This window comes from Urocitellus parryii, chromosome 1 (genome assembly GCF_045843805.1).
Source record: "Urocitellus parryii isolate mUroPar1 chromosome 1, mUroPar1.hap1, whole genome shotgun sequence".
NCBI lineage: Eukaryota > Metazoa > Chordata > Mammalia > Rodentia > Sciuridae > Urocitellus > Urocitellus parryii.
This window is the reverse complement of record NC_135531.1, coordinates 178,985,951-179,057,548: the sequence shown is the minus strand read 5'-3', so window position 1 is coordinate 179,057,548 and position 71,598 is coordinate 178,985,951. Positions and strand designations below refer to the sequence as shown.

Here is a 71,598-nt window from a genome sequence, read left to right as displayed (position 1 = left end):
TTGTTATGGCAGAGCACAATCACACTTCAGTCACTGCCAACAATGAGGTTCAGAGATCTCGATTTGTTTGGGAAGGAGGATCACAAATTGCTTAGCAAGAACCCTCTTCCCAGTTTATGCCTCCCTCTTAAGGCTACCAGGTACTGGGATGGAGGAAGCAGGAACACAGGCCACCTTTTAACAAGGCGGTGAGCCCAGGTGCCCGAATTCCACAGACTAGTGCATCTCATTATCGCCATCTTGTGGCCAATCTGTAGAACACACTCTCTGGCCATTTGGCTGACCCATCAAGACAGCTACTCTGAGGCCATTTATTAAACCAGCAGCCCAAACTGGCACCCTGTAGAGGTGACCTCATGATGTCTGCTATGGGGGCTGCTTGGAGACATGTGTCTTCCTCAGGCGACATATGGTATCAGAAGCTGTTCTGGTAGGCTTGCTGCCCTGGATCCAGGACAGGTTTACCCCAGTGCTTTGCAGCCTTGGCACTATTGATATTTGGGCCACACAATTCTTTCTTGTGTGGGGAGGGGTTTTCCTGCACTATGCATTGTAAGATGTCTAGCAGCATTCCTGGTCTCTACTTACTAGATTCTGGGAACCACCTCTACCTAGCTATGATGGTCAAAAATGTTTCCATGTGGCCATCTGTCCTGTGGGGGGAACCACTGGGCTACTGTTCACTTAACAAATACTCTTAGCAGAATGGCAGGGAGGGCAGTGGTGACCGTCCAAGTTAGATCAACAGCAGTCCCCAGGTAGCCACAGGATGGGGACTCAAGGCAGCAAAAGTAAATCTCTCAAGCTCAATGCCCCAGAAGCCCCTTCCCCATAAAGCTTTGCCTCAGGACCCCACCACCACCACCACACACACAGCCACAGAAGAACACCTGTTCAAATGGGGCTCAGGAGAGGTCACGGTGGCCACTGTCTCAGAATCAGAAGGGCCCTCAAATAATCATAAGAACCACTTTTTTCCCCTAGCATGAAGTGTACATCCAGCCCATGCTCAGCACTGAATTTTCACAACTCTACAAGGCGGATGCCATAGCACCAATGAGAAAATGGAGTTGCAGATAGGTTCATTAACTTGCCCCAGGTTTTAGAGCCAGCTGAAGTTTGGCTCTGTATAGCCTTTTGCAAAAGCCTTGCAGCCGCTAGTTATCTGCTCTCTTGGACGCCTTTTGGAACTGGTCATCGGTTCCTCATGGTTTGGGCTTTGATGAGGGATGCCTTGAATATGCAAATTTCTTCTCCTTAAAAAAGTTGGAGTCGGGCTGGGGATATGGTTCAGTTGGTAGAGTGCTTGCCTTGCATGCACAAGGCCCTGGGTTCAATCCCCAGCACAAAAAAAAAAAAAAAAAAAAAAGTTGGAGTCATCTCAAAGAAAGGGACCATGCATGACCTTTGGCTTCTGGCCTTTTGCCAAGCACGCTGCATGGCACGTAAATACTTGAAAGCACCTGCAGGTTCCCAAAGGCAACCCATGTAGAGCAAGGTGTCTCAAAATTCCAGAAGTTTCTGGAATCCCACAAACCTACTTTGGCCCCTTTTTCCTTGGAACCATAGTTAATGAAGAGATCTAGCTCATCTCCACCTACATCTCCCGCCGGTGGCAATCTAATTAGGTTCTTTCTACAATTAACTATTCGTAATTAAAGAGGAGCAAAGCCCATGTGTCATTCTTAGACTTCATCCATCAAACAACAATGTCCAATTTTGAAATCCCCCTTCAGACAAGGAGATATGGCACACGTGTGGGCTAAGAATTCTCCAGCTATACTAACCTAAATTTAATTATGCAAGGAGAACAGAGGTTTAACTTCCTCCTTCCTAGAAGCACTGTAATTAAAACTCAATTAGGGGCAGCACCGGCCAACATCATTATTTGAGTGTCATCCATTGAAGAGACAAACAGCTCAGCGCTGCTCACCTAGACGCTGCCTGAAGCCTTTGCAAGTAAAGAGGTCATTCAGACTAGCCTGTCTTCTAAAAGCAGCATTTGTTAACTACTTTCCTTCATTTGTGACTTTTTAAAACTGTTCTTTCCAAGTATCCAGGTCAAAGGAGGAAATAGCCACTCAGGTGTCTTATTGATAATCATTTGCCAGGTGCTTACGATGGGACCGGTGTTTTGCACACGGTATGTTACTTGATCTTGGCCTTCACTGTGGGAGGTAGGTGTCAGTCTTATTTAAAGACAAAGGAATCAAAGCTCAAAGAATTTAAGAATCTTGCTGTCACACCAACGTGGAAGAGTGGAGCCAGGATTTAAGGCGACCAGATTTCCTCCATAATCTGCTTTTAACTGTGAAATGATATTGATATTTTTATATGGGTGTTGATATATTGAGATAATTTTTCAAATATCTGATATTGGATATTGGAGACAGTTTTATTCTATTAATTGCTCAAACACATACAGACAGATACACACACGCTCACACTCACATATACCCCCAAAGCAAGAGATTCTGACTTCTTCTTGCACACACTGTTAGCAAGATGGCCAAGTAGCTGGCAGGCTCCTCTGGCTGGGGACGGAGTGTCATTGAGCCATTTGTTCATTCACGTGGTCATTGGCTCACCTGACTGGAGAAGATTCTATTCTAGTGACCCTCACTGCTCCCAACTCCTGAACTTCAAGCCATTCAGATCCAAGATACACAGTGGCAGCTGGCATCTTCCAGGATTCATGAGGGTTTTGTGAAATCCATGAGTGCCCCTGTTTGAAACGTCCATCCCAGCCTCTGCCAGGATCTAACTGACTCTGTTACAGGTTGGGATCAGTCAGAAGAGAATTGTGGGTTTCACATATCAGCTATGAGGAGGTGGGACCCAGCCATTTTACCGCTGCCAGAGAAACACATCCCAGACCCAAGCCTACGACTCTGGTGGGCTGTGGGGCAGACTGCCCACATAGGTGGACAGTCCTTGGGGCTCCTTCTCAGGACCTCCACCAAGAGTGCCCACCAATGTAATCAGACATGGTACCCAGGGCCTCCACTTGCACGTAGTGAGTTGTGAGCTTCTCAGGGAAGGTTGTGAGTGGACCTGAGGGTCAGCTCCCACTCCACTCCAGCCAAAGAAAGGCACCTCTTGTCCTTCACTCAGAGGTGGCGATGGGTTCACAGCCACAGGAGCCCACCAGCTTCAGAGCACCCAGGCCACGGCATACTTGATGTGTTGCCTCTTGCTTTTCCCACATAGAACACCAAGCTTGTTAGAATCTTCTGGAAGCAATCCTATGAGTCTACCCCAGAATGGGAGGCAGCGATTAGAAGGGCCTGGAGGGAAGACCCATACTTGTACTCAGCCCCTTTACTGGGGTTACAAGGCCCTCTCCACTCAGACCCCATCCGTCGAATTATTTCTTTCCTTTTCCTTTGCCGCCCTTCGGGATTCCACTTCAGAAGTTTCCAGAATGGGGACAGGAAGAGCTTGGTGCCGAGATCATTGCTTCTTTCAACATAGAGAACCACGGCCATGATTTCAGAAGGCTTTAGAAGCAGGTGGTGCCATCAGAGCAGGGTGATAGTGCCAGGACTGAGGTCACCAAGGAGGCACGGGACAGACACCTCACCAGCCCCAGCCTCCCCTGACTGCGTGATCCATGGGATAGGTCACTGCTCACAGTTGACCTCTGAGAGCCCAAAGCCAAAGGATAAGTGTGCTGGTCCCCACAGGGAGGGGCACCAAGCTTATGTGGCTGGCTGGTTGGTGGCAGTGCCCCAGTCTGCTCTTCCTCTTCAGCTGAGGGCATCCACCCTCCTGCTCTCCTGGTGAATGGACTGGGTCTCTGTGTTATTCTACAGAATGACTGGACTTCTTGCTAATGCATCCACAATAGGAACGTGGTGAGCATTGGGGAGGGAGGACCCTGGGAGAGCTGGGGACTCTTTGTGCTGTAGGGGACAGGCAGATGGAGATGGCGGAAACATGAGGTTAAGAGAATAAGTCTATAAAATGGGCCCACGGTGCTGACCCCCACATGCTTTCTTTTCCAAGAAGCAGTTTCCCTGCAGCCCTGCCCAGCCTACGTGGACGGGATATGTCACATTCCTCAGCCAACTACCTGTTCACTTCAGGAGAAGTGGACAAAATAATGGTGATAAGAGGAAACCAAGTTACCTGGAAGGAGGAGACTTTTGTGACCAAATCCTGAAACTCTGGGAGATACAGACAGCTAGCTCCTCCTAAGCAGGAAATCTGTAAGAATGCAGGGTTAAGAATCTGGTTAGGGGCTGGGATTGTGGCTCAGTGGCAGAGCACTTGCCTAGCACATGCGAGGCCCTGGGTTCGATCCTCAGCATCACATAAAAATAAATAAATAAAGGTATTGTGCCCATCTACAACTAAAAAATAAATATATTTTAAAAAAAGAAAAAGAATCTGGTTAGAACCTATCAGATGGGCAAAGGTGACCTAGAGTTGCCATGACAGTGGGGACTTGAAAGTCTGATGTCACCCTGCTGTCAGTCAAAAGTTAAGAGGTGGGACCTGGGCGGGACTCTCTGGAAACTTCTCTGGGATCTGCAATAAAACTTGAGTGCAGGAGAGGCCCACTGTCCCTCTCCTCTCTCTCCTCTCTGAGAGGACCCACTCTCTCCCTGGAGAGTGTCCCCTTTCCCTTTTCCTATCCTTTCAATAAACTCATTCCTGTTACTCTGAGAGACGTGTCTGAAGTCTTTCTGACTTGATCGCAAGAATTGGGGTTTGAAGAGGGAATCTTCACACTGCCTCCGTTTCTCAGAAGGCCCCAGCTCCCTATCAGTGTGACTCGCACTGTGACTATGAGGGAGCAGCCACATGCTGCGGAAGACCCTGGGAGGAGGTTGGTGGGCAGGAGGTTCCGGGTGCTGGCTGGAGGATGCGTGGTCTGGGCACCTTCCTCTCAACTATTCAGTCATTTCTTTAAAACTCACCAATATCCCAAAGGTATGGAAGGCAGCTCAAAACACATCTAATATGGAAGGCTAAAGGAAAAAAATAACAGGGTACAACCACTTCAAAAAGTCTCTGGAAGTTTCTAACAGATGTAAGCAGACACTTGTCCCAGACTCTTCATATCTGTCAAGCGTTTCCCTGAAAGAAATGAGTCTGTATCTCTCACAGAAGGCTTACCTGGGATATTTGCATCTGTTTTATTCATAATAACCCTAAACTGGGAAAGTCCATGTGCCCATGAAAGGAGAATGGGTAACAAATTAGGATATTGACACCCTACATTTCTATTCAGTAGTAAAAGAGGACGAATTTCCAACACAGGCAACATGGACGAATCTCAGCCAATTATGCCAATTAAAGGAAGCCATATGCAAAAGTGTAAGTATTTAGGAGTCCACTTACGTGACGGGCAAGAAGCAGCAAAACTAATCTATGGTGACAACACTGAGGACAGAGGTTGCGTTGGGGCTAATTTTCCCTCCCGAATGTCTCCACGTGGGATGCCCAGAAAGCCCGGGAGGAGCAGCGTCACAGCCCTGTGGAAGGAAGGGACACACCCTTGCCTTTTCTTTGTTTTGGTCCTAGGCTCAGGGCCCAGCAGGGCTCCACGAGGCTGTGGATGGTCCTTACCCACCTTGGGGAGCAGCTTCTCCAAAACACAGGGGACCTCTGAAAGCCCTTCCTTCATCTCCTCACACAAGGCTTCTGTGTGGGGAACCATTTCTGCAGGGACAGTTCTAGAATTTCTACCCTGGGGGACTGGGTGCAGGAAGGGCAGGTGGTAGGGCTGGGCCTTGATCAAGCAATACAGTTTTTTAATTTAAACTGCATGTTATTGTAGATCTGTACTAATTTTTGCTGCTTTAGTTCCCACTTGAGTAAGATGGAGAAAACAATTAGAGATAAGCCAACATTGGTAGAGCTATAACTGTTATGATTTCTTGTGCACAATCTTTTATTTGTGATCATCAATCCAAAGGCCTCAGCAAACCATGTTTTGGCGTAACAAGTTTGGCAATAGAACTTCCTCGATGGATAGGAAATCATTCTCATCTTGATTTCTCTGGCTTCGTTTGAATGCTCATCCAGGTCTGTGTTGTATGCTTGATTACCTGGTGCTACCCCCATTCCCCTGAGAATGTCAAGTATAAAGTATTGATATCACCTTCCTAAAAACCTTGACAGTCTGAGCCAGCCCAGTGCTGCATGCCTGTAATACCAGCCACTTGGGAGGCTAAGGCAGGAGGATTGAAGGTTGAGGTCAGTTTGGGCAACTTAAAGAGAAATTGTCTCAATTTAAAAAAAAAAAAAAAAGGCTGGGGGTATAGCTCAGTGGTAGAGCACTCCTGGGTTTAATCTCTAGTACAACAAAGCAAATAAAGAAAACACCTTGATATTCTATACCAAATGCAGAGTTTGGGATAAAGGACTATGGACCTTATTATAATAATTGTCCCTGATGCTATTGTTGTTATTTAGGAGTGTTGGCAATGGGTGCAACTAGGCCTCCCCCCCCACCTCTAGACCATGCAGTCCACAGATTGCTTTTCTGGGCCACTGGTCCTCAGATGCCATCACTGCCCACTTCAGTGCTGACCATGGATGGCTTCTGAGCATGCGAAGCTGTAACTGGGCAAATTTCCCACACAGGGGCTCCTAGATTGCACCTGCTTTCCAGCCCAAGGGTGTGTGGGGTAGCTGTTCCCTTTGGGTTACAGGGTGGATCATGGCTCCAAACTCAAGGCAGAGCCAAACAGGAGAAAGGGTGTCTGTCAACACAGCAGTAATGAGTCATGGGAATCACATAAGGAGGCCATTTTCTCTGGCACCTTTGTCAAAAGTAGCCCTCAGGAACCTGCTGATGCTTGTGAGCCAAGCTGCCCCTCCCCAAGTGCCGGCCCCTCCCCTTCAGCTCAAATGTCAATCAAGTGGAGAAGCAAGGGGCCACCAAGACCCTGCCCAAGAAGACCTTGGTACAGAGGCAGGGGCTGCTTTGACCCCAGCAGATACCAAGGGCTCAGAGGTGCCTGTGGGCCCCAAGGGACAGGACCGTGCCTTACTGTGTCCCAGCGTCCTAACAGCACTGGGCTCCGTATGAGCTGAATGAATTCATAAATCCAGGTGGCACTCATTCATTTCATCAGATGACCCTGGGACAGGAGCAGCTGTGAGTTTTATTGCAGTAACCACTAAGTGCCAGGCCCCTTCCAGCTCAGATCTACCAGGCCACCGAAGGGGAGATCTTTATCCCATTTTATGGAGGATGAATCGAGGCACAGGGAAGCAAAGAGCCTCTCTAGATCACCCTGTAGACGGACCGGACCTCCCATGTCCGCCTGCCTGTCTCCAAGTCTGAGTCATTGCCACCAAGAGCATCCCATTTGTCACCTCACCCCATGGCAGGCTCAGCCAGGCTCCACTGCCCTTCCTCATTTTCTAAAAAATAAAAGAACTGTCAGAGCCTCAGAGAGAGACCAATGGCTTTCTCCTGGGGCAAGAAGTCAGGAGGTGAGGATGGAGGAGATGACGGAGGAGAAGCAGAGCTGAGGGCCTCTTTCCTGAGGCTGGCTTGTCCTGCTGCTGAGCCAGGTTACCTTCCTGACTCCTGGGAGACGGCTCCTATCAGCTCTCTGACGTGTCTCCCTTCCAGGCCTGTGACCAGCCCCGCCCTGTCCCCTTGGTCAGAGGTGCTCACAGGGGCAAGCTGGCAGGGCTCAGTGCTTGGACTTGCTTTCAGTTACAGCACTGCCCCATCACCCCATGACCCTCACGACCCCCATCTCCCCATCATTACCCCCATCACCTCATCACCCCATCATCCCATCATTACCCCCATTCACCCCCATCACCCCATCACTCCCATGATACCCCATCACCCCATCATCACCCCCATTACCCCTATCACCCTATCATTACCCCCATCACCTCCCATCTCCCCATCATCCCCATAACCCCCATTACCCCATCACCCCATCATCCCCATAACCCCCATTCACCCCCATCACCCCATCACTCCCATGATGTCCCATCACCCCATTACCCCATCATTACCCCCATCACCCCATCACTCCATCACCCCATCACCCCATCATCCCATTACCCCCATCACCACATCACCCCCACCACCTCCCATTATCCCCATCACCCCATCATTACCCCCATTACCCCATAACACCCTATACCCCATCACCCCATAACCCCCATTACCCCATCATCCCCATCACCCCCCCCATTACCTCCATCACCCCCATAACATCCCATCACCCCATCTCCCCATACCCTATCACCCCCATCACTCCTATAACACCCCAATCATCCCCATCACCCTCATCCCACCCCATCACCCCCATCCCCCATCACACCACATAACCCTCCATAACCCCCATTACCTCCATCACCCCCATCACCCCCATCACCCCATCACACTTCCATCACACCCCCATCACCCCCACCCCATCATACACCATCACCCCCATAATCCCCTACTACCCCCATTACCCTCATCACCCCCTTTCACTCCCCATCACCCCCATCACCCCCTATCACCCTTTGTCATCTTCAGAGGGTCGGTTCCACAACCTCAGTGCCACTTGGGGGACAAAGTTTCTTCTAGATTAGAACCACTGGATTCAAAGATCCAGAGCTAAATGAACAGCCTGCTTACCCTGCCAGGCATGTGAGAGGTTTGGCCTTAACAAAAGTACTCTTAGCTGGGCACAGTGAAGCAAGCCTGTAATCCCATCGAGTTGGGAGGCCTAGGCAGAAGGATCAAAAGTTCAAGGCCAGCCTCAACAATTTAGGAAGACTCTGTCTCAAAAACAAAACACAAGAAGGACTGGTAAAGTGCTCTTGGATTTAAAAAAAAAAAAGTATTCTTAGAGTGGTTTTGGTTTTAGGTACTGGATGGAGCGATTTTTCTTTCACCATGAGCAAGAGGAAAAATTTGTCTTCAAAATTCCCTTACCCTCTCTACAGAATCTCCTTGTAATTTGCTGCTATACATGATACACACTCACACACCCCATCCAGGGAATACGGCAGCTTTTCTTCCTACTGCCATTTACACATGATCCCAAGAAAAGAAAGGACAGGGAATGTAATAATAGTACAAATGCAATAGGGAGCAAAACACTGAGCTGGCACTCAAGCCACCTGGGTTCCAGCCCTGGACCTGTCAAAACCAACCTATAGCCTTAGGTAGACATTCTGGGTCCCTCCTCTGCAAAAGGACTACAGGATCAGATGACTTTTCTGTACTCTTTCTCACTAAAGGGTAAAAGACTAACACAACAAGGTGCGTCGGCCTTCTAAAAAGGGTTGCATGTTTGTCGCAAATGATGCTTTCACTGGGTTTAGAAACTGCTGGGCTTCAAATTGCTGGACTGAAGGGTTTCCAATTGTGGATGAGGAGAAAGTACAGAAGGTTCTGGAACATACATTCAGCCTTAGTATTTAAGACTCACAAATGGACCGTATGTTAGAGATCACCTCGTCCAACCCTGTCCTTTCATAGGTGGAGATCCTGAAGTCTAGAGAGGGGAGGTAACGTGCCCACCTCTTATTGCCAAGTGGCATAATCTATGTGGTGTGTTAAGTACCAGGAACTTGAGGACTGCAGGTGTGATTGAGAGTGGTAGAGCACTTGCCTAGCATGTGAGAGGTGCTGGGTTTGGTCACAGCACCCCAGCACATAGTTCTCAATACACAATACAAATTATTTTCTTAGGCTAAAATTTCTAAAAACGAAATCCTTAACTCAAAGCATATGCATATTTTAACAAGATTTGAGCAATACTGCTAGGTTACCCTGCAGAAAAAATCTGAACTAATTTGCTGTATTACCAATAATATAAAAGGGATGAGAGGTGGGAGGGAAAGGGAGGGAGAAGGGAAACCGCATGGAAATGGAAGGCGATCCTCAGGGTTATACAAAATGACATATAAGAGGAAAGGAGGGGTAAGACAAGATAATGCAAATCGAAGAAATGATTTACAGTAGAAGGGGTAGAGAGAGAAAAGGGGAGGGGAGGGGAGGGGAGGGGGGATAGTAGAGAATAGGACAGACAGCAGAATACATCAGACACGAGAAAGGCAATAGGTCAATCAATGGAAGGGTAACTGATGTGATACAGCAATCTGTATACGGGGTAAAATTGGGAGTTCATAACCCACTTGAATCAAACTGTGAAATATGATGTATTAAGAACTATGTAATGTTTTGAACGACCAACAATAAAAAATAAATAAATAAAAAGAAAAAGAAAAAAAAAAGGGAGTGACCATTTTCCCTCATCCTTAGCAACATTGGGTCTTATCTTTTTTAAAAAACTTTGCCCCACTTGAGAAGTGGAAAATAATAACTCTCTGTTGCTTCAGATTGGACATCAGCATCAGCATTAAATATTCTATAAAATGTTTTCCTGCACTATACATTATAAGGAGTTATAGGGCTACACAAACTAATGCTATTGATAGAGAGCTTGAAGGTGTTGTTATACAGGGAAGAGCAATAACACTGTTGAGAACTAACAACATGCTCACACTTTTAAAAGTTCCATGTGCAGGTCTCCTCCCACACCTCACAACCATCCTGCAAGGTGTGCAGCAGTGTATCTATTTTACGGGAACCTAACGAAAATAATGAGTTAATAATTATAAATGTGTAGACATTATTTAGTAATTACTATATGCCTTAGAGTGCTTTTTTTTAAAGAGAGAGAGAGAATTTTAATATTTATTTATTTTTTTATTTTTCGGCAGACACAACATCTTCGTTTGTATGTGGTGCTGAGGATCGAACCTGCGCCGCACACGTGCCAGGGGAGCACGCTACCACTTGAGCCACATCCCCAGCCCAACATAGAGTGCTTTTAAAGTGCCATTTAACTTGCACAAAAGCCCTACCAAATATGTGTTTTATATATATTTATTAATTATATTTTATGATATAGCATATTTTATTTATTGTATATGTATATATATGTTTCTGACAAAGATGTCAAAGCAATTCATGGGGAAAGAACAGTCTTTTCAAGAAATATGCCAAGCCACTTGGAATTCTATACGAAAAAAACAACTAATCAACCAAACACATTCTGAACCAACTAGAACTTCATACATGAGGGACCCTTATTTCTCAATCTTTTTCTAACACCATGTACAAGGCTTAACTTGTAGGAAATCATAAACATAAAAGTAATAGCTAAAACTTCAAAAAATATGGAAGGAAATGTAGGGGCTGAAACTCTGTGAGCAAGGATTTCTTAGAGAAACCACAAAACTGCATGAATTGTTAAAAAAAAAAAGAAGAAGAAATTGAACTTGCTCAGAATTTAAAATTGGGGCTTGGGAATGGAGCTCCGTGGTCGAGCACTTGCCTGGCAGGCATAAGGGCCTGGGTTCCATCCCCAGCACTGCAAGGAAAGGAATCACAGAAAGAGAGAAGGCGAGAAGGGAAAGGAGGCAGGGGTGGGGGGGGGGGGAGGAAAGAAGGAAGGAAGAGAGAGAGAGAAGTTGTCAAAGATACTATATGAGAAAATGAAAAGATAAGCCACAGGTTGGGAGAAAAAAACTTCCCAAACATGTATCTGATTTTAAAAAAATATAACCAGAATATGTAAAGAATTTTTATAATCTAATAAAAATACAACTCAAATTTCCAAATGGCAAATTTTGAACAGCACTTAGCCAAAGAAGATATTCAAATAACTCATAAGCCCAAAATACTTAAAACCAAAAGCAGATACCTTTACTCATTTCTACAATTGGCTAAAATTCAAAAGACTGTGTCAGGTGCCGTGGCACACACCTGTAATCCTAGAGGCTGGGGAGGCTAAGGCGGGAGGATCATGAGTTCAAACCCAGCCTCAGCAAAAAAAAACAAACAAACAAAAAAAAAAACGAGGCGCTAAGCAACTCAGTGAGACCCTGTCTCTAAATAAAATACAAACAGGGTTGGGGATGTAGCTCAGTGGTTGAGTGCCCTAAATTCAATCCCGGGTACCACCCCTTCCCCGGCCACACACAGACAAAAAAATAAATTAGACTGATAATGGCAATTGTAGATGAGGATATGAAGGAGCTGAAACCCTCTTGCACTGTGGTAGGAATGCATAATAACAGCGCGACCATTGGAGAAGTTTGACAGGTTCTTTTCTCCTCCCTCCCTCCCTTCCTTCCCTCCCTCCCTCCCTTCCTTCCTCCCTTCTCAGTACTGGGAGTTGAACCCAGGGGCACTCTACTACTGAGCTACATCCTAAGTCCTTTTTATTTTTTATTTTGATACAGGGTCTTGACTAAACTGCCCAGGCTGGCCTTGAACTTTCCATCCTCTGGTCTCAGCCTCCCCAGTAGCTGGGATGCAGATGCATGCCACTGCCCCTGGCTATTGGTGGTTTCTTATAAAGTCAAACATATACATATGGTGACTTTTGATCATCCCACTCCAAGTCTTTACCAAAGAAATGAAAGCACTTTTCCCTGTAAATAACTAGCAAACATTGGCAACAGTTTTATTAATAAAAGCCCCTGGAATGAGAAAAAAAATCCCAAAGGGTTGGCAACTGATAAAGTGTGGAATGTCACAATGAAATACATACCCCTCCACAACAAAAAGAATTGAAGTACTGACATTCAATACAGAGGCATCTCAATTATGCCGAGAGAAAGAAATGGGCCAAAGAGACTACAGAGTGTACACAGTTTCATTTGTATGAATTTCTAGAAAAGGCAAAATCGTAGTGATAGAAATCACATCCATGTTTCCCAGGGGCTATGTGCAGGACAAGCTGGTTGCAAAGAAACAGGAAGAAATATTTTTTTTTTGTGGTATTGGGGATTGAACCCAGGGCCTCAAGCATGCAAGGCAAGCGCACTGCCACAGAGCTACACCCCAACACTGGGGAGAAATGTTTTGGGGTGATAGACTATTGTCTATCTTGATGATAGTGATGGCTACACACCAAATATCTTGGTCAAAACTCATTATATTGTGCAGTTAAAATTGGTGAATTTGGTCATTTGTAAATTATACTCCAATTAAGCTGATTTTTTTTTAAGAAACAAGAAAATTCAATGCTTACCATAATCTAGCTCCTGTTACATATGCAAAATAAAAGGGCATACTTGTGGACCAAACACACACACACATAGAGTGACATTCACAGCAGCCTCATCCTAATGATCCCCAAAAGGAAACAACTTGAATGTCTAGCAGGTGGAAAATGATGAGTTGGGAGCATATTGTACAACCTATACTCTTCCCAATCACACAATAATTGACAAAAGCAAAGTATGGCCACCAGCAGCCCAGCGGAATCTCACAGACAAAATGTTGAGCACGAAAATCCCTGAACAAGAGTATGTGTGAGATAATTCCACTCACGGAGACTTCAGAAACAGGCAAACTAATCAGTTGTGATTGAAATCTAAATAGTGACCTTCTTTGTGGGAAGACAGAGTAAGAGAGACCTGAAGAAACCTTCTGGAGGCTAGGAATGTTGAATTTCCTGATCTGGGTGTTGGTAATAGAGGTGCATATAGATATACATGTTCAGTAGGCTGGACACGTCAGGTTGTAAGCTTTACTAAATGTAAGTTATGCCTCAATAAAAAGTTTATTTTAAGATACACATATAAAGCTGGGTGCATTGCTGCACATCAGTAATTCCTGAGATTTGGGAGGCTGAGGCAGGAGGTTCACAAGTTTGAGACCAGCCTGGGCAATTTCGGAAAACTCTTTTTCAAAATAAAAAGAGCTGGGATATAGCTCTGTGGCAGAGCGCTTAGCATGTATGAAGCCCGGGTTCAACGCCCAGTACCAAAAAAATAAATAAATAAATACAAATAAAAATATGAAATTCCTTTTTATTCCAATTCCTTGAATTTAGATTTGGCAGAGAGAAGCTGGGTTTTTATTTGCTCTCTGCAAACAAGGAAATGAGCCTACACCATGAACATACCAAACCTCCTTATGAGTGAAGACTTGTTGGAGAGCAGTCTTGGTAGTTTGAAAAATTACTATCTGCACAATCACATGTGCTTTACCTTGAATGGACTAACTATAACCATTTCTTATCTGCTCATCAGATTTCCCAACCACTACCTCCAGGGCCCCTGGAGCCTTTGGAAGACCGGATTGCTGCCTCCAGTCTCCGGACTGAGGAGCTATTGAAAAGAGCTTTAAACAATGCCTGAGCCCCAGGAGTGGTTCATCTTGCAGCGCTCAGAGGGCGGGCCCTTTCTGCTGTTGATGGGTCAGTCTGGTTCAAGCATGCTGGAGTCCAAAGCCCTATTACATGATGAAAATCTTTACTGAAAGTAGGAGCTCTGAGTCCCCCTCCCCTCAATGGTGAACTCACAGGTACAAGTCTTACCATGCAGACGTGGAGGGCTGAGCCAACCATGTTCCTAGCTTATCTAATTTAATCTCTTTGATGACCCTATTTGGGAGAAATAGTTAAGTAAATATTTCCCTTTTAGAGATAACGCAACTGACTCAGAAACTTCAAGTGATATGTCCAAAGTCACACAGCTAAGAATAGGGAAGAGCTGAGAGTTGAACTCCCAAATTCTGATGTGTGGCTCTTGCAACCAAGGCTTTGACTTATCCAAATCCTAAACCAATCCTCCTGGTACAGTTCCTCTTCTAGTAGCTTTTTACTGGGATAAAATTGGAATTATTTAACCACGAACCATGAAACAAACAAAAAGTAGCAGAAGACCCTCCGGTCACACACCCGGATTGGGGGATGGGGTGACCTCTCTTCTCCTTGGAAGCCATAACATGCTCATTCTGATGGCTGATCAGTGTTTCAGGCCTGTTCTCTCAGGGCCCAGGCATGGAGCTCTGATAACAAAGTCACTCCGAGTACCTGTCTATGAGGGGCGATCCATTGTCCAGGAGAGAGGACTTGTAAAACAAATGAATGGCACAGCATTGCAGTTCAGAGCCCCGGCTTCTGAGTAAAAATAGCTCTGGGTCAAAATGATAGCTCTTCTCTTAACTTGCTGAGTGAAGTCACTTGACCTCTTTGAACCTCAGTTTCCTCATCTGTGTAATACAGATATTGGGAGAACTGTCATGTGCTTATAGGTAGTGAGAACCCAGATTTTTGAACATGTCCATTCTCCTCCAATTGGATTTAGGATTGGGGCTATAGCTCAGTGGTAGAGCATTCGCTCAGCATGCTCAAGGCCCTGGGTTCAATCCCCAGCACCAGAAAATTAAAAGAAAGAAGAGCAATTCTGTGAATTCAATGCAATCTCCATCAAATTCCAAAGGGATTTTTTTTCCCCATAAAACTTGACAAAATGAGATGGATGTGTCTCCCTGCACCTGTAATCCCAGTGACCCAGGGATGTAGCTCAGTGGCAGAGCTTCCCTGGGTTCAATCCCTAATACTGAAAACCAACCAACAAACAACTACAACAGTAAAAACCCACAAGGACTTGACAAAAGGATTTTAAGATATAGACGGCAGTCCAACAATCAAGATGCGCCTGAAAAAGGATGGGTGGGCATTGTGTTTGCTTTCCATTACTACAACAAAGGCCTGCGATCATCAACTTATAAAGAGAGTCTTTATTTGGGTTCATAGTTTTGGAGGTTTCAATGGATGGCACCCTGGCCCCGATGCATTTGGGCTTGTGGCAAGGCAGCACACAACAGTGGGGGCCCGTGGGAGAGCAAATCACGTATCCCACTGCAGGGAAGGGGGGACAGGGAAAGAAGAGCAGGGTCCTGTTATCCCCTTTGGGGGTGAACTTACAATGACCTAAAGACCTTCCGCTGGGCTCTACCTCCTGAAGGTCCCACAGTGTCATGGGCCGGGGACCAAGCCCTCAACACAGAGGTCTTCAGGGGAAACACTCCAGATCTGAGCGATGACAGGGGTGATTTGATATTAAGTCTTATAACATTATCGAAACCACATGACAAATGAAACCAAGTAGAGACCAGCACTAGACTTACCTGGACATGCAACTGGGGTGGGCGGGGCCACAGGGGGTGGGCACTTCTCATTTAAAAAGAAAAACTGAAGAGGAATCTGCTTCTCCTCCCTGTACTCTGTGTTTTGTGGTAAATCCCCAATGCACCCAGAACCTACAGTGAAAGGCAAGAATTGGAAAATTTTTCAAAGAAAATAAAGGTCTCTGTCTGATTCTGGTGTAAGATGATTTCTTCATCATGAGAGAAGACACTAACTATGAAAAGGAAAGATCAATGAGCCAGACAGCGAACAACCCTGTTTATCAGAAGACACCAAAATGACAGAGTAGGCCATAAACCTTGAGAAGATATTGGTAACATTGATAACTGGTAAAAGTTCAGTATTCAGAATCTAAAAGGAAGGCTCAAGCCAGGGGTGGGAGAGCACATCTGTCATCCCAGCAGCTCGGGAGGCTGAGGCAGGAGGGTTGCACGAGTTCAAAGCCAGCCTCAGCAACCGTGAGGCGCTAAGCAACTCAGTGAGACCCTGTCTCTAAATAAAATACAAAATAGGGCTGGGGAGGTGGCTCAGTGGTCGAGTGCCCTGGAGTTCAAATCCCCAGTACCCACCCCCCCAAAAAGGTTCAGTGGCACATGCCTTAAATTCCAGCTCCTTGGGAGCCTGAAGCGGGGCGATCATGTTGGGACCAGCCTGACCAACTGAGAGAGACCTCAAAGCCAAAAAAGAAAAAAAGCAAAACAAAACAAACAACAACAACAAAACCCAGAATGTGTAAAGAACTCTTAACATATAGAACAACTGAACAGAAAAAGAGAAAAAGCCATCCACAGATACTTCTGGAAAGGGGGAACACAGATTTCACTCCACTGAGTGAGGAAGAGCTAAACTAAGAATGCAGTGAAGTACTAATTAGCAAAAATGCTCATTTCTGGCAAAGACACGAATTAACAGAAACTTTTACATGAATATCTTTGGATGTGTCTGATGAGTGTGCAGTGATGGATTCTGCAAGCAATCTGATATTTCCCCAAACTAAACATTTCCATCCTCCTTGATCCAGCAACTTCACTTTTAAGTATTTTCACTATAGACTAGGCACTGGCAAACTTTTTGTTGTTTGTTTTTGTGGTAAATAAAGTTTTTTTTAAATGTTTTCTTTGGTTTGTTTTGTGGTACCGGAGATTGCACCCAGAGCACTGAGCATGCTAGGTAAGCACTCTGTCACTGAGTCATATCCCCAAACCTTAGTATTTTATTTTGAAACAGGATCTGGCTGAGTTGATGAAGCTGGCCTTGAACTTGGTGATCCTCCTGCCTCAGGCTCCTGAATCACTGGGATTGCAGGTGTATGCCGCTGCTCCCGGCAGTAAATAAAGTTTTTTTTTTTTTTTTTAGTAAATAAAGTTTTATTGGGGCTCAGACACACTCAGTTTATGCTTGGTGCCACAATAACATAGCTAAGCAGTGGTGACAGAGAACAGGTGGCCTGATAGCCTAAAATATTTTGAGACAGGGTCTTGGTAAGTTGCTGAGGCTGGCCTTAAACTTGTGATCCTCTTGCTTCAGCCTCCCAAGTTGCTGGGATCACTAGTGTGTGCCATGGTGCCTGGTTTGACACATATTGATGCATTATTATTAACCAAAGTCTATGCTTCGTTCCTAGTTCTTTGAATTTTAATCTAACATCTTCCTCTGCTTCAGGAACCCATCCAGATGCCACATTACATGTAACTGACGTGTGTCTCTGGGCTCCTCTTGGCTGTGATAGTTTCTTGAATTTCCCTGTCTAATGTCTTGATAGTTCTAAGAAGTGCTGGTGAAGTATTCTGTAGTAGGCACCTCTATAGAATGTATTTGATGGGTTTCTCATGATGGACTTGGGCTATGGGCTCTTGAGAGAGAGACAATGGAGGTGAAGGGCAAGTGTTATCATTTTGTCAAGGGCACACACCAATATGACTTATCACTGTAACATTTTCTTCCTTTGCATATAAATTCCCATTTCCACAGTGAATATATATTCATCTCTGTCCACCATGCATTTAATTCTTTAACTCCAACAAACCAGTGTAGCAATAGCAGCATCACTAACACACACCATGGGAAAGAACTTGATCAACCAGAAAGCAGTACTGGTGTGTTTGCTTTTCCCTGGATTTTTTTACTTAATTTCAAAGTTGCTTAGGTCAGCACTTTTATTCTGCCTCCACCCCTTACACCGAGATTGTCTCATACATTTGCAGTATGATTAGATTCTCTTGTCACAGTCCATCCTGAGATCTCGGACCATCTGGATCATTTTCTAACATTTGCACACATTCTGGTTCCCTCTTTGTTTATGAAATTCCATGGGCTTTGTCAAATGCATGTCGAGCCCCACCGTCATGGTACCGTATAGAACAGTTTCACTGCCCTAAATATCCCCCGCACTCCACCTTACCCCTTTCCCTAACCACTGATCTTTACTGTCTCCTTGCTGACATCTGTGTACTAACAGACACAAATAAGAATGGTCACAAAGAACGAGGGACAACTCCAACGGCCATTGATGGGAGGATAACTAAATAGGGTTTTAGTCCAACAGGAAGTTTTACGCAGCCATGAAAATGAACTGCAGCCCAGTTACATGCAACATCGATAACTCTTAGCGATACGTGAAAAATCCAGTCTTATCAGACCACAGTCTGAGGACATACTGTGTCTGGATCTCAAGGAAAAGGAGCATAAAAACACTTATGAACAAATCAGGACCATCGTTCTAGTTGCTGGTGGTAGTTGGTAGGTGCTCCTCCTTGCTGGAGTTTGTCCCCTGGGGCTGTGTTGGAATCTGGGACCTCTGCATGGTGCTGTGGAGGTGGTGGCCTTTCAGAGGTAGGTTCCGGTGGAAGGTCACGGAGGATGCCACCTGCCATGGCTTAGATATGAAGTGTCTCCCTAAAGTTCATGTGTGAGACAAAGCAAGGGGTGAAGTGATTAGATGGTGAGAGCCGTACCCATTGGGTGGATGAATCAGTTGGTATGGACTAGCTGGTGACACCTGCATGTGGGTGGGGGATGGCTGCAGGAAGCAGGTCCTGGGGGTATGCACTGAGCTGCCTCCTTGTGTCACACCCTCCACCACAATGTTCTGCCTCAAACCCAGAGCTAGGGAGTCCAATGACCAGGGACTGAACCTCTGAAACCATGAGCCTGAATAGACTTTCCCTTCTTTAAGTTCCTGTCAGGTCTTTTGGTCACAGAGATGAAAAGCTAAAACGCCACCCTCTGAAGAAATTAATGTAGTGCTTCTGGAATTCTGGCTAGTTCTCATGAGAGGATTCTTGTACGAGAGCAAACCTGACCCACCTGAGTCTCTATTTGTACTTCCTGTATGGCTGTGTGATCTCGCTGTCTCTCCTGTGCTATTATCATGATGACACCCACCATGAGATCCTCCCCAGAGCTGGACCAGTACAACATCATACCCCTGAAACTCCAAAACTAAGAGTTAAATAAATCTCTTCTTTACAGATACCCAGTCTCAGCCAGGTGCAGTGGTGCACACCTGTAATCCCAGATGCTCAGGAGTGCTGAGGCAGGAGGCTGGCAAGTTTGAGACCAGCCTCAGAAACTTAGTGAGACCGTGTCTTGAAATTCAAAATAAAAATGACTTGGGGGATAGCTCAGGGGTAGAGAGCACCTGGGTTCAATCCTCATCACTGCAAATAATAAATAAGTATTTAGCCTCATGTGTTCCATTATAGCAATGGAAAATGAGCTCATACCATGATTTATTATGATTTTAAACTTTATTCATTTGTAAATATGTATATTGGACATACTTTGTGTTTTGTGTGTCAAATATATTAAATATACTACAAATACTTTAAATAAACAGATTATAATTCCTAATTTGTGGGACTGTTGTGAGGATTAAATTAGATGATGTATGGAAATAAGTAATCTGGACAAATGACGATGCTTCTCTCTGTGAGTGCTGTCACCTCCTCATACATCATAGTTGGCCATCCCAGATTCACATTCGGGTCATCGTCCTGAACTGCAAGTTAGATCCAAGCCTGGGCCTTTCTTGTAAACCACACCAATGAAGCACTACTTGAGTCTTCCCCATTGATGTGTCAAATCCCACTAGTAGACTGTAAAATTTTGGAAGCCAGAGATGAGCTTAAAGGTCATCTGCTTTGGCTTGTTTGTTTTACACTTGAAGAGAAGAGTCCCTGAGAGGTTGGATGATTTTCCTAAAAACATTCTATTCTTTTGAGAAGTTACCAGGCTTGGATCACTAACTTCCAACCCTGAGTACAGAGTCATTTTCCCTGGTAAGAAGGAAAACCTCTCAGTGGTTTAGTGTTGGGCTCACTATTGCAGATGTGGCAGAGTTGAAAGTTACTGCAAGTTAAGGATTTCTAATGTGCTGGCGGATCAAGCATGGTGGTAACCAAGAGGTGGGTGGCATCTGGACCAGGGACCAGGACCTGCACAAGCCTGCAGTTGGTGTAGTACCAAGAAGTGGCCACACGATGTCACCAGAAACCAGTATTTGAAAATTGGTCAACTAGCCGTCCCTGTCTACCCTGCCTTTCAGTTTCTACTTAGCAGAAAGAAAATTTTACTGAAATTCTGAGCTACCTCCATAGGTAACAAGAGAAGGAAACTAATAAACAGGTTCTCCAAATAGTTTTGGAGTAGACAGGGTTATCTAGACCAGCACTGACCAATGGAAAGATACTGTGAGTCCTAAATGCCAGCCAAATATGTAGTTTCCAATTTCTTTTCTTTTTTTTTTTTTAGAGAGAGGAGAGAGAGAGAGAGAGAGAGAGAGAGAGAGAGAGAGAGAGAGAGAGAGAGAGAGAGAATTTTCAATATTTATTTTCTAGTTCTCGGCGGACACAACATCCTTGTTGGTATGTGGTGCTGAGGATCGAACCCGGGCCGCACGCATGCCAGGCGAGCGTGCTACCGCTTGAGCCACATCCCCAGCCCTAGTTTCCAATTTCTAACAGCTACATTAAAAGAAAAGAAAAAGAAACACAAAATTAATTGTAATAATGCATTCTATTTAACTCGACATAGTCAGAATATGATTATGGAAACATATAATCAAACATAAAATATCAGTGAAATACATTGGAATTTTTTTCTCTTTTTTTGATGGTACAGGGAATTGAACCCAGGGCCTTGTGTATGTGAGGCAAGAACTCTACCAACTGAGCTATACCCCAGCCCCTATGTTGGAATTTTTTTTCTTGCTAAGTCTTTGAAGTCTTTGAAGTCTGTGGTGTGTGTGTGTGTGTGTGTGTGTGTGTGTGTGTGTATGTGTGTGTGTGTGTGTGGTAGATATTGACTTTGGGATTACAGGCCACTTGCCCAGCTGATGTGTTGTCTGCTAATAATATCTCAACTCACACCAGCCACATCTCCAGTGGTCAACAGCCACAAGGGGCAAGGGGCCACCATACTTGGGGGGAGCAGCCACAGAGTCACATCTATCATCTCTTGATAGGCAATTTCAGTATAGTATGATATAAAGATCCAGGAGCATTTATTCTAAATGCAATGATGAATTTTCAGATACCACTAAGGTAGCCTGGACTCTCCAACTTCTTTCCTACCTGTTGGAAAATTCCTGAAATTCTACCATCTGCTCCTTTCAGGTTTCATATCTCTATGTGTGACACATTGTTCACTCTCCTTTCAACCCACAGGCTAGAAAGCTGAATCTGAGTTGATGGAGGGATGTGGGCTAGGAAGTGTTTTCTCCATGAGAAAAAGCACAGGCCACCAGAGCAGAGGATCGATTTCTCTGGCTCCCCAGACCCTGGCCCCAATTACCTTCCCCAGCTCCACATTGAGAAAACTCAGGCCAGCCCAGTTGGCCAGTCCTTCCGGCAAAATGTCTGTCTTGGGAGAGGTGCTAGAGAAAGACCAGCCATCTGGTTCTGCAGACCTTGGTCTGCTCATGGCTTTCACCAGCCAGGACCCAGCTCAGCCATCCACCCTGGGAAGAGTCCTCTCCTCCAGATAAGCTGAAACGGTATCCATTGGACAGAAAGAGTATCGGCTCCGCTCCTTCCCACTGCAGGATTAGGAAGGATTTCAGGCTGGTGGTTTCTCTGGGCCTTTGACCCATTTTACTGTAAGGATTCCCTTTCCCCCAGGCTATTGTGGGTCCTGATAACATGCTATTATCCAAAGGAAATGCTGAGCATTTCAGATCCTACTAGTGCCAAAGAGCCTGCAGTGTGGAAATGCTGGCATTTATGAAGAGATAGTTTTTCAATGTTTGGCACTGCGATGGCACCCATGGAGGGGGACAGGGCTGGCTAACGTCTAAGAGAAGCCTTGCTGACTGAACAGTGTTTTTAAAATTAGCCAGAATGCCAGGTGTGGTGGTGCAGGTCTGTAATCCCAATGGCTCGGGAGGCTGAGGCAGGAGGATTGCAAGTTCAAAGCCAGCCTTGGAAACTTAGGGAGACGCTGTCTCAAAATTTTAAAAGTGAAGGTTTGGGGAAGTGACTCAATTATTAAGCACCCTTGGGTTCAAACCTCAGTATCAATAATCAATTGACCTATCAGTCAAATTATCCAAAATTATTTTTTTCAATTAACCAAAGTTATTAAACAAAATCCTCTGCACCCATACCCCATGGCAAACAGTGGCTGGTGTAGAACTGATAACTTTATTATCAAATAAAGACTGGGAGTGGTTTGAGAGTCCTGGGGTTGAAAAACATCAATAAAACAGTGGAACTACTGCTCCAGGCCCCCCTGACAGCTTGAGCCTGTCCCTTCTCCATCATTCCAATGGTCCTCTCATGCCCTACATCTTCTCCTCACATCTTTCCCCTGATTTAGCACCTGGTCCCTCTCCATGCCCACTCCACCCCCTCAGTCCCTTACCACCAACTTCAGGAAACCAATATGGAAAAAAAAATGTTTTTAAAGTTTCTCTGTGAAATTGATAGAAAACAAAGTGCAATTCAGTGAACCATTATCTTCATGAAAACAAAAAGACAGACAGAAATTGTTGCCAAAACCTTATCTTCATTATCACATGGATCTCACTGATCTGGAAACAAATTCTTCATGGTGTACTAAAAACTTGGGATGAAGCTGCATAACACAAAGATAAGAGCAAAACAAAAATTAAAAAGTTACAAAAGTGAAGCAAGCATGTTAATTCTCCCATTTTCTTCCAAAGGCTCCCAGTGCCCTGGTCCCATTCACATAAGATGATAACTGGGCCACAGCCTCAACCAGGAAATAAGCCAGGGATGTGGAAAGGACATTATGGTTCACTGGCCCATTGTCCTGGATGTGTAGCTGTGCAATCTCTATGAAACCAACTGCACACCTGTGGGGTTGCCTGTGAGGCTGGGAATGTTTCTGAGGGAAAGGAGTTACTTTGAGTTGCAGAGTACACTCACGTGTGAACTTTCCCCTTAATCTGAAGAACAAGCAGGTAGGAGGCGTGTCAGAAAGAACACGGCCCTGCAAGTCTGTCCCTGCCCATCACCAACTAGCAGTGTGTGCTTTAATACACCAGACACCTCTCTGTTCCAAGGCTTTCCCAGGAAGCTGGCCAGGAGGCAGGATGAGCCCAAGTTTCTCATCATACACAAGAAATGAAAATCAAAGCCTATATTTGGGCAGAAGTGAAATGGCAAACTGCAAAATTCCTTTCAACTGTGCAGGCATGGTGTGTGTGTGTGTGTGTGTGTGTGTGTGTGTGTGTGTGCGCGCGCACATGCGCGCACGCCTGCTGTCCATGTCTGACTTCATAACCCTCCAGCCAAAGTGGAGCCATAAAAACTCACATGCTCTAAACCCCAAAGCCTAATGCCACCACTTTTTTAAAAAATGTTTTATTTTTTAGTTGTAGTGGGTACAATATCTTTATTTACTTATTTTTATGTGATGCTGAGGATCAAACCCAGTGCCTTACACGTGCAAGGCAAGTGCTCTACCCAGTGAGCTACAGCCCCAGTCAATTCTTATTTGGATGTTTTTAAGAAAAGAATTACTGGGAAAACCACCTGTTTCTGTATAACATCTTTAAAAAGTGTCATTTTTTAAAAATTTTAATACATTAAGTAGTTGGATTTGATATTTTATAATGTATACACACTTTAAAACATCATGCTGTACCCCATAAATATACAATTATTATTTGTCAGTTAATGAATTTTTTTAAAGTTCAAAAGCAGAAGTGAACTTTCATGTAATAAAAGAAATCCTCACTGACCAAAATTAATACAAGAGCAAAATAAGCTGAAGCAGAACTGCCACTGTCTAGAGACATATGCCCAACTCGGTGACTAAGGATTTGTGCTTCAATAGCTGCAAAGGCATGGGAGATGAGGGCTTGGGACAGTGCAAGGTGAAGAGTTGAAAGTGAGACTCCCACGCTCTCTCCCAACAGAATTACTCGAAATGCAAGAATCCACACAAAAACTGTCATTTTTAAAGGCAAGATGCTTTTAAGTTGTTGATACTTACCTTAAGTCAAACAAAGCATTTTGGTTTTCTTTTCTTTTTTTTTTTTTTAAGTTATTGGTGGACACAACATCTTTGTTTTGTATGTGGTGCTGAGGATCGAACCCGGGCCGCACGCATGCCAGGTGAGCATGCTACCGCTTGAGCCACATCCCCAGCCCCAGCATTTTGGTTTTCAAAGATGAATATAGATAAGAATTTACTGTTTTGCGTGTAACTTTTTAACTTTTAATAATAATAACAAAAAGAAATCATAATAATCATCAGCCACACTCTTCCCAAATGGGGAGGGAAATGTTATCCCACAGCAATAAAAATGCACTCTGGAAACAAATTGAAGGAGACAGAAAGGGGGAGGAAGTGGAAGGAACTTAAATTTGTCTTTCTTTTCCAAGTCACTAAGAAATAAAGTTGACCCAAGTTCAAGGGTAAAAAGTGTCATTAAAACATATAGGTGACTCTATAAAACCCCAAAGGCCCAGAGATTTCTGGGTGGAAAGTCCCAAAAGCCTCAATGGTGAGTCACTGTAATTTGTTGCCCTCAAATTCTCCACTGGCTTTGGCAGACATTAGGACCCTGAATCTCTGGAGTCCAGCAGTGGCAAGGGAGGTCCAGAGAGAAGATGGGCAGGCAGGATGGGCGGGGCTGGGGTGGGGGGGGACTGTCTTATCAGGAAACTCTGAAGTCTTGAGGAAGGCCTGGTGTTTCACTAAACCAGAAAAATGTTAAGGGAAGATGGGTGAAGCCTTGCTTCTTCCATCAAGAGTTCAGAGATAGAGGAGAGGAAGGGGAACCGACCCGTAGAACATCCTTGTCTTTAAATATGGAGGGGGAGCTCACAGAGGGCAATACGGTGATTCCTTAGCCAAGTCATGAGGAAGAAAAGGCACTGAGCTCACAGGTCAGCCATGATGTGGCTGTGGATGAAGCCACTGGACACGCTCTGAGGAAGATGAATCCCAGGCAAGAGGCAGCCACACCCTGGGAGTCACCTGGTCAGGGAGGATGGACTGGGGCAGAGCTAGATTGTCCTGTCTATGACTTCTGCCAGACCATGATCCCCCCTCTCTGAAACCACTCTTTAGAGCCTTTCTTCACTTCATGCAGGATTGATATTACAGGCAGAGTTCATAATCTAGGATAGTAAAGAGCACCCACAGCTTCTTCTGGGCCTTCCAGTTAAACCGTGCATCTCAGTAGGGTGAGTGGGCATAGAGGGAAGGGCAGAAATCTTTGGCAGGTTAAAGAGCTCCATGCTTTATCACCATGTACCATATGCCACGGGCTGCTCTTTGCTCCTCTGGCTGACCAACAATTTGACAGTAACTTTCTAAGAGCTCAGAAAATAAAGTGGAAGTACCCCTATCCCACTTCCTGTCAAATAGGCAGAAGGAGAGGTTTGGGCATCCAAATAAATAGATTGGAGCTGAACAATGTGACTATCTGATGGGCTTTGAAACCCCCATCTTGATCAAGCAACTGGGGCTGGGTAAACTTAGCCAGATCAATTGCCACTATTTTAACACAACCTATTTAACACAACCTATTTAACACAACCTATTTAACACAACCTATTTGCCACTTTCCCTAAGTGGCAATGTCATTTGATCTCCACCCACAATGTCTTTTGATCCCCACCACCATTCTATGCTGCATGTCTTATTCTGGCTGTATAGGGGATGCCTCAGGTATTAGGAACTTGTGTAAGGACTCCCAGCCAGGATTCAATCTGTGCTGCCTCCAAAGGGATGGGGGCGTAACCTGAAGAATTTACCTTCCTCGTGGCCATTCAGAGCTGACACTCGGCTCAGTGGCAGCAAGGGTGGGTGTTCCTAGGGCTCCTCCTAGACAGGTAGCACATTTGGGATCAACGCTGGGCTGTCTGGGAATGTGCTTCCTGGAACATAATTACCACCATCAAGATTATTATTAGCATTAGGCATTTACATGACACTTAATATTTCCAAAGCATTGTACTGCCGTTTAATTAGTTTTTCCTTGCAACATTCCTGTCGAGTCCACACTTGATAGCTGGAGAAACCGACAGGGGAAGAGATAAATGGAAAAGGGTGATGGAGGAGGGTGAGGTACCCACACAGACTCTTGGCTTCCATTATCCCTGGTGACCTAGCCAAGATAAATCACCTCACCCACTCCTGCAAGTCACCCACCTCCAACCCCGCGGTGGCCCATAGTCAAGGCACCTGTAATGGCCTGGAGTAGAGGAGGGGTGGGAATCTTCCTTGATGTATTTTGGCTCAAGATCCAGACACATTTCAGAAAATGTTTAAGTTCATGTTCTTCCAGAACCTCAAGCCCCCTTACTCTCTTTCCAAATCTCTCTTTAAAGCACCCATAAAACTTCAAGGTTGGGACTCCCAAACCTAAGGTAGTCTCTGGTAGAAAGGTGTTAGTATTAAACAAATCCTAATCAGTTCTGCATCTTGCTGGCAATGGGGGCTTCTCCCTCATCCTGAGAGCCCTGGTAGACCCTGAGAAGCCCCAAGTCTTCTCTCTTCTCACTGCAAGGCCTCTGTTTCTGCTTTCTGGCTGAGGGACAAGGGTGGCTGGAAGATCTATGGGAGAGAAGAGGGATAGGAACTTGGGAGGCTTAGCTGTGGGTCCCACCATTCAGCCTTTTCCTCTCCACATACCTGCCCTCACCTCCAACAAACCTCCCTCCCACCTCCTTTCTCTCTGCCCAGGGAGTCAGTCCTTCTCCAGGTTCAGAAGTTATGAAGTCAAAGGAAACTCCATCTGTACTGATTCTGGGGGCTGGTGAAGTTCCCTGCTGCCTGACTCCAGGTGCAGCCAACTGAGCCTGAGTCCATGCTCTGTCCTTCCCGGGCCATGGAGCTTAGAAATCCAAAGAAAAAGAGGGGGCAATGATACCGAGGGGAAGTTTGGCCTCAGGGGCTGCTCCCAGGCCGGCCCTCTCAGACTGACAGAATGGGAAGGTTGTCCCCCCACCCCAACCCTGGCAGACTGAGCTTTGGAATTCCTGTCTGTCTGGTGGGGGCCTCCAAAGCTGAGCAGGTGGGTCGGGAGCAGACAGAAGCTTCCCTGACCCAGGCTAGCAGGCAGCAGGAGGCTAGCCAGATGGGGGCAGGGCTGGAGGTCCTACAAGTGCTGAAACTGGTGCTGGGTGCAGGAAACTGTAGCCCTCTCCCCACTCCACTCCCTGCAAGGCCACCTGGATCCTCTTTTGAGAAAAATAGACTGCAGCTGGATCCCTGGGAGCTGTGGATAACGAATTGTTCAGTTCTCATTTGCTATAAACCTGCCCTTTAGCCAGATTATTCCTCTCACACCCTCAGTTTCCAGCTTCCTAAAATGGACAGGAAGTTATATACTGAATAGGTTCCTGAAAAGATCAAACATAGGAACCCAGATAAAGCCTTCAGAGCTGTGCCTGGCCCACAGCGAGCGCAGGACAGACATATACTGGTTATCACCAACGTGCAAACCTCTTCCAGAAAGGGCCACCCCCTAAATTGGCTCTCACTCTCCCTATGTCTATGTCTACCTCGATTTCTACCTTGCATCTCCCCTATGTAGAAGGGCAATATCCGAGTGAAACGTGGAAATGAAATTTAATATAAATCTGCCTGTTGTCCTGTGTCATTTTTCACCATGGAATTTGGTCTGAGCCACACCAGTTGCAAGTTGGGGCAGAGGTTCGCCCTCGCTTCGTGGCGGGCTCTGGAAGGTTCCCGAATTTTCCAGTTTGGGTCAGCACTCCCCAGGGCCCTGGATTCTGGCGTCTTTATCTGGACTCCTAGAATTGGGACTCCTGTGGCCTGCCTGAGAAGCCGGCCGCTGGATTCGGAGACAGCCACTTTTCGGTCCTGTAGGAGTGGTGTCTGCGCGGCCACCGCTTCAGCCCACTGCTCCCGCCCCGGTGCGCCTGCAGGGCTAGGCCCATCCCCTTAGCTTACCCCAGCAGCAGACCCCTGCACCTGGAGGCGCATGCCAGGGGAGCCTCGGAAGGCTGGGGGATGGAGTGGAAAGTCGGGAATTCCACCCTTCAGGTCTGAGATGTTGGAAAGAGTTAGTGTTGCAAGTAGGGGGTCACAGTGGGCCATACAGAACAGGGACCGACAGATCCCCGCGGGAGGGAGGTGGGACTTGCACTTGTGATAAATCCTAAGCCCGCAGAGAAGGTCTCCACAGACCTCTCAGGTCTTGGTTGGTGTTCAGGAGGCCGCTCTCCAGGACAAGGGACCCAACCTCCAGTCCCTAGACTTCTGGTCTCTAAACAGGAATATTAACCCGCATCCAGAAACTCACGTGGGCTCCAGTTCTCTAGAGACCAGAATTCCCTGCCTCGCCTCGGGGGAGCATGCAGCCCCAGAACGATTCCTGGACTCACAGAAAGACAGACCAGAAACAGTCCCTCCATCTCAAAAGCAAAGGGTCCCCGGTTGGATGTGGCAGTTCCTCCCAAGGGGAGATTCTTACAGGAGAGTTTGTGAGGCCTCTTGATAGGGCACCTGATTTGGCCTTGAGCTGTCAACCCGGAGCTCAGGATGAGGACTTTTCAGGAGCTCCAGAGGGGTGTGCCCAACTTGGACATACCCTAACCTTGAGCCCCATACTTTGTAGAACTGAAACCTCCCTTGAGCATCCCAAACGGAAAATTCCAGGCTGAGGTTATATGTGATCTCCAGGGACCTCAAACTATTGACAAATATTACCTCCTTCCCTGCTCTGGTTTCAGTACTTTATTAATTTCATGGAAAGTTCAAGAAAAAGTGACTTGAGGTCTGAGCTATCCCACATGGGTCTCCAAGCTTGCCTTTTCTGCCAGACCCTAGCAGGGACGCCTTGGGTCAGGGACCACCACACCTTCTCCTTCCCCTCTGGGCTCAGTCTGTCCTTGGCCTCAATTTCACCTGTAGTCTTTTCTGGTTTGGGGCCCTTTTCATGGTTCTCTCTCTGACATCAACCACTTTCTGTGACATGTCTTCTTGTCTAAGCCTCCCACATTCACATTCATTATGTCCCCACCACAGGGATCCTCTCCAATGATATCCACACTTCAAAGTGAACAAAGTTTTCTTGTTTGTCTGATTTATTTAAAAAGTTGTAAGTAAATAGACATGTGGGATAATTTGAGCCAAGAAACTCTCTGACCCCACTGAAATAAAATTCTCCATTTACAAAACTATTTATACTATCATTGAAGCACCTATAAGAGATTAAGATACAAACAGATACAAACGGCACATAAAGGTCCAGTATTTATTAGAGTAGAAACAGAGGAAGACAAGTCACAGGTGTCTACAAATACTGCTCAGATTCATTGTTAGATTCAAAGTCAAAATTGAAGGGGGCCAATCCAACTCCTTCAATTGAGCAAACTGAGGCTCAGAGAGAACCACAGTTCCACCCTAGACCACACAGTAGGGAGCAGGCAGAGGGAACGAGGAAATGTAGTCCCTGACTCCCAACCTAGCACCCATCCCACTGTGTTTTCAGTAATATTCTGCTTTCAGAATCGCACAGCAGACAGCCCCTGAGGGGCTTCTCTCTCCACCTTTTTGGCTCTTTTGAGATAAGAGGATCCAAAGAAGGATCCTTCTTCCGGGAATCCTGTTGTCTCTCAGGTTTCAGGAGTCAACGGTCAGGAAAGAAGCCCTTTGTTACATTCCCCTGGTCCCTGCCCAGGGCTTTAAATGCAAACCTTCCGCACAGCCTTGCCTACCCGCTGAGCACCCCACCAGTGCGGTTCTCCAAACTGCCGACAGGTGGCGCTTTTCTCTCAGGCAAACCGGCGGGGAATCGGCCAGCGCCGCTCTGACCCTGCTCTCTCTCTACCTTACCCGCCTGCCTAGGGTCATCTTCCTACAAAGTGGAAGGGGTGTGGTGGGGAAGCTCGGGATGGAATGTCGCCTGATTTGAAATAAAGACCCTATAAAACCCCAGTTCCAACTCTTCAGTGTAGAGCAGATCCATACTCCCATCTTTTAAGGGACGGGTAAGTGTCGTGCGCCCAGGGCAGGGCTAGGCCCGCTTGGCCAGGCAAAACACCAGACCCACTAGGTCGCCCCTAGGAGGCGTTATCTCCCCTCAACAAACACGCACCCACTCTCAAGCATGCTCTGGTGCTGCCTTCCCCACCCCCCATCCTCCATCTCCTTTTTTTTTTTTTTTTTTGGTGGGGGAGGGAGGATAAGGGAAAGAGGCCGCGTTTTCAATTGCGGGAATAATTGTCCGCGAGATGGGTTTCTTAATCTGCTCATCCATTATTGACTTCTCCTCTAATATTTGGCTTTGCCGCTTTCTTTGATCGCTGGAAGATCACATACTTGACTTCTTTGCATAACAATTTTGGGGCGGGCGTCCTTGCCGTAAGAGGAGAGGGACGTGCCTGGAATGACTTTGGGGCGGGTATTCCACGCTCACCCCCGCAGAGGGGACCAGCCTTCCCCCTCACTACCCCACTTTTAACTGTACCTGTCACTCCAGGAAAGTTCTAGATGGCGCGGGGGGGGGGCGAAGAGGAAGATGCTAACCTCATTGGAGGGAGAACCTTGAGTGGGGTACGGGAAAGGATTGTATCTTCCCCTCGCCTTATGCTGCATTTCTATCCTTGCTCTTTCCTCCCCCACACACTGGGAAGAGGGTGAACCTTACTTGAGACTCAATTAAGAGAGTGGAGCCGGCGGCCGGGAGAAGGAGACCAGCATCCCCTGTGGCTTTTACCTGGGATTTAGGCCCAAGGACAACACTAGGAAGTCTATTGCTCCCCAGCCGGGTGTGGCGAGCCCTGGGAGCAGTGGCGGCCTCTATGGGGCCCTGACTTAGTCCCTTCCCTTCTTGGAGTCCCAGTTCCCTCATCTGGGGAGCGGTTTTTTGGTATTCTCGCTCCCCCCACCCCCAGATCCCTTTGATCTTGACCTTGGCACGTGTTGCCACTCTCCCTTCAATCAGAGCTCAGAGTTGCTGAGATGGCTCCTGTTGGAAAACCAAAAAATCAGTAGCTGGTTTAATCTGGATATAAACTGTTTCCGGCATAGTTCAATGACTTGCGTGGAAGGGGTTAGGAGCGAAGGGATAGGGTTAGACTTCCAGCAGTGGGTTGGGGTCAGATCTCTAGAGTCCTTATAACTTCACACCCTTCCAATCAGAGGGAACTGCTCTCGGTTTCCTAGCTGGCACACAAACGGACGCGCACACACTGATACTACACCTATGGACATACATAGGCACACCCCGGCGGGATGCCCACGCAGGCACACAAGGATTGGGCACCAAAAAACGCTCACAATACTTTCGTGTACACTCAGACACCTAATTGTACACACGCGCATTCACGCGGAGTCTTTCATGCACAGGGTCATGTACAAACACGCACGCGCGGGCCGCACACATGTCCCCCCCAACCGACTCTGCACCGGAGCCAGCAGACAGGGAAGCTGGCCCCGAAAGGCCTCGGCATTGCAGTGACACCCCTACCCCTCACCCTCCGCTTTACTGCAAACCAGTCTGAAGAAAGAGGTGAGAAGGGTTGGGGGAAACCAAAGGTCTTCTGCGCTCTTTCCTTCACTCGCTGTCTCAGGGGATTTTCCCTCGCCGGTCTGCTTCACCTTCTGGACTAAACTTTTCCTTTCACGTCTCTCAGCCAGTCCCCAGACAACGCTGATCAGGAACCCAAAGCTTTTCCTGCACCCTCCCGGGGAAGACAGTCTCAAGGATGCAGCCCCCAAGGGCGAAAGGGAGAGCGGCACTCTTCATGCTCCTGGGCGGGCGGACAGGGCGGCGGGAAGGCACTGGCCTGGAGTCCCGGCGCCGAGAGCTGGGTGTGTGGACTTTTGTCGCCTTTTCATCGGTCAGTGGGAGAAAAGCCCCGACACAATCCCTACCCCTATAGAGGGAAGGAGAAGGAAGATAGTTAATTCTGGGCAAGGAAAAAGAACACATTTTTGGAACAGCAAGGTTGTTCCCGAGCAAGGGATTTGGACGTTGTTTTTCTTCTTCTTCTTTTTTTTTTTCTCGTTGATTTTTTTTTTTTTTTTTTTTTTTTTGGTCTCCAACTTTGGAGTGGGGTACGGACCTTCCGGGGGAGCATAAGCTGAGCCGAACGAAGGGTGGGGGCTGCAGAACCCGGAAGCCACGCTGGCCCCTCCTCACTCGTTCCCACACTTGCACCCACTGGCGCGCACACGCTTTATGTCAGTGATGTGGACCCCCGAACCGCGCCGAGCCGGATGCAGGCAGGAGCAGCTACTCGGACAGGTGGGGACTGGAGTGGGTGAGGGTTCTTTCGGCCTAGGAGAGCAGCCCCTGGGACTCTTCTGGGAGGGGAGGGAAGAAGAGAGGGAGAAAACCCAAAAATACAGAAGAAAATTGGAGGCTAGACGCTGAATTAACTCTGGATGACCCACAGGGTGGTGGGGTGGGGGGGAGCGGTGGGAAAGGAGTTGAATCCAAATAAGAGTTTAGATTCTGGGTTTGGGCTAGGTTTCAGTGTAAGGAGAAAAAAAACGAGATGTTTGATTAAAGTCAAGAAAAATAAATGGACAAGTCTGTGTAGTCGCTTTGCTTTCGTGAGCCGTGAGATTTAACACCCTGAGTTCCAGGGCCTGGCTGAAAGGTCTGGGGTCTGTACAGAGGGGCTGGTGGAGGCACCGCTTCCCGTAAGGCGAGCCAAGGGGCCCTGCGTCTAGCCGGAGACATCCCGGCGCAGCCCGAACGCCTCCAGTAAACCAGTGAACAGTGACTAGTCGGATGTTTGCGCTCCTCCGAATCCCGTAATAGTCTTGGCGGGCATTCAGCCCCGCCCAAGGAAGCCAGTACTCCAAGAGAGCCCTTTCCGAATCAATTTACGGAAATTTCCCCGTTTCTCACAGTTAGAAGGTATAGTTCATTTCGTCTGAGATAGAGAGAAAGAGAGAGAGGAGAGAAAAGACAATGTTTCTAGAACAAAAATGTCCGTGCTGTGAATTGCGTCCTCCGATAAGAGGAAGAAAACTCTGGGGAAAGACTGGATTATGGGGGCATAAATCCAAATACTGAAACTCTTAAAGGTGACCACCTCCAACACCAGGGCTTTCTAGGAACTAGGACATTTATAGATGCATTTCATATACACAGAAAAAAGGAATCCTCTCCCCATGTCCAAGACTCTTCTGGGTTCTCTGAAAACAAAGCTGCCACCCCAATTTCGTGAGTCAACAAAGAATCTGTTTTCTAAGGTTCGCCTTACCCACATATCCACCTGCTTTTTACCTTTTCCTTTCTTTTCTTTTCTTTTTTTAACCTTCTTTGGCCTTCCCCCTGTCCCATTCTGAGCTTCGGACAGAATTGCTTAGGATCCCTAACTAATACCTAAGGAATCCCCCAGCACCCACCCATCCTCACATTATTATCGCCTCCAAATGAAGACCGAAACCCTGAGCGCTAATTGAATTAGTCTATTGAAAGGACTGTCAGGTACAATGACGTGGCTCGAGGCCCCACATTTCCCAAGGTCTATAGGCTTTGGGGACCTGCGATGTATAGTCTGACCTTCTGGCTCATAATAATACCGCGGCACTTGTAGCAGAAATCTCCTCGCATTCACTCCCAACAAAACCGCTGGTCACCCAGTCCCCGTAGGAAGGCTGCGCGCTATTGTGTTGCGACAACTCATTCATGTCCCACACCACGAGGCCCCACCGCCATCTGATCTACACTCGAAATGCGATTACCACCGTGTGCAGGCAACACGCTCCTACTCCCAACCCATCATGCACACATGTCTGGCCAGCCTGCAGGGTTTTCTTCCACAATTTTCCTCCTCCCCCTCAGAAGTGGAAGCGCACGGGACCAATATTTGTCTCTCCTTAAAGGAAATCCAAAAATCATGTGAAAACATAGGGTGGTGGGAGATTTCCTTTTCTGAGCAGAACACAGCAAAACTCTCAGCCAACGCATTTCTTCCTGCTGACTCGTGGAGCTGACTTGGGTGTACATGCTAATGTGCACATGTGAGGGTCTCCTGCCACATACAATTTTATACAGGCACACAGCAATGCTTTTATAGACTGGGTTTCTCTCCGGATGGCTCTCACACAAACAGACACTAATACAAGCCCCTGGGTCCCACAGCCCAAGATTGGGTCACTCCCCAAGATTACACTAAGTGGTTTTTGCCAGATTGAGAAAGGGGAGGAAAAAGGTACAATTTGTCAATGTCAATCCTAGAATACTCATTGGTCTTTCTATTTCATGATCCTAAAACTTCTCCAGCATCACCTCCCCCCCCCCCCAAAAAAAAAAAAAAACTACATTCACACTATTCCCTTCTGTTTGGCCAGGTGTCTTGCTTACTGGAAGCTCCTGATTATCCTCAAAATGGAGGTTGTCTAGGCTTGGAAAAGGGGCAGAGGGCTGGGGTCTCTCCCTATCCTATTTACTCCACTCTCTACCCCTGCAGGCCTCTTTGGGCTCCCCTTTTCCTTCAAGTAGGAAGAGATATTACTGAAGTTCCCCCTTTTGACATTTGAAACAAAACAATCTTTTTTTTTTTCCTTCCTTGTCACTTTCCACTTTATCTGGGTTGGATATGAAAAGTAAATTTGGAGACAATCAATCTATTGCAGGGACATGGCTCAGTCCTGGTGGTCTTCTGTGGGACTTCTCACTTAGGTAACTACAGCAGCACTGAACTGCAAGGCGACAGAAATGGAAACTGGGCTCCACGGCCAGCTTCCATACATTTGGCCCAGTAACGGATGGCATTTGGAGAAAGAGACTGCATTCCATTTTGGACAGGTTCCCTCACCTGTTTCCTGCAGACTTACCTCTTTACCATCTTGCCTTGAGCATCTAGCAAGTTGGAAAAAATTTCTTTACTGCCAAAGCCAGAAAAGAGTACCCTGGAAATGGCAACCACTGCAGTGTACCCACATGTGAACAAATACTTCACTGCACACACCAAATCCCATACTAGTGCTGTCAACTCACCCTGCCCTATAGTTCCTCACTCACACGCCCAGTCCTCTGGACTCCTCACATATCCCTCTCAGCTAACATTTGCTTACTCAGCCAGATCACACCTCATCTGAAGCTTGCTAGGACTCCAATGTGCTGCTACAGAGTTCCCAGTAGTATGCTCAATTTCAGGAGGGAGAGGAGGGCCAAGGGCCTGGGTGGGGGTTGTGGAGAGCAGGCGGTGTGAGCGTAGAGCTTCCGACCCAGGCTCGGCCTGGGGGAAGGTGGGGGGACAAGCCAGCGCGCTGTGGAGCGCCGCCTAATCCAGCCCGAGCTCGTGGGCCGCGGGTGCATTTATCATCCCATTACTGTAACAAATCCGGGCTCCACTACATGAAAGGTAAAATGAATTACCGACGTTAAGCCGTCAATAAAGTCATTTCTGTAAATGGTGTCTCCAAAGGGCCGCCGCATTATTCAGCTGGCTTTATCAGCTGGCTGGAAATTACGTGGAGGAGCCGGGCCGCGCGGCGCGCGGGGCCGCTCACTTTGATTAAGCGTCTTGCCAGCGCGATGTGACAGAGCTTTTGACCAGGGTTTTATTCACAGGCCTGTGATGAACGCCAAGCTGATCAGGCGGAATGAAGAGTAATTAAAACCTATAAATTATCTTCCGCAGCCCTTCTCGAGGCGTCTCCTGCAGGCGAGATAAGGCGTCGAGACCCTATTTACGGCGCTGAAAGGGACCGCGGCGCACAAAAGCTACGCGGCTAAATAGGATATTGATAGTGTCCTAATTAGAATTTAATTAAGTACCCACGCTCGCTTGCGGGATAAAGATTTCAATTTTGCGAACTTAAATATAAATAAAATCCCACCCCCATTTCGGAAAGAAGGGGTAGGGGCACTTGGAAATTTCGGGGAGCTCTTGGGTGTGAGACTGAAGGGGACCCTGGAGACTCCAAGGTGGGGTTGGGGACGGCTGGGGAAAGTTGAGGAGGCCGCGGTGGGTCTGCCCAACGCAGCGTTCCGGAGAGAGGCTCTGGATACTAGGCAGCCCTGCCAGGGAGGTTCAGCCAGGAACTCAGCCTCTGAAATCAGGGGACCCTCGGCTGACCCCAAGATGCAGCCAGCAATATAAGATGCAGCCAGGAATTCCCGCTCTCCTGCAACCCCTTGGAGAAACTTCAGATATTGCGGTAGTTTGACTTGTTGTTTTTAGTTATATGTTTCTCCTAATCTTTCTATGACTTTTCTGGAAAACTAGGGGAAGGTCGCCCCCCCTCCTCGCCTCCACCCACTTGTCCCAGGTAGATACTATCCCTAAAGAGATCACTGAGAATGGCGCTCAGGAAGACAGGACTACCGGAGTTCCAAGATGACGTGTCAGTGAAGGCCTCGTCTGCTGGAACCTTTCTCGGACACTGCAGACTTCAGGAGACAGTCGAACCCAGGCCCTCCAAAAGAGCTCCACAGGCAACCCCCCACCCAGTGTCCAGCGCACCACGCCCCCAAGTATCCCTGGTGTGGAAAACTTGTGAGGTGCTTTGCCAAGGAAATAACGAAAAGGAACTCCCGCAGACCTGAACGTGGGGGCTGCTGGAGACTGCTGCAGTCCCCCAAAGATAGAGAAGAACTCGCAGGGTTACAGTCGAAGGCGCCCAGGGAGTTGGGAGCAATCCTAGGACATTCAATTGCCCCGAAACTGAGGGAAACTCGTTGTCCGCAAAGTCGGCTGGCCAGGGCAAACACTTGGGGCGCCGTGCTTTTATTTGTTTGATTTTACTTTGCTGGGAAATCTAACACGGAGGTTTTCCTGAACTGGAAATCCAGGCCTCGAGTGCATTCGCGGTCTGACTTGCCCGGCCCAGTGCCCTCTTTTGGACGACTCTACCATGCTGGGGCAACTCTGACTCCTGGAGCCAGGGAATGAACAGGCAGCGGGTGCTGGGTCTCTTCTGTGCCCTCTGGGCCTGGCTCCATGGCGCCAGGGCCGCTCCCGGGTGTTGTCGAAGGTCCAGAGGGAAGGGCATGGGTGCGGATTCCCCAGAAAGGAAATGCAGAGTAGCCGGCTGGCGTGAGACTTACAAACTGGCAGTGCAAGCTAGCGCAGCAGGCCTCCCGGGTTTGCTCTTTGTGAAAAATAAACTGAGCCTTTGAAAGTAGCCAATTCTAGGTCTATTTCACATCACGGACCTCCTGATCTCACTCCTCCCCCAACACACACACACACACACACACACACACACACAAACACTCTCACACACCCAGTAACAACAAGCTTTCTCCCTTCATAACGCAAAGGGGGAGAGGAGGGAGGGAGGGAGGGAGAAAGGGAAAGAGAAAAGCTTTCTTAGGCATGGGGGGTGCAGAAGGACCCAGACCCCTGCCTCCTGACCCCGTGCCCGGCGCGCACGCACCCATAATCCTGCATTTCTCCAACAAGTTGCTTATGGAGTTGCTTCTCTATTTGCCTACACCCCGAAATCCACCCCTCCCCTGCCTCTTTAGCCCCCTCCTCAGTCTGGGCCTCAAGAAGGGGGAGGGGCGCGGGCGCGAGTTGGGGAGGGCGGGCCGGACGCACCGGGCCCGAGTGGCGGCACCCCCTCTCCGCCCGATGCCGCCGCCCCCGGATTATTTATCCGCAAAGTCCCGCGCGCGCCCATTGGGCCAAGCCCCGAGTGTCAGCGCGAGTCGTGGCTCGCTATTGGCCCCGCACACGTGCGGCCCTGACTCACGTGCTTCCGGTTTGAAGGCAAAAAGTGTGCCTGGGTGATTTTTTTTTAAGCGAGAGAGTTTGTGCAAAGATCCGAGCTGTCAGAGATTTGAGGGGAAAAAAAAAAAAAAAAAAAAGGCAGCCCGGCGCTGGCGGAGACGCGCTCTCCCTGCAAAAAAAGCAAAGGCGATTAAAGGCGCTGCCAGCCTCGCGCTCTGGGCACAGCTGAGCGTGACACTCGGGGAAGTCAAACCCCTCACTACTGCCTAGGAAGATGGCTAGACTTTAAAGACTATTTTTTTTTCCCTTTAAGAAAAAGAATCTTAGAGCTTTTCTTCTTTTTTTCTTCTGTTCTTTTTTCATTTTTTTTCTTTCCTTTTGGCCGTGGCTTACTCCCCATTTAATACAAATCATTGAATCTGGTTGCAGAAAGGAAAAGAAATAGCCAAGTGTCTACATTATCTGGATGTCTACAAATTAGAGAGAGGGAGAGACAGCGAGATCTATCTGCTCGATAAGAGCAAGCGATCCAGGCCAGACGCCTGGGCTTTTTTTCCTGCACCCGCCCCAGCCTTCGCTGAGGCTTCGCCTGCCTCCTTCCTCCGCGCACCCCCACGGGCCGCTGGCAAAGTGGGGTGGGGAGCGAGGCGGGGGGGGCGGGGGCCGGCGCGGCGGCCGGGGCGGCGGGGCGGCCGAGCATGGAAGAACAGCAGCCGGAACCTAAAAGTCAGCGCGACTCGGGCCTCGGCGCGGCGGCGGCGGCGGCGGCCCCGGGCGGCCTCAGCCTGAGCCTCAGTCCCGGCGCCAGCGGCAGTAGCGGCAGCGATGGAGACAGCGTGCCCGTATCCCCGCAGCCCGCGCCCCCCTCGCCGCCCGCCGCGCCCTGCCTGCCGCCCCTGGCCCACCACCCACACCTCCCCCCGCACCCCCCGCCCCCGCCGCCGCCGCCGCAGCATCTCGCGGCGCCTGCTCACCAGCCGCCACCCGCGGCCCAGCTGCACCGCACTACCAACTTTTTCATCGACAACATCCTGAGGCCGGATTTCGGCTGCAAAAAAGAGCAGCCGCCGCCGCAGCTCCTGGTGGCGGCGGCGGCGGCGGCCGGAGGAAGCGCCGGAGGAGGAGGCCGGGTCGAGCGTGACAGAGGCCAGACTGGCACAGGTAGAGACCCTGTCCACCCGTTGGGCACGCGGGCGCCGGGCGCCGCCTCGCTCCTCTGCGCCGCGGACGCGAACTGTGGCCCACCCGACGGCTCCCAGCCCGCCAACACCGCCGGCGCGGGCGCGTCCAAAGCCGGGAACCCGGCTGCGGCGGCGGCGGCGGCGGCAGCGGCAGCGGCCGTGGCAGCGGCGGCGGCGGCAGCAGCAGCCGCCAAGCCCTCGGACAGCGGCGGCGGCGGCAGTGGAGGCGGCGCGGGGAGTCCCGGCGCACAGAGCGCGAAGTACCCGGAGCACGGCAACCCTGCCATCCTACTTATGGGCTCAGCCAACGGTGGGCCCGTGGTCAAAACTGACTCGCAGCAGCCCCTCGTCTGGCCCGCCTGGGTCTACTGCACTCGCTACTCGGATCGTCCGTCTTCTGGTGAGTACCCAAACCCGGGCTTCGCTGTGCCTTCCGGTCCCGCCGCCGGTCGCCCCAGAACAACAAGCCGCCGCGCTGGGGAGAACAAACCCAGCTTCAGGCGCTCTCCTCTCAAGCCCGATTCCTCCTCCTTACCCCGGTGCCAGCCACATCCGAATGTGTCCACATCTGTGATCCTGGCCTCTGAGTCCACCAGCCGGGAAACTACAGTTCCTGGCATGGGAGGTCTGGATCCTTTGATTTTTGAACTCTGAGCCCCTGGGGCCTTCTTTTGTGTTTTACCTTTATTATTCTTAAGAAAGATGTACAATTAGTCATTGATTTTTTTTTTCTTACAAGGAAAGGAGTGTTTTTAAAGCTGGCGGGAAGACAGGCCTAGTGATTTGGGTCTGATTTCCACCAGTCTGGTCCGGTAGAGGAAGGCTTTGACTGGGGAAAGCTTTGACCAGAGAAATAGTATTCGCTGCCTGTTCTTACAGACAAAACCACAATCTCGATATATTCTGCAGAGAGTCCATTTACATAGATGGAGACAGTTATGGGGAAACACAGGAAGGGAGAAGAAGACATTGCACGCCATCCTCCTCTTTCAGTCAGGTTGTGAGAGAGTCGGATCCGGGTGGGTAGAATCCAGTGAAGGGCAGTTACCAGGAAGGTGCTATCGGGGCCTCAGGTTCTTTGGGAGCTGGCAGACAAGTGGGAAAGGAGAGAAAGCAGGTCAGGCTCAGGCTTGAAAGCAGGGCCAAGGACAGGAGAGCCGGCCTCTCCCGCAGTTTCTGCGCGGCCTTGCGTTTTCCTTCTTTCATTCTGTCCTCTGAACATCTGCCATTTAGCAGATTTAGGCCAGCCACGAGCTGGTTTTGCTGGGCTCTTCTTCCACTCTTGTTCGGGGTCCCCTTGCGTTTGGCGAACTCAAGGCCAAGACCTGCCCTGGGACCGATGCTGGGCCCCGGAAAGGAGACCAAGGCCTGCCAGACACACCGGCCCCGGCAGCGCCTTGGAGACCACTGGGGGCCACTAAGAGAATAGTAGGGGCTCTAGCCCATGATCAGGATTTTAGGAACCCAGGGTCTGCCAGGGGGCCAGGCACAGTGTAGCTACCTTCTCTTCTGGCTGGTCTCTTGCTGCGGTACAACCGCTGGCGGCCGGGTGCGGATCGATGAGCGCTATCAGCCCCCGCCATCTCGAGCCCCGTTATTGACACGTCGGGCTCCCTGAACCTCCGAAAAGCTGCTTTGATTGACTCGCCTGATGGATAGAGTGATTGAGCTGTCAGGCTGTGTGGCTCGGTCTGGCCGGGAGGCTACGATTTTATTACAAGTGTCCGTGCCTCTGCGCGCACACACATACACAACACTCCAACATGCCCCAGACGCACCACGCGCAGTGGGGCCTTTCTGGGGATGTACACATTTCCTGGGCCATCTCTGCCCGCTCAGCTAATTACTAATCTAAACCCCAGTCCTGCTCTGGAGGGGGCCTTGTCTTTGTTTGTGATGGCTTTCCTTCTCCTGGGCCTGAACAGGCAGAGGACCTGATTTTTCTCCTGTTTGGGCAGTTCAGGGGGATGATCCCCAAGCTAGACCTGAGTCACTACAGTCTGCTTAGGCCTGAACTCTTTGTCATAGGACAGCTGGTGATCCCAGACAGTAGCCTGCCCCACGAGCCAGCTGCCCATCTTATCCCTCTGTCCCTATGTTTGGAGATGCTGGCAAAGACCCTTCTTTCCTGACACTTTTAGAGAGTAACAGGCCTGACAGGGACTTAACTTGTATGCTCCCATAACCAAGACAGGGCCCAGCAAGTCCATGCCAGGAAACCTGGACACAGAAGTCACAGGACACAGGTGTAGGCTGTCCAGGGACAGACCAGAAGATTCAACTTCTGGGTCTCCTTCCATTCTCCAGGGCTGGACACCATAGCAGCCCTCTTTTCAGACTGTCATTGGAGGGAGACTTTACTTTTCTGGGAGTTTTCTTACATGGGCTTCTTACCACAGAGTCATAGAGCAGATTGCTCTAGAGATTGTCTGTCACCATCTTTCTGCCCCTGTTTTGCTCATGGACTGGGAAATGGATATGATCTCCTTTGCAAATGGCATCCATGAGCAGAGAAAGCGAGTCTGGCCTATTTCTGTTATTCAGGAGTTTTGGATCCTAAAATTGCATTATAAGGGTTCGAAGAAGAGAGGAAGGGACCTTCCTGTGTAGCTGGGTGGAGGAATGGAAAGGGCTCTCTTTTTCTTCTAGGTATTATCCAAGAAGCAAAACAGAGTAACCCCTCCCATGAAGGGCCTCTGCAGTTGAGTGAAGGCCTCTTCTTTCCCTTCAGAGGGAAAGGAGCAGTCAGTCTCCCACCTGCCCTAGAAAGTGTTTCTTTTAGGCCATAGAGAAAGAAGAGGAGGCACAGAACAGACATCAAATTCTTTGGAGCTGGGCAACCTTCTCAGAGCCTCTTCCGTGTCCCCTTATTCTCCGATTAATGGCTACAAGCGCACATTGTCTCATTAGAGGTGCCTCCATGTATATAACTTCTTAAGAAAGAAAGGAGGATGAGTTTGCAGGCCGGTCATCCCCTCACCAGAGCCTGTCCTTACTGCCCCAATCCTTTTTACTCCAGGGCTGTGAAAATAGTAGGCCTCTGACCTCCAACTGTGGCTAGGCAGTATGGGGCTTCAAATCTCTATCTTGGATTCCCGCCTCCTTGGCCAGGAAGTGCTGTGATTTAAGCCTGTCCCCGGATTCTTCTGTTCTGAATTAGGATGTGGGGTGCACCTACAACCGCGGCTAGTTTTCCTCTCTGGCTCTTTTGCACCCTTTCCCCAGAAAGGTACCCATAGACCTGAGTGGTTCAGCAAAGGGCTCTTCGATGGAGGGATTGGCCAGGCGGGAGGGAGCTGGTGATCCAGCAGGGCCTCCGCGGTCACCCCGGAAGCACGAGGCTAGATCCCGGCTGGGCTTTGCCATTCTCACGGCTTCCTCTGCCCTCTTCCCCCCTCCCCTCTGCCCTTCGTCCCCACCCCCACCCGGCCCTCTCCGCCGCTGCAGGTCCGCGCACCAGGAAGCTGAAGAAGAAGAAGAACGAGAAGGAGGACAAGCGGCCGCGGACGGCGTTCACGGCCGAGCAGCTGCAGAGACTCAAGGCGGAGTTCCAGGCGAACCGCTACATCACGGAGCAGCGGCGGCAGACCCTGGCCCAGGAGCTCAGCCTCAACGAGTCCCAGATCAAGATCTGGTTCCAGAACAAGCGTGCCAAGATCAAGAAAGCCACAGGCATTAAGAACGGCCTGGCGCTGCACCTCATGGCCCAGGGACTGTACAACCACTCGACCACCACGGTCCAGGACAAAGACGAGAGCGAGTAGCTGCGGGCGGCCGGCCGGGGCCGCGCGGTTCGGGCCGCGGCGCCCGCGCCCCCTCCTGGCACCGCCGCCGCCTGTGCCTCGCGGGCCCAGCGCCTGGGGAGAAATGATCAGCTCAAAGGAGGGAGGGAGCAACAGGGAAGAGAGACAGAGAGAGAGACAGACAGAGAGAGATCCTCAGAGTGGACAGCCACGTTTGAATGAAACATTTTTGAAAAGGGAGAAAGACTCGGACAGGTGCTATCGGAAAAAAAAAATATGATCTATTCTCTATTCACAGTATAAGGGACGAAACTGCGAACTCCTTAAAGCTCTATCTAGCCAAACCGCTTACGACCTTGTATATATTTAATTTCAGGTAAGGAAAACAAATGTGTAGCGATCTCTATTTGCTGGACATTTTTATTAATCTCCTTTATTATTATTGTTATAATTATTATAATTATTATAATTATTTTATCCCCCCCCGTCCCGCCTCGCTGTCCCCCGGCCCAGTTTCGTTTTCGTTACTGTTTTCTTTTGAATTTTTTTTTTTTTTTTTTGCTGCCCAGTACCTCCCGCCCCGCATCGCTGGCCCTCGTTTCTCTGGGACTTTACTTTGTGTGCGTGAGAGTGTGTTTCCTCTCGTGTCTGCCCTTCGCCTCCCCCTCCCCACCTCCCAGGACCCTTCTGTCCGTCTGTCTGTCCTGCCCCCTTAATGTTTGCCCGAGACTCCTTGAGAAATACGACCCCCACAGACTGCGAGACTGAACCGCCGCTACAAGCCAAAGATTTTATTATGTTCAGAAACCTGTAGTCTGAAATAAAGTGTACACTGTGCTCACGAGCCCCTGGCCGCCCTCCTCTTTGCCGGCTCGGGAAAGGCGTGGGTCCCCGGGCACGCAGCTGCCCCGGCGGCGCCACCGCGTGCACTCCAGGGGTAGAGCCCCGGCGTCGCCGGCCAGGCCTTGCGATCTCCGCGCAACGAATGCGGGGGTCAAAGGAGGAGTGCGGTGGAAGAATCGGCTCGGATTTGGGTTTGGCACTGCGTTCAAGGGAACCGAAAGGCCAAAAGCCGAGCCCACGCTCGGGAAACACGGTCTGCGGCCCAGCCGGCTGTGGCCTCCGGTTCAACCTGCTCCTTGTACCTTTTCTTTTCCAGTTTCTTTCTCTCTCTCTTTTCTTTATTACTATTATTTTAAAAATCTTCTCCCCTTTCCCCGATGGGTTTTTGCTAGAGATTTTTTTTTTTTTTTTCCAAAGGCAGAAGGCCTTCCCAGGGCAGGCAGAGATGCAGGGCTGCCTCTCAAGCTGATTGACCTGTTTAGGAGAGGAATGGTTCTGCTGGTCCTCTCTGCAACCTGGATTTTGTCCCTCTTCGTTTTGTGGGAGTGATTCCGCTTACAAGCGGTGGGTCTGGGGTTGGGGAGCACAAGGAGAATCGCTGGGCTTGGATCCTAAGGTCCCACAAAGCGGGGTGGGGGCGGTGCGTGGGAGGGTGGGGAAGGAGGCCCGAATGCTGCGAAAGCCATGAGGGATGGCCACCGCTGGCCCTACGCTGGGCCCTGAACCCAGGTCTGCCTAGTCCTCACACTAAACCTTACTTCTTCACTGATGGGGGTGCAATGTATACAAGCCCCCAGTTCCATCAGGACCCCTGGAGAAATATCTGTATTCTTGCCATTGAACCTGGGTCCAGTCCTTCCAGGATAGGCATTGCTCTGATCACAACACACACATTTAAGACTTAGTAGGAGGAGAGGGAGGTCCCTCTTTAGAAGGTATTATCTCTCCTTTGTCCAGTTTTTTTTTTTAATTATGGTGAATTCTGCTTTGGTCTTTTTTTCCCTCTTGTGCAATATGTATGCATGTGCCTGAATGTATGTAGGTGAGTAGGTAGGTAGCTGTCCATACCCTTGTGTGCACATGTAATGTGCAGATATTGGTGTATCTAAGTTCCTACCAATTTCATCTGTATTACTATATGTGTGCATATTGTATAACTGGGTGTTCATTTCTCTGTGATTAGATGCATAATTGGGCATTTGTGAGTTCACAGTGTGTGTAATGCACTCATTTGTGTTTGCAAGTTTGGAATGTGTTTTGCAGGTGTGTTTTTTGAGGTTTGTGTATGTGTGGGAACCCTATTCTCTGTGCTGTCTTCCCTTGGGTTTATTTTCTGTTGTTCTGTTGTTTTTGCAGAATTGATTTTGTGGGAAATGAGAATGGCCAATAATTCCACCTTTTTTCTTGAAAAATTCCATTTATTTAGTCCAATGTCCATCTAACTCCTGGCCAGAGAAATGACAGTGCTAGGTCCCATACCCAGGAAGACAAGACTCCCTCCAAATCCCTGCAAAGGATTTAGGAACTTGGGGCTTGGTGGCCAGGAGTGGAGTTGGGGTGAGCATTTGACATTGTGATGGGTCCCCAATTTTATAATAGTGTTTTCCTTCCTTTCACCTCACCATTGTTGTCTTAAGTAACTCCTGCTCATAATAGGTGCCCTTTCTGGTGGCTGGAAGCATATGCTTTGCTTTCTTTGGGGGCTGGGGTTCAGTGTACCTATCCTCTAACCCAGGACTTTGGGATGATCTTGGTGCTGTCTTCTCTCTGGGCATATCCTGGTGTGGTAGGGACGCTCAGCTCTACAGATAACCTTATCATATTGAATGTCTGGGAACTGGTCTGCCCTCCTTTCTCTTCCCCACTGTGGCCCATTAGGTTACCTAAGCCCCCTGTGACCACCAAGTTCAGGGCTGGGACAGAGATGACACAGAGACAATGTGAGCAGCAACTTCAGGAAACATCCCATTCTTTGGGTTTCCTTTTCATCTCTTTCAAGAGATCAAAACCAAGAGCTATTCCTCAACCCCAAGAACCCAGTGGGATAGGAGGAGGTGGGTTACCCCACCCCATGATTATGTTAGTACAGCTTATGGTCCGGAGTGTCATTATCATGTAATTTGATTTCTTGCCCATTATCCCCTTTTATCTTCCAATCGCTGTGGACATTTTCTTCCTCGTCCAGTGGAAGAAACTGAAGCTCTCAGGACTCTCCTTGTGCCTGTGCCTCTTTAGGTCACTTATACCACAATAGTCTGCCCAAGGCTCTAAAGTCACCACCCAGAATGACTTTCCTACATTCTTGCCCTCCCCCTTTTCGAATATTCCTTTTCCCTGGTTAGGGTAGAGAAGTGGGGGAGGACTCTGGTCAGACCTTTTTCTTGCACCCCATTTCAAAAAAAAAAAAAAAACGAAAGTAATAATGATCATAAACGGGGCATTGATTTCTCTGATTTATGGGCTGGCTTAGGGAACCGCCTGTGTATTAAAGTCTGGGGCTGCATGGAGATAAATACTTGAGCACACCATTCCAACTTCCTCATTTTCTGCCTTTCCTTCTTATTTTATTTTTACCCCCCTTAAAGATTGGATTGAACCATAAACTTAAATCTTCCTCAACCTAAGAGGAAATACATGCTAGCCGAGTCTAAACAGTATCGATCCCGGGCTCTTTCTGAGGGCAAAGGTCTCTGTTTTCTCCCTGGAAACTCCTTCTCCTTCAGTAGGGTATGTATGTGTGAAGCAGGGGATGTGGATGTGGATGGGGGAAGGAGAAAGTGATGTAGAAGGAGAGGATATTTTGGTATTTGGGTTATGTGACTGCTTCTTAAGTCTGTGTGTGCTCATGTGTTCACAGAGTGGACCATGTGGGGACAGTTTATATAGGGGTAGTATTGATGTATTATTTATTTAGGCGTGGGAGGTGGCAGTGTGTGCCTCCGGGTTATGTGGATCCTGACCAATGGTGATTGGTGTTTGTGGGTATGTGTGTGCACCCAGGTTGGAGACCCCATAGATGAAGCTGCCCCGAGATCAATGGCTATCCTGCCTTCTCCCTGGCCACCCCAGCCCTGTCTGTTATCTATGGCAGGTCTTCCAGACTGCCCACCTGGGCAGTCTCTGTGCTCCCTTTCCCCACTGCCCTCAGTGAAAGTGGCCTGTCCATCTTTTCATGCAGATCAAGGTTTCTGCTGTGGCTTCTCTGGTGACCATCAATTCCTCCAGGGTTTCTTTTTGTGCTCAAGAAAAGTCATTCCTCTGGCAATAGAGGCAGCACACTCCCCTCTCCCACCATGCAGGCACAGCCTGAACACGGCAAGCAGGCAAAAGGGGCGGGGAGGCCATCCATCCAGCAGTCCTCCCCTGGTTTTGCCACACAGCCTGGGCCCGCTTAAGCTAGATGTCACTGTGCATTCAAACTGAAGCCTGTGTTCATCCACGCCTGGGGGAGAAGGGCACTGTATCTTTCCATCCCTCTTAGCTCCACTAGAGGCTTCAGCTATCTCCTCCCACTCTGGGCTCAGATGAGGTTGTTGCTCTTACATGGTGACTTGTAGAAAGAGGGATGGCTGGGGACTCTGCAGGCCCCCACCTTACCTTCCCCAAATGCATTAGACCAGAGGTTTAATGCAATCCCAGTGTTGGAGCATCCTTGTCCTCAGGGGAATTCCTGAATAAAAAAAGGTTTCATTTTATGGGCTGGGAAAAAAACTCTGAGAGGGAAAGTGTCTCATTCAAAAAGCACACAGCATATTTGAATGAGAAGACTCCCTGCCAGTCCAGGGCATGACATATATATGAAGAGACTTCCACACGTACAAATGCACAAGCATGCACATACCCATAGGCACACGTGTACACAGGGAAAATGTGTATGTCTGCAAATACAAATGGGCTCATGTTCAGAGGTGTGTTCACAGCACACATACGTGGGCCAGGAATGTGTATACTGGTGTCCCATACCTGTATGGCCCAATTGGTATGCTTTCATTCCTGGCCAAAGGAGGGGGCAGGACCTCATTCCCAGGGCCCAGGACAAACTGGTCTATCCCCTCCTCTCCGCAGAGGACACCAGAGAGAACTGGGGTTGAGGCAGGTGGATCAATGGTGTAGAAACAAAGACGACTGGAGTCAGGGCAGACAGGGGAGAGGACAAGTAGCTGCTTCCCTCTCCCAGGGGGGTAACTGAGTTCTGGTGACTGGGCTCAGACACAGACCCACACCTACCAGCCTCTCTCTTCAGTCCATGCATCTTGTGCCTGCCTGGCTGGACCTCTTGGGGGTGGGGCAAGCCCAGGGCAGGCGGGGCGAACTTCCTAAACAGATTTGGTAAGTCATGGGTCACTGCCATTTGCTCCTGAGTTTGCTTCTGCATTCAGCATTTCCTAGCTGAGATGCCACCGTCCTGCACACTGCAGTTCTCCCCACAGACATGGGAATGGGTCATTTTGAGGATATTTGGGAAGATTTCAGTCCAAAGGAATGGAAGACTTTCATATAGGGGACTGAAAAAGCAGAGATTTACCACCATGTGGGGCAGGCACATCTTACCCTTGGACAGGATTCTTATCAACAGCTCCTGATTCAGCCTTGGCAGTGCAGATGGGGTGAAGTACCAGGAAGCTGACTGTTGAGGGATGGGAAACAAATCAGTACAGAGGCAGTGGGCACAGACCTTCCCCTCTTTAATTCTGTTGGACAATGTGGTAGAAAAATGGCACAATTTAGGGACTAACAACCACCAACATATTCCCCACCCATTGTCATCAAGCAGGAGCACAGCAGGGTGGTGGAGCTCCATTTGGGGTGTGCTCATCCTCTAAGCCTGAAGATTTGTACCGCAGGTGCCCCAGGAAGTGCAATTACAGCATAGAGGGGAGGGAGCCTCCTGTGGGCAAGACTGGAGTCCAAGCACCAAGGGACCCAGGAGGATTTCAGATTCTACCACTATTCCTGCCAGAGTGGGTTTGAGCTCTAAAGGAGAGCAACCAATTCCTGCAGAAAGACCGGCAGTGCTGCTCTCTGACAAAGAGAACACAGTGTGACACCTGAGCGCTACAGCTGTGCAGATGCAGAGGCTTCTCCTCACAGAGGAGAAGCAGCCATTGAACAGACTCCACTTACTCCAAACTAAAGACAAAGTAGATGCAGAAGAAAACAAAAGCAAATCCTACTAACCACCTCCATACCTCTCTCTTGTCCTTCTCCCTCCCCTCACTCCAGATACATGAACTGTCCACTTAGCTGAGTGGAGGCAATTCAGGAGACCAACACCGCAGAAATGAAAATGAATGATAAGGATTACTTACTGAGAGCCAGCTAGTCGTTTGACACATTTTTTTCAACCACACATGTTTGGGTTGGATATTTCATACCCATTTTACAGATAAAACAAATGAGGTCAAGAGTCACCTTGATGAAGTCACACCTAATCACCTTTACGTTTACACTGTAATTATGTATCATGATAGCATTCATATAAGTATCAAGTCCTCTCCATAAGATTTAGACTTTGGCACTTGGTAAGGAGAGGCACTGACTTAAGGGCTAATATTCTTTCTCTCCTCCAATCTTAAGTAGGAGCAGACCTCAGCGTCTCCCCAGCCCCCTTTCCTCTCACGCTAGTAACTTGGGGCCGAGTTTCTGTTCACACACCCCATGCCTCCCACCTAGGTCTCAAACTAGGTTCCCACCATTTCTCAGATTAAAAGCACCCCCCTTTCTCTATAATCCGCGTTTTTCACGCTCACACCTTCTTCTCTCAATTGAGCCCAGACTGGATGTACTGAACCAGCACTCCTCATCTGAGCATCCTGTACTTTGGCCTAGCTCCAGTCCTGCTGGAGCTATCCGTGCCCTGCACAGTCCTCCGCGGAGGGCGCTTATCACATGCATTTCCGGTCAGCGCAGCTCTGGCCACAGGCCGGATTGCTCCGAACCCTCGCTTTCCAGTGGGGGACTGAAGATGGGGCGCTCTGGGGCCTCCGTGTGCACCTCGCCCTAGGCCCAGGAAACCCCAGATCTGCACGCCCAGAGTAGGGCGCAGGCCCTGCCCTTTCGAGAGCTGGGGACGCATAGGGGAAAGGCCACGCCACCTCGCAGCCCCGACTCGGGACGAACCGCGGGGAGCCGTGCTCAGGATGCAAGCTGCCGACGCCACCCTTCCCGGTTCTCCCGGCGACATTTTTTTTTTTTTTTTTTTTTTTTTTTTTTGCAGTTTCGATTTTGTGTCTAGGCGGGGGTGGCTTTCCTCTTCTTCCCCCTCGTGTCTTTTTCTGTGGGCTCCTGGTCTCTGTGTTCACTCTGATCCTTCGTTCCAAGATTTCCGTTTTTGCTTCGGAGGAGGCTGCCCTCCTGCGGCCAGCCTCCTCCGGCCGCTGGAACTAGGTCTTCGTCGCGGGATGTGCCCGGGCGTTCCTAGGGTTCCCCGCCCTCTCTCTCCGGAGCCGCCCAACCCAACTCCCAAGTTTGCTCCCCGATCCCCAGCTCCCAAGTTTGCTTCCTTTACAGCTTCCTGGCTGCTCTGCGGGGGGTCCAGACGCTCTGGCCCGGCTCCCCTGGCTGACACGTGGGGACCGGGCGCTGACCTTGGGTGCAGACACGCTGACCCCTTAGGCTTTCCAATCACTCCCGTCCCCAATTGACTCAGGGGCTTCCAAGTGGGGGCCGGAGTGGCTCGGTGTGGGAGATCGCCCTTTTCCTGGTGATGAGAATGGCCTGCAATCTCAGCAGCACCAACTCAACTTCGGAGCCTCCAGGCCAGGGGTCAAACCAGGAAGGGGGAGGGGTGGCTCTTTAGGCTGCGGAGACCGACTCTTATTTCTATTGCTTTAACTTGTCCCGAAGGCTTAGACCAGGCGAGTGCCCTCGTGTATACCTCGGGCAGCTCAAACCCTCGCTGGTTCAGCCTGCTGGCTCCTCGCCCTGCCGGCCTTGGCCAGCCCTGAGCCGGCGGCGTCCGAGGACTAAGGAGCCCATCTCCTCGGTGCTGGGGAAGACTTGACCCTCCAAGGGGCTGTGAACTGAACTTTCCTGGACTAGGTGAGCGCCTTCCGAAATCTTCAGTGCGGGATCCATTTTGGGGGGGGGGCAAGAGAAAGTTGCAGAGAAGCCCTGCCCCCTGCCGCCTTCTCCCCCAATAAAGAGACCACCTTCGTTGGGTGGAGGGCAGAGGTTTGTCCACCTCCTCCTCTTCTTTCCTGGAGGTATTTGGTCAATTCGTTATGGGCTCCACCAGAGCCCACAGGCACAGTTGAGGTTTCCCGCTCGGATTTACTGTTGACTTAGAATTTCTTTTACACTAGAGGAGCCAGCTTGCCCTAGCTCTGCTCCTTCCCTGGGAGGAGCCCAGCACTCAGGCCCTGTAGAGCTTCTAGAAGCCAAAGCAGGAGAGAAGCCTCTGCCTGACTGGGACTGTTCTTTGATTCTTTGCTGGATTCTCTGCACCCGCACCCCTGCTGATTGAGATCTGGCTTTCACTCTTGGCCTCCTGATTTCTGGCATCCAAGTACCTTCTCAGCAGGCAGAGGCCAAGAACCCAGTGGAATAGGGATCCAGGATGATTGAACCCAGTTCCATATTCTCAATGTCCTTCCTGACAGAGATGACCCCGTTGGTCCTGCCAAGTGAGAATAGTGAGACGTTGTCTGATAGACAGGCTTCGGGAAGCCAGGGACCCCAGGGTTTAGAAATGTTGGGGGAAGGAAAATGAAAGGATATTGACTCCCTGGGCCAGGTTCAGCCCCGAGTGGGCAAAGGTCCCTTTCAGGGATGAACTCTTATCGGCCTTTCAATAGGTCAGGACCAAGGGTGGGGAAGGTGTTGAGTCCACTGTGTTCCCCAAACCCCTGTGTGCTAAGTTTGGACCCAAACAGAAGTAGCCACCTGCTGACCGTAGCCAGAGATGAAGGAAACCCTGGGGAGACCCCAGGGCAGCTGAGGTTCCCATGTTCAAAGCGTGCCTCCCGTTGGGGGAAGAAGCTGCTATCATCCTCAATGGCATGTGGAGTCCTGGGCCTCCACCTATACGGTTCACTTCTCTTTCTCCACCGGCTGGCCTCCAACTTTTCTTGGTAAACTGGCCCAACTCTTAAAACTCCTCCAGAGAGTTATTTTGTATCACTGCCCAACCCCCGCCCCAGGAGGTCTTCCCAGCGTTTGAATCTGGTCCACCAATCCCAGCAAGCCAAGATCCTCCTGGTGAGGCGCTACCCGTAGCCCTGCCTTGGCTTCAAGGGGTGGGTTAGGGACCCTATCTTTTCTAAAGACCCCATAGCACCAAAGTGTTGATGATCATTATTTTAAATTAAAAGTCCTCTTTTTCCCTTTCCGTCTAAGCCTCAACTTAGTTTCAGAGTATGAAGCGTGAAAGCTCTTTTATGGAGATTACCGATGCTTCATTTATTCCCGCAAATGGCAAACACGGCCCGGGAAAAACCGAGCGAGCGAGCTCCTTGTCTCGGATCCTCAGCCGTCTCCGTGTTCACAAGCTCATTTGGCTGTGAGATGCTGTCGGGGGAAAGCCCCTGCGGAGGGCATCCCCCAGGGAGGGGCATCGCTTTTGCTCGGACTGAGCCACCGAGTACCTGTGGGTAGGAGGACAGCTGCAGACCCCAGACCCGAAGGCTGGGAGATTTGGGGTTAGGGAAAGTGAGAGGGAGGGGTCCAGAGCGTTACCCCCCCATCCCTATCTGAGGTGTTACCTTCAGTGAGTGTAAAGTTACTGTCACTCCAAACCCACCCCATCACTCCCCTATTTATAGTGGAATCCAGGGGGACTTGAAATACATTGCATTGAATGAGCCAGGAAGACCATCTCTTGGTCTTCTTCACCGTCTTTTCCCAATCTAAGACCTGCATACTGGCGAAGAGGGTGTGTCCATAGTGAGGGCTTCCATTTGGTTGCTTTGCATGTCTTCCCAGAATAATATTTAGGTACACACATACATTAGTCCCAAGGATGAGTAGACTCCTCTACAAAGGGTGGACCATTTTGGAAATGGATGCAGAGCCTTTGAATCTTTGGCACACAAAACTCACCATGTGACCCGGAGGTTGTCTCCTGGACAGTCAGGGATGCTTTGACCATTTCACAAGGGGCATTGGAAATGATATGGCCTCCGGGAGAAGAGAGAGAGAGAGAGAGAGAAAAAAAAAAGCCAACAAAATGTTCTCATTCTTTTGAGACACAGCCGAGAAGTTTGAAGAAGAGAAAGTAGAAGTTCCATTGGAGAATTTCCCTAGTTCAGCCTTAAATTCCTTTGTGACACTGTGTTATTAACTCCAATGCAGTGGCGTCTCCACATTCCAGCCATCCCACTCGGGAAGCCCCTGTAACACAAAAGATATTCTTGGGGGCAGGTAGATAGGAGGGGCCCCCAGCCCTCCTTCCGGGCTCCTTTCCCAGCTCACAGGTAGCAGGGGAAGCTGAAGCATGCTTTTGTTTGTCCTCAGAAGAGAGGTTTGCTTGTCCTAGGAAGACATTTTGCAGAAGTGAGAGCGGGAGTTGCTCTAGGGTGTCTGCATAGACCAGGGTGAACATGATGCAGTTTTCCTCATTATATAGGTGGTATCTTGTTTACAGCTTTTGAGGGACTTGGGCCCATTTAGTTGCCCTTGACATCTTTAATGGATCATGATGGTTTTTACCACAAAAGGCCTCAGAGATCAAGAGGGGGCAGTCTCAAATGTCTTTGGGAACAAGATGCCCCACAGAGCCTGGGGAAGATTCACTGGTGCTGCAAGGGAAGGTGAGGCTGATGGGAGAGGGGCGCAACATAAAGTATATGTGACTTAAGTGGGGAAAAGAAAGAGAGCAGGCTTGCTGCTTGCCTGAAGAGTTGCCAGCTTTCATTAATTACTCAGTCATTTTAATGTGAAAGCAAATACCAAAATGCTCTGGTGCCCATTCTGGATTAGTGGCCTACAAAATTAAATGAGGAGCAGACTCAAGAGAGAGCTGAGATGTTTGGGAGTACTCAACTCTTCTTTCAAACCTACAAGGTATTTTTCTTCCCCCAATGCCAGAGGTGGTGGTCAGTGAGTTGGAAACAAAACAAAACAAGAAACTCCTGGTTCCTTAGTGGATGGAGGTTGCATTCTACTGACCACAATATCCAGTGGAAAAATCTTCCTATGTTCTCATCAATTATTCAGTCTACCTGGCCTAAACCAAGTACCTTTTGGTACAGATGTGGGCAGAAGTAGGGTGCATTCTTAATGTTATAGTTGCCTGCATTGGTGTGGCCCTGGCTTCGGAGCCAAATTCATTTCTGAAGTCTATCTTGGATGTTTGGTGTATTGCAAACATAGTCAAAACCCATCTCTTAACTTCTGTATTGTAAGAGGTCATTCTTGTGGAATTTTTTTTTTTTTTTGGGTGCATTTGCCTTAGTTTATCACGTCAAATGCTTCAGGGAAAAAAAAAAGATTCTTCCCTACTTCCACTGCAAACAATCTGTTTACATAGTACGATGAAACTATAGGTTTATTGAACTTTGAGATCGAATTCTTTTTTTCATTGATCCCTCATCCTTATGACTGTTCTCGGGTGTTTTTTGACACTTGTATCTGAGCTTTTTAACTTTGGGATTTTTTTGAGATAGGGTCTCACTAAGTTCCCCAGGCTGGTTTTGAACTCTCAATCCTCTTGCCTCAGCCTCATGTGTAGCCAGAGTTATAGGTATGCACACTCACCTGGCATACGTGTCTGCCTTTTTGGATGGGTGTATTTCCTGGGAAATGTGGTTGTTTGGAGTGTTTTCGTGGTAGCTTTCAGAAGTGTGGCCTTGGGTCTGGAATGGGGCATTTGGGGATGGGTTATACTGTGACCCATTGCATTCTGGGTATCACATAAAGTAAATGAAGCCAGAGGAGCACCACTGAAGTGACTCCTGGGTCTTTTTTGGGGTTGCATTCTTCAGAGTTACTATTAAGGAAAATACCTTTTCCATCAAAAGCATCACATTTCTGTATGGGCAAAACTTGGGCAGAAATTTGAAACATCCTACCAGGGCCATTTTATGTTTAATTGCTTGCGGTAAATTCACCATCGCAGACCTAGTGCTTGAAGTTTACATTCTTGGAATTCTAGGCCTCTTTCTGGGATTCTTTCAGACACAGTCTATACACGTAGACCAGTTTTAGTAAAGAACGACATAGTGAAATAAGAGTTGGTCAAAGTCACGCAAACAGCCATGTGATTGTTTCAACTGCTTTCCCTCACCTCCTCCAGACCAGACTGTGGGCAAGAGGAGCCCTGTGGCCAGTGTCCTTACAAAGTGTACCATGGACACACCTGGAGTTGGATGAGGTATAAGAAAGAGACAGACTGGCACCACCAGAATCCTCTTTTAAAGCAAAGTGAGTTTATCACTAATGAATAACTTTTATAAAATCTGAAGATACTGGATCTCTGAAGAGGAACTAGGGTACCCCTGAGGTGAAAGGTGACTGGTTTCTTACCAGCGCTCAGGTTGGGAAGTCAAATCTCAGGCCTTTGGTGAGGGGGAGGTGGGGGAGGCCGTCTTTAGGTTAGGGTCCTGAGAGGCTGGACTTGAATTACTTCAACCTAAAGGAAAGTCCTTTCTCCTTATTTTCTACAGTTACAGACTTCTGAAAAGAGATGGTTCCCTGTACTTTTCCTTGGGAATAGACTCTGACTCTGTGGAGCCAATAATTTAATACACATTAAATTATTAGAGGTGATGAGCCAGCCATCAAACTAAGCAAGTCCAAGAACCACCCAGGATCAAGACCAAAAAAAAAAAAAGAAAGAAAGAAAGAAAGAAAGAAAGAAAGAAAGAAAGAAAAGAAAACCCTGTTGGATTATCTGACTCAATATCCTTGGCACCAGGACAGATAAGAGTCATCCTAATCCCTTACACAGTTTTTTTTCTAAACTTATCTAGAATCTCATCTCTTGACATTCCGAAAGGCAGAGGCCAGAGTAAAAAATGGACATTTCTGCCATAGTTGGACCATCCAGACGGTTATTTATTTATTTTCCCATGTGGGAGGAGAGATGGGAGGTAAGAGGAGAGAATTTCTGGAAACCTTTGTTGGTAGACATCAGGCTGATCTTTTTTTTAAAACTCGAGTTTGCTGTTTAATAAATAAAACCCCCACATGTCAATCTGGGAAACGTGATGTTTATTTGAAGGGATAAAAGATTCATGAAGAGTCACATCATGGGATGTACTGGGCTCAGCTCCATTTGGTGTCTAGATTCACCTTTGCAGAGAGGCAGGCCTCTTTCCTCAGGTGTCTCTGGGTTCCAGCCAGGCCTGGCCTGGTGGATAGGCCTCAGCCCTGGAGGCCTCCGTGAGCAGAAGAGATCCAAGGCCCCCAGGCGAGGGGTCTTTCTTTTCTGGACTACCACACAGCCCCAGTTGAAGTGGCAGGAGATGGACACCAATGACTCAATGGGGAAAGGAGGGGAAAGGTGCACTTGACTTCTTGGTGCTCGGTGGAAACTATTTTCCTCCCATTACCCTGTGCGTCTGAACTGTGGGAAGAGAATTATTTCTCTGCACAATTGTCAGTCCTGCCGGGAAAGTTATGGCTGGCTCTAAAAGAGGACTGCCTATCTCCCTTTGTCCTAGGTTGGGAAGGCCTCCTGGTCAATAAATACATATTAATCATGTGAAAGGATTGACATGCAAATGAAGGGCACCATTGACAAGCCTTGGATGGCAGAGGGGAGCCCTGGCTGCAGCTGTGGTCCTGACCGGAGAGGCCAGGGCTGCACCAAGCACTTTGCTGGTGTTTTCTAGGGGGTTAAGCACCCTTTCCCAGTTACTATGTGAAAGAGTTAATTGGACTGGAGATGGCTTCACAATCTTTTTGCTTGAGCTTTGCCAAATCTCCACTTTCTTCCTTTCTTTTCTTTTTTTTTTTTTTTTTTTTTAATTTAAGTCTGGCCATAGGCAGGCCACCCTTTGGATCGCTGTGTCTCTCGGCCCAACTGGAAGTCTCCAAAGGTACTTTGTTCTTGTGATCAAAGAGAAGTTGAACCAACCAGAGGAAGAGCTAAAAGCTTAGGTGAATTTTTGTAGTAATGCCTGATATTGCAAGAATAATTATTAGCTGCCATTATGAATTATTGCTTATAAAATAGCATGTTGTATATTGTTGTGACTTTCTTTCCAGAGCAGAGACACACAAAATAACCTGGGTACAGGCAAGACTTAAGTTTCGACTCAGATTTTTCTATATGCATCACACCTGTGGGTGTGTATATTTCACAACAATGATTTTTAGGATACATAGGAGAACTAAAAAATATGATTTCGGTGTCAGGATCTATATATAGAAAATCTTCTGCAGTAAAGACCAAAACAAAATGCGTTATTATGTGCACCCAGCAAATCGTTGGAGTAGATATAGGTTTCTTTTAATCCATTATGAATCATTAGAATGTAATGATTTAATCCCTCTGATGGACTAAAGTACTATATATTCTGAAATAGGAGTGAAGAGTGTTATTAGGGTCACTGGATGATCTAACATTGATCTTCCTTTAGGGTTAAGGGATGTTTAAGAGTTGGAAAACTGGGCTGAGGTTCTGAACTCTTATCATTGGAGGGTCAAATGTTCTGGAACTTTAGAACTGGACCACAGGGTAGGTGGCTTTGGTGGGTACCTGCTCAGGCTATCGATGTAAAAATAGGACCTAGTTTGATAAAGACCATGAATGTCTGGGTTCTGGCAGGCCAGGCCCTGGGAACAGTTATTGGGGAAGTATGTGCCTGGGCCTGGTTACTGTCTTTCTTTTGTGATCTGTGTCTAATCTTATCTAAGACTCTGGACTGAATATCAGATCCCACCACACAAACAGGAGGAAACCAACAAGAATAAATTGGATATAAATGATCTTTCTGCCTTGGTATGAAGCACTAGCCATACCACCTTGTGAATTAAATGTATCTGAAGATGACTTGGGGACCCAGCTTATTCTGTGATTTTGGACTCTAGTAGTGCTGACCAGGATACTGACTTGCTAGAACACTCTAGTTTTCCTTTTCAGTAAATTCACAGTGTTTTTTTGATAGGGCTGTGTTCACTCTGAAAACCCCCACCCCACTCAAAATCAAATACAAGGTCTCCTAATTTCTTGCTACTGACATACGCCGCTTACCACATTTTGCTAATATTTGTCCAGATTCTGCATGCATGAATCAAATATTACCTAGAATTTGAATGTAGCAAACATGTTGTCTATTGAATCTCTGTGCGCGTGTTTGTAAGTGTGTGTAGGGGAGAAAGTGGCTGCTGCTAGAGATAAATTATTTAACATGATTTTTCCTGTATTGTGGAGAGGCAGTCTGCGCCTCATTTTTTGGATTATGATTTGTATTATGAAATGCTTATCAAATGTTTTCCAAAGATTAGTTTAATTTTAATTAAATAAACCTTTCTCAAGAGGAGGCTCCCAACTATTCCTTGTACCCAGAGGCTAACGTACTTGTTGTTTTTAATTATTTTCTGCTGTTACCCAAACTGCTTTGGGTACTCCTGCCCAATTAAATCAAAGGCGCAGCTTCCTTATACACAATATGTTTAATATTTAATTTTAATTAAATTAATTAAATTGTTTATTTAATTTTATGTGCATTATTGTGCATAGAATAATGCAAAATTCATGATAGTTAGAATTAGGGTGGGGAGGTGAATCACGGAGCTTCCAAACAAGCTAATTACAGAGCTTCAAGGAAACTTCCCTTTCATTTCCAGGGGAGACATCGTAACATCAGGCCCAAGTTAAACCTGAACTTGCTCTCGCAGTGTCTCATGGCTGTAGCTGCTGTACAGTTGGGTTCCTTGTCCTCTTTCATCCTCTGGAGCTTGCCTTGCAATTTGCAGACTTCACAGCTGCTCAGCAGAGGAAAGGGTATGTGCAAGTATGTACATGCTGCTGTCACAGCTCATGCTCCAGTGACATTTTCTACTTTGCTGAGCACAGAGCCACCAGCATAGTGCTCCTGGGGAAGGACCATTTTCCACCCAAAGACTTTGGCAAAACTTCCTATCATGCCTTGCCACTCAGAAAGGGCCCATCCTAGCAGCTTTGCACTGCCTAACCCAGGCCAGCACTTAAAAACTGGAGGTGTTTGGTGGGGCACACCTTTTGACCGGAAGCAGCTCCTCTCAAAGAAGGGTCCTTTGGCCTGGCTCAGTTTCTATTACAGTTTGTATCTGAGACACAAACTCAGATTTCCCAGGCGTGTTTTCATGTGCACAGCGACAGGCTTTCTGTCTCACTAGACTGCTTAATTCCCAAGAAATCTGTTCCAACAGACATAGGAAAAAGACACACATGCACAAATAAAAAAAGGAAAATAAAAAGGCCCCCTGAATATTTGTTTTGCTTTTGCCATAGTCTGAGCTACCTCTGACACCCTGAGTGCTGGGTTCCAAAGTTCTGACTTTCGAGTTGAAGGAGCTTACTGGATTTTGAGGCATTTTATCATCTCTCTTCTCGATTTTCCTGACTTAAAATAATGATATTGTTCCTAGTATGGGCTGGTGCTTGGGGCATCTGAGCCAAATTTTCCAAACTTGACCTCAAGGAGTAATGTATTCACTAAGCTGCTTTTCATTTCAGAGTTTTGCTCATCTGGACCATGGTTGAATATTTACACTTATCATCACTCTATAAATTTTTTGGGGGGAGGGAATAGTTTCTTTCTTGGTGCCTCCTGTTTCTTGGGACTTGTTAACTGTACCTGGTGAAACAGAACCTTTAACTTGAGTATTTCAACCATCGGCAAAAAAAAAAAAAAAAAGAAGAAGAAGAAGAAAAGAATGAGGGAAGAAAAAAATAAAATTAACAGAAGGAGAGAGAGAGAGAGAGAGAGAGAGAGAGAGAGAGAGAGAGAGAGAGAGACAGACAGAGAGAGAGAGAGAGAGAGAGAGAGAGAGACAGAGAGAGAGACAGAGAGAGAGAGAGAAGAAAAAGAAAACTAGCGTTCTTAGAGGAAGTTGTTTCGGTTTTTACCAGCTACCTTCCCTGAGAATGGAACTGCTAAAAATAAACTCGCTTTCCCTTTGTTGTTGTTATTTTTTCCCCTAAGGCTGGTTTTGTTTCAGTAGATTAAATATTATCATAAAAGTAGCTGATGATGCAGTAAATTAAAAATCAGGTTGTGGAATATTTTGTAAAAGCCTTTTTACTTCTATGGCCCTTTAACCAGTTGGGGCAAACATTAGTTTTAAACCAAAAGCATTTGTCAGGAGGATTTTTTTTCCTTTTTGCTTAAAATAAGGGTTTGGAAAATCCAGAGAAGCATAGTTAACCAGAATAGACCTAGTGAAAAAGAGACCCTGAATTTACAGAGAGATTAATGTTGCTGTGCTTAGGGGGGAAAAAAAGTCACTTCCTCACTGTCCGTTTATGTCGCACATCTGTAAGCTTTATAGGCATTTTTTAGGATAAAACACAAGCCTGGGTAGCTGTAAGAAATGTTTCTGAGGACAGATGCAGTCGAATTTGTGGGGCACTGCCGTGTCACCACGTTTAGCATCAAATTATGAATTAAACAAGAAGAATGAATAACAAATTAGGATTCGCTTAAGCTTAGCTTTGTGCAGTGGGACAATGAAAATTTATTTGAATGCTATTCCTTGATGAGGTTACAGATTTCCTCCAACAGAAGATACACATTAATACTGTGGAGACAATTATTGGGAGTTCATTTTCTGTGCACATCTTAGAAGCCTTTTCATTGCAACAGAAAATGCCTGTGCAGATTTAGATTTTAGAAAAAGAACCCCTTATCTACGTAAAGATTCCCGTGGAACTTTCAATGTGAGGGTGATTTGTTGAGAATGTTTTGGAGGAGGATATTGGAAATGTCAAAACTGAGTTGCATGTGGGGTTTTTGTTTGTTTCTCGGGCGTGTAAGAAAACTGTTCACGAGTTTGGCTTTTAGGATTATTGCAACATGCTAAGAAATGACAGGTTTCTTACAGCTGTGTTGTTTGTTAAAAAAAAAAAAAAAAAAAGAAAGAAAGAAAGAAAAAAAGACCACATTTTCCAAAGCCAAGTGTGCTTTTAAAAAAGTAGGGTTGGCTGTTCCCCCCACCTAATTGGAACCGAGAAATAATGTGTCGGGACCCTTGCTAATGCCTTCGCCACATGCTGCAATTGGGGTGAAGAGAAAAGGTCGAGGGGACATCAACAATGGAGCAGACAGGTGTAGATATACTGGGAGGCATTTCTTGTGTTGCTGGATGGGAGAAACTTTTTAGGTCCCAAATGTAACCCATGTGCATCTTCATTTCAAGTTTATTAAAGAGACTAAGTAGAGAGACATATCAAACGGACGTTAAAATGCCACCTCGTTACATACCTCGGGTATTTTGGAAAATTAAACAATCATAATCCAATATGACTGATGATTCTTTGCTATATGGGGGGATGTTATATCTAAGTGATATCCACTTAGTATTTTTAAAATGACCATTTTATTTTCAAGGGGCTTCAGATTTACAGAAAACTTGTGAAGATCCTTGCCTTACTTTGTTATTACCATTGTCGATATAATTTACAAGTTGATCCCTTTCTGAACACATTCTCAAGAAGCCTAGGGCTACCTACCTCTCAGGCCTAGTTTACAGGACTTATCTGGACTCCTGTCTCCTGGAAGGAGAGGCAAAGACCTTACACACAAAATCAGTTTAGAAAATAAAATGATACTTAAATGTATTCAAATAGCAGGTTATGTGTTAAAAAAAAAAAGATTTTAGTGCAAGGACCACAAGCTGATTTTAGATAACTAAACTTGGGGTTTTATTACTTCATCCTTCTCGCCTGTTATCTTTTAGACACACGCTCGGTGTCATCTTGCTGTGTCTTTCTGAGTGCACCTGATGCCTGGGTTCTTCCCTCCCAGTGACACTCTCCCCCCTCCAAGTCCCAGGAAGATTCGTTCAGCTCCAAGGCCATCCTGGTGCGGCACACAGCCATGGTGATGGTGGCCTTGAGCAATAAGTAGCTAATTTCCTATGTTAGGTTTTATTTCAAAATGGGCTTTTTAAAGAGTTGGGGGTAGGGAGGTAGAGAAGGAGAGAAAAACCTTTTTTGGATATCAATCACAAAAATCACTTGGCAGAGGTCTTAAAAGATGGACTGGCTCACTCCTTCAGCTGCCCCTCTCACCCCTACCTGCCTCACCGCCTCGTGCTAATCACATTCAGGCCAAAGGCAGGAATGGGCTACCTGGCTGCAGCCCAGAGGATATTTTATTTTATTTACAGATGAGCTGTTACCCTCTGAAATATGGATTCATCTGGAAGCTGTGACAGAGGGAAGGCTAGTCCGGTTTCGCAGCTCCAGCTCTGAGCTGCGGTTAAGAATTGCCTTAATTAGCTGTGTCATTTTGAACAGAGCAGACAAGCCCGCAGGCCTGGAGGAGGGGCAGCCCAGCATCCGCTCGCCCCCTCCCAGCCTTTCCACCAGAGGGGACTCCTTACACACGTGTGCAGCCCAGGGCCTAGCCACCCAGTGGGCTGCACTCCAGATTTCGGTGGAATCTGGCTGCTTCTCTTACCAAGTGAGACTCCAAAGCAACCATGTCATGCCTGGGTTTGGATTTCCAGACCCAACTGGTCTCTTAGAAGCAGATGCACTCTAATTCAGTGCTACTGCAATTGCTCAGAAACTTTTTAAGAGTTCTTTTTTTGGAATTACCTTCAAGAGTTAGTTTACAAATCACATATTCACACGCAAACTCTGCCTTAGACACATAAAAGAAGTCTTGTTATTTTATGCTGAAACCCCACTCTTGCTGAAAATAGTTTTTTCCAGTCTGATCACTCACCTTATTCATCAGACTTGGCTCCAGTGCTTTTCACTCTTTCCCAAACTCAGGTCTTTCCTCTGGGAAGGTACTTTACCCCTGAGGGTTTTCGGAAGACCAAGTTCAGGCTCCGAGGATACTTTCCAGAAAAGGGGTTCATGACGAGTTTTACATGGCAGCATCATTGAAATAAAAGTAGGGGTTCCCAGGGTGTCTCCTTGGTCAGGGACAAAACATATTTGAACATAAAAGTTTAGGTTGGTGGAAATTCCAGCCGTGAAACATCACTGCCACCAGACCTGCCGTACCCCACCCTACGGCACCCCCATCGCACCCCATAAACTAGCTCCAGTGGGCGCTAGTGAGCTGCCGAACATTTTCAAGTGAGTATTTATTGGATTTTCAAGGCAGGTGGGGCAGGTTCCTCGGATGCACATCAAACTGGCTAGTTTTGAAGGACACGTTGAGATACCTGGGGTGGGAGGATGGAGCGAGGCTGTGTCTTTCACCCAACTCTTACCATGTGCATCTTTAAGGCTTCCCCCTCCCCCATAATATAGATGTGTAGACAATAATGTCGCACAGTATAAAAATTCATTACCCATGGACCATGTTTGGAGAATACATTTATGGTGACAGAAAGACCTAATCTGCATGAAACATGCCTCTTTGTTTCCATTCATTTTATATAGATATGAAAGAGCCCTGGATACCCCACCCTTTCTTCTAGAAACAAGGACACTGGGGGAGGGCCGCACGGGAAGGAGTGTACATGCTCCCGGATCTGCCTCAGTGTGTGGCAATGATGAATCCGGGTTCCCAGCATAAATTTTCAGGGGAGGGTGGGTGGAGAATATGATATTTGACATTTGAAAGGTGTCATCTATAAAGTCATCAGGAAAAAACCCCAGAGCTCACTAGGATTACCTTAGACATAAATTGATGGTTAGCACAGTTTTGTGTTTGTGGGCTAATTTTTTTAAATGCTTAATCAGGCCTTACTGTAGATAATTTCTCTCTCTCTCTCTTTTTCTTTTGTGGTATTGGTGGTTAACTCTAGGGCTTTGTGAATATTAGGTAAGCACTTTATCACTGAACCCTATGTGAATTTTTTTTTTTTGTTTGAGGTTGGTTGTTTCTTTTTGCTACTGGGAATTGAACCCAGGGATGCTTTACCACTGAGCTATACCCCCCAGTCCTTTTTATGTTTTGTTTTGAGACAGGATCTTGCTAAATTGGTGAAAGTCATTACTAAGTTGTGGAGGCTGGCCTCAACTGGGCATCCTCCTGCCTCAACCACCCGAGTCTCAAGTTTAAAAGTGTGTGCCACCACGTCTAGCTTACGTGGATGCTTTTTATGGAGGGAAGATGCAGTCCCCCGTGGAAGGGCCTGATGTGGATGCTGAGTGACACTGGGGGCGAGGTGCTTAGGTGGCAGGGAGTTGGCCAGGATGGGTGAAGGGGAGTGCACCTGGGTGAGCTGGACCCACTGAGGATGAGCCTCGGGGATTCACCTGGGGAGGGAATGTGTGTTTGGCAACTTCTCCAGGTAGGCCTGACCGCCACCCCTAAAAAGAACAGTCTGCTCTTTTTAGCACTGGAGTTGGGAGACCTGGTCTTGCCATCAGCAGTATGGCCTTGGGTAGGACTCTTGCCATCTCTGGGGGTAGACCTGTTTACAAGGTAAGCTGACTGGGTTAGCTAGGTTATTCCCAGCTTGGAGTCATTGACAGGGATACTGGGAGAGGAAGGCCCTATGATAAGTCTCAGGGTTTCAGGGTGATTGCTGGAAGTGTATCTGCCCTTGGCTGGCAAAGGATGCCCTTGCTGACCACATCACATGTCCTAGGCTGGAGCACTCTGCTCACAGGGGCCCTGGTGCTGACCAGAAGCTCTGCTTGCTGGGCCCATGTGCTTTTAAATTTTTTTTTTTTTTTTTTTTTTTTTTTAGTTGTAGATGGACACAGTACATTCATTTTATTTATTTATTTTTATGTGGGGCTGAGGATTGAACCTAGTGCCCCAGCCCCCCCCCCCCATGTGCTTTTGATACCAATACAAATGGAAGAAAAAGTTTATTATTAGTCAATAAATATTTTAACAGTAAATAGTATTTATCAGATACCTGGTGTATTTTCGCCCATTAGTAAATGGATTTATTTGGAGTTTTCTTGTTTTGTTATCAATATTATTATGACTAATTTGGTTGGCCAAAGTTTTTCCAAGGTGAGCCATGGCAGAAACATTCCGCTGTCGATGGGGAAATGGGTTGGAGTCCCATTGGAAGGCTGGTTTCCAAGCCCTTCCAGAAAATCATATGGTTTTAGGTTTGTGGGACTGGAGGCTCCCAGGAGAGGCAGGTAGGGTGGCTGTGGGTGTTCATGGTGACTTCTGGGCATTGGACCTAAGGGAACAGGATCTCAAGGCCTCCTTTCACCCAGAGCTGTTCTCCTTCTGGGTTCCTTGTTGGCCCAGAGCTGCCCCAAGCTGCTGGTTGGTTGCCCTACCCAGCTCCAGGGAGCAAGGTCCTGGGACTGTGCCTGGGAAACCTGGGGTGGAGCTACTTGGTGGTTCATTGTAGGGGGCTGCATGCCTTGATGGGGGGTAGGGAGACATTCAGGACTTAAGGAGGGACAGTTTTCTTTACCAGTGAGTGTTACATTTAGTTCACATAGGGGTGATGTGGTTTAGAATAGAATTGGCTCAGAACACAATTGCGTGATTATTTTCCTAGAATTTTATGCCACTCTATAGTAAAAACTGCCATTCATTCATTCATTGATGGGCTGGTGTTCCCATTTTATGATTTTAGACATGGATACTCAGAGAGGTTAAGTAACTTGCTCAAGATGATGCGGCTAGAAAGTGGCGGAGCTGGAATTTGAAGCTTGCGCTCTTTCCAAATATTCAAAATTTGCTTCTCCATGATGACTCTCCTGCAGGAGGAAGGAGTCACACCTTACCAAGTTGCTAAAGTCTCAGAGTGAACAGTAATCCAGAAACACTTCCAGGAAGAAGAGAGTTTTTGAGTTGGCCCTTAAAGGAGAAAAGGGACTGACCAGAGCAGAGGATGGGGGGAGGGGCGTGGCCTGAGCTGGGTGTGAAGGAGAAAGTGGGGAGCTGAGGTGGTAGCTCTAGGGTGATCGCAGGAAGCTGAGCTCCGGCCAGGGTCAGGCTGGGAATTAGGTGACCTTGGTCACTGCTGGGGAACAGGCAGCAGATGCTGAACACATTTCTTTTTCAAACCTTTGGCTTTGCCCACCAGCCGTCAGAGACCTCTGTCTGTCCACCAGTGGCAGGGGCTACTTCTTCACTCCTACTCTGCAGACAGCAGCCAGACCCCAGGAAAAACTGCCAAGGATCTGTTTCCCTCCCTCCCACCCTTCCTGTCCTCTGTCTTTTGTTCCTTTCTCCTCTCTCTCTCTCTCTCTCTCTCTCTCCCTCCCTCCCTTCTCCTCTCACCTTCTTTCCTAATATTTGCTATTAAAAATTAGCACTTAAGCAATCATTAAAATTTAATTAAAAATTATCCACAGTATATTCCACCGCTCTACCACGGAGCCTCCACTGCCCTCTCTGCACGACCCTGTCCGGCTCCCATCTATTGACACACGTCGTGTTCACACCAGTGGCAAAGTGGAGGTAGATAGAGCCTTAGGTCTTTTTGCTTCCCTAGACCTTGAGTCAGACATTTCTTTTTCTGCATTCTTTTGTGGTCACAAACTCATCACGGCTGCCTGCTGGATTGGGGGTGCCCCAAGGGACAGGGGGCTCCCATCCTGGCTGCATTTCTTTCATAGTTGCTTGCTTATGTTTGTCACTGAGGGGCCTGAGATGCAGGCCAGGCTGGAGGGCTGTGAGAGCAGAATGTGAGGGGTCCAGGCTGTGTGGAGTCAGGGGACAAGGGAGGCCAACTCACGATGCCTCTGAAGAAGGCGTATCTGTCTGAGTCACCTCGTGGGGATGAGGTGGGCCTGCCTGGGTCTGTAGGGTTTAGACGCAAACCCTTTCACTGTCATTGTCTCTTGTCCTCTTTGTCAAAGTCTCTTAACCTCTCTGAGCCTTGAATTCCTCATCTGCAAAATGGGATTACTGATATTCATTTCTAGAAACTACTATGAGCACTGAATGAGATGATGTTTGAAAAGTGTCTGGCATTCAATAAACCCTGGGTCCCTGTCTGTCTCTCCTTCTCCTTTCAGATGGTTCTGAATGTTTTGAAAAGTGGTGGAGTTTTGTGTTTGTTTTGTTTTGTTTCTTTATTTGTTTTGAGACAGGATCTTGCTAGATTGCCCAGGCCCATCTCGTACTCCTGGGCTCAAACAATCCTCTCGTCTCAGCTTCCCAAGTGCTGGTGTCCTGGCGTGCCCCACCTCACCCTTGCTTAGAGCAACTGATGGTGAGCATCTCTCTACAGGGGGGTCTTGGTGATGACTGAGCTGAGGGCCAAGCCATTCCTTCCATAGCACCCCTATGTTCCAGAATGCACCCGGTGTCTCAGAGCCTGACGTCTCCTGACTGGCTGGGAGATGACCGCTGGACGGTCATCAGGTAAATGCAGGGAACAGAATTCCTCATAGTGAAGAGTGCTATGAAGGGACGACAGATATTTAAACTGGTCATGGGTGATGGCCAAATTTTCCATGGAAAGATCTGGAAGGGTATTTGATGGGAAAGTGGGGCCAGAAGATTTGTTTCAAAGCAGGTTTTGCTTAAGTTGAGAATTTATTTGGAGGTGATTTTGGGATTGAGCTCTTTAGGATTTTACAGAGGGCAAAGCTAATGGACACGTGCCCCAAAGCCCATTCCCTGGCACCAGTATTATTGGGGGTATCATGTTGGAGCCAAGATCTGAAAAATGACAAGGGAGTCAGGCACATGAAGCTCTGGTGAAAGGTGTAGCACCTGGAAGGGCTCTGGAGAGGCCACTGGCCGGCCAGGGCACAGGCTGTTAGGGTCTACTTTTCAGCTCAGAGACGTCCCTGGAGGGCTTGGAGTGGGGCTGGGAGGAGTTGATATGACACGGTTGAAATATTGACATATCACAGCTGAAATTCATAGAAAGAAACTTATTATATACAGGTGGGGGAATATTCTAGATGAAATGGTAAATTTATGCAGCACAATCTGTTGTGGTCAGGCACGTCTGAGAACGTCGTGGATGTTGTGTGGCCCTGGTGGACAAGGGAAGGCTGAGTGGATAGAGGAGGAATCAGGGATGGAAGATGGTCCCCAACGAGAGGCCTGGAGACATGGTGATGAAGAGGAGACACCGTGTGTCCATGTGGGAAGGGGTAAAAGGTCACAGAGTTTGGGAGAAGCCTGGGTGGAGGAGAGTGACTGAGGGATGGGGAACAGAGGTGCTGGGGGGAGGGCTGGAGGCTGCCTTTGGGGCTGGTCCCAGGGTCTGTGGCCTGTGGATCTGTGCCCCATGGCTTCGGTGAGTTTGGCTGTGTTCCTGGAGGTTGGCTGCTATTGTTTCTTCAAATCATCCTCATCCCTTGCTAATGTCAAGAAGTGGCAGATGTCCAGGAAGGGTGGGATACAAGGAGCAGGCGTCCACAGGGAGCCAGGAGGAGGGCAGCTGGATGGCCCGCCCCGTTTTGGCTTCCTCAGAGTGAGTCCATGGGCTCATGGGAGCTCACGTGTTAAGATATTCTACTACACCAGCGCACACAGCTTCTCAAGCCCACAGATCGGAACGTGTTTGTGGACTCCTGCACGAACCTGGGCACACCATCCTTGGTTGGCTTCCTGCCTAAATTCTGGACACAAAAGTGGGCTTTTGTGGGCACAGAAGAACCCCCATCTCCTGGGGCCCTGTGAGTTCCAGCCTAGACCCAGCAAGTGTCTACCAGGCTCAAAATGTAAATTCCAGAATTAAATTCCACCCCAATAGACCAGTGGTTATGAAACTGTAGCTATGACTCTGCAATGAGTCATGAAGTCAATTTATTGGGTTGCAACCAACTTTTATTTAAAAAAAAGAAAAAGATAAACTTGAATAGAAGGAGATAGAAAATATCTGAGTGTATCTGTCCCATGCAGTAAAAGTTAAGTATCATTTTATGAGGCTTTTTTCCCCCAGATACATATGTGTGCATGTATATGCACAGTGTGAATTTGTGATTTTTTTAAAGTTTTAAGTTGTACCAAAAACAAAACAAAAATATAACAACAACAACAACAACAAAAAAAACCCAATTAAAACAAACAAACAAAAAGAAATAAAACAAAACAAAAAACCCCTCATGATAAGTGAGTCTAGCCCTGGGGTGGAAACAGAAAGGACTTTACTGTTCTCTGTCCTCAGGACACACAGCAGGTAGGGAGCCTGTGTCTACCTAGAGGAATGCAGTGTACTAGTGGTACTCTGACCAAGGCTACGGCTGGGCACTGAGGCCCTGTCCAGTCACAGGTCACTGGAAGGAGAATGGGTCAAGGAAGAAGCCAGAGGATGCTTATCAGCCAGAATGCATGGGAGGGGAGAGGGAGCAGGGGCAGCGGAGGCTGAGGCTCCTAGTTGAGGTGACTAGGCCAGGACCACAGGAGAAAGGCCAGACCTGTCTTTTGAGAAGGTAAACAGTGCGATTTGTTGCAAATACGCTGTTTGAGGGCAGGTTGAGGGGCTTCTAGTCAGAGATGGCCCTGATTGGAGAGCTGGGAGAGAGTGTGGCCAGAGGTACAGACCGGGGTCTGTTGCATGAGGTGGGAATGAGAGTGAGCTGGTGGGGGGGTGCTGTGAAGGAGAAGAGGACTCAGGAGAGAGCCCTGGAATTGCTGGCAAAGGAGGGCGGGAGGTAGAGAAGCTATGACAGAGAAAAGGGGAGGGGGTGGCCATTCTGGAAGCCGAGCACCATGCAGGCTCAAAGGGAAGAGGTGTGACCTGCAGGGTCCTGAGGGCTGTTGAGCTGAAATACAAACTGGGGAGAAGAACACACGAGAACCACTGGAGAACAGCTGGGGACTGAACTTGACACTGCTGACCTGGGGTAGCCTCAGAGACCGGCAAGAGCCCAGAACGTCATGAGAAGACTCTCTTGGACCTCAGCCTTCTCTGAAATTCTTGAGGCCACCTGCGAGGTGGGGTTAAGCATCCTAGCCCCACTTCCTTCACAGAGGAACCCCTCTGAGAACCATCAAGAGTCACCTGAAGCAAGGACATTAAGATGATAGTTGTTGCTTATTAGATTCAAAAGGGTCCTCTTAGCCGGGTGTGGTGGTGTGTGCCTGTCATCCCAGTGGCTCAGGAGGCTGGGAGGATGGCCAGTTCAAAGCCAGCCTCAGCAAAAGCGAGGTGCTAAGCAACTCAGGGAGACCCTGTCTCTCAATAAAATATAAAAAAGGGCTGGGGGTGTGGCTCCGTGGTTAAGCAACTCTGGGTTCAATCCTTAGTACAACAACAACAACAAAAAGCCCTCTTAGTAGCCAAAATTCCTCATTTCCTTTCTGAAGGACTTTTTCCTTTCTTCTACTCCCCCACTTCTTCTCCAGCCTATTCTCGAAATCATGGCTAGGAGTCGGTAAGAGCTGGGTTATAGAAGGAACAGAGAGACAGAATGTATTAATTGACTAATTGTTGTGTACCAACTGGGTGCAGGTCTTCATGTGATGCTAGGGTTACCATGGAGACCAGAAGGCAGACTGGCTCCGAAGGCTTTCGATTGCTGGTGCACAGCAGAATCGCCCGTGGAGTTTTAAGAACCCAGACTCCATGGGTCATGCGTTAGATCTGTCGAGCTCAGATCTCCGAAGAGGCAGACCCTAGAGTGAGTCTGTTTAAAGAGCTCCATAGGGTATTTGTGGCACTTGAAAGGTAAGAACACTGAAGGGGTGGGGGAAAGCATCCCTCTAAGATGAAGTGGGTTGGAAGGTGTTGGGACAGAGTAAACAAAACCTAGAGCAGGAGCATGTAAGGCCCCAGGAGAGGGTGGGCATAGGTTTAGTCAGGGAAGACTTCCTGGAGGGGACACTGGCCACACAGAGCTTTGAAGAATGCAGGAGGAGAAAAGAGCATGTGAAGAGGCAAAAGCCTTTGAATGAATAGTCACTTGCTGTCTTAAATGTGTCTGCACTTAACCTGCAGTCAGACTGGAAGTATACCTCACGTAGATCCACCATGACCTTGAGAAATTCCTTGTCCATTCAGGAGAACTTGGACCAGCTTCCATCACAAGACTGGATATCTTAGGTGGGAAATAATTTTCAGTTCATAACAGATTTATGCAAACATGGGAGGCAGCCACGTTAAACGGTGTCAGGCTGGGAGTGAGCTTTTCTCAGATTTCATGAGGATCAGAAAAGAGCGACTGGATTAAAAGTGACAGCCATCATCTATCAAACGCTCATTATGGGCAGGCTTATCACCTGCATCGTTGCTGTTATTGCAAAGTTGGTTTGATCTCCTCCACTCTAGTCAGCAGTCAGAGAGAAGGAGTGACTTGCCCAAGGTCACACAGCAAGGAAGAGGTAGAACTGGGACTTGGGTTTCAGCCTCTCTAGGCACAGTAGTGGCTGAGTATGGAAGCTAGGTCCCTGCTCTATATTTTTAAGAACACTTTGGCAGGTTCTTTAGTCTCTCTGCCTCAGTTTTTCCATTTCTAAAGAGGCAAACCTGATAGGCCCTTTGAGCTTATTGTACATAGTGTTTTGGAAATGGCCGACTCTCTGCATGTGTTCAGTGGTCAAATTCCTTTGAGCTTTCTCTGAGTGCTATTCTGTGAGAGTAATGCCTGGGCATGGTCAGTGCCCTGTTAGTTACACTGAGCAGGCCACTGTTGTGAAGGGCTGCCACCATCACTCCTAAGGCTGGACTACCTGAAGGTAACAGCCCTGAGGGTCTTGGATTTGACGCTGCCAAGACTGGCCACCTTGCTCTCAAATTCTGCCATGTTCTTTGAGTCTATTTCTGGAGACACAGCTGATGTCCTGGGATAACTCACCTGGAGCCAGTGGGCATTATCCCTTTGACCTTCCTGAGCGCCTAATTTTTCTAGTCC

The 71,598-nt window shown here is 47.9% G+C and overlaps 1 protein-coding gene across 1 annotated transcript; it reads left to right on the top strand.

The window, feature by feature from the left end:
* Positions 1-38,697: 38,697 nt before the first annotated feature.
* En1 (engrailed homeobox 1) lies at positions 38,698-43,798 on the top strand. The gene is made up of 2 exons (XM_026410577.2): positions 38,698-39,613; positions 42,661-43,798. Exons 1-2 carry the CDS (start codon positions 38,731-38,733, stop codon positions 42,975-42,977), a joined length of 1,200 nt encoding a protein of 399 aa, XP_026266362.1. The 5' UTR covers positions 38,698-38,730; the 3' UTR covers positions 42,978-43,798.
* Positions 43,799-71,598: the final 27,800 nt, after the last annotated feature.

Bases quoted from the DNA above. Each gene is read 5' to 3' on its own strand.
- En1 (XM_026410577.2), top strand. From the start codon at position 38,731: ATGGAAGAACAGCAGCCGGAACCTAAAAGTCAGCGCGACTCGGGCCTC. The intron at 39,614-42,660 runs GTGAGTACCCAA...CCGCCGCTGCAG, and splicing joins CTCGGATCGTCCGTCTTCTG to GTCCGCGCACCAGGAAGCTG.